General features: G+C 35.3%; 6 protein-coding genes across 8 annotated transcripts in view; 1 reads left to right on the forward strand and 5 right to left on the reverse strand.

The window, feature by feature from the left end:
* Nucleotides 1-9,068: 9,068 nt before the first annotated feature.
* LOC106125992 (zinc finger protein 564) lies at nt 9,069-13,647 on the reverse strand. The gene is made up of 6 exons (XM_013323408.1): nt 13,394-13,647; nt 12,310-12,524; nt 11,567-11,671; nt 9,986-10,097; nt 9,503-9,604; nt 9,069-9,260 (listed from the first exon to the last, which is right to left on the reverse strand). Exons 1-6 carry the CDS (start codon nt 13,547-13,549, stop codon nt 9,105-9,107), a joined length of 846 nt encoding a protein of 281 aa, XP_013178862.1. The 5' UTR covers nt 13,550-13,647; the 3' UTR covers nt 9,069-9,104.
* A 6,424-nt stretch (nt 13,648-20,071) lies between these two features.
* LOC106126057 (solute carrier family 2, facilitated glucose transporter member 1) lies at nt 20,072-37,640 on the forward strand. Of its 2 annotated transcripts, XR_001228309.1 has the most exons (13): nt 20,072-20,295; nt 29,547-29,645; nt 30,087-30,247; nt 30,866-30,976; nt 31,746-31,833; nt 32,540-32,753; nt 33,330-33,388; nt 34,126-34,327; nt 34,713-34,849; nt 35,531-35,633; nt 36,323-36,423; nt 37,367-37,567; nt 37,601-37,640. XR_001228309.1 is itself a non-coding variant. In XM_013323526.1 (12 exons), exons 1-12 carry the CDS (start codon nt 20,290-20,292, stop codon nt 37,502-37,504), a joined length of 1,419 nt encoding a protein of 472 aa, XP_013178980.1. In that variant the 5' UTR covers nt 20,072-20,289; the 3' UTR covers nt 37,505-37,568. The 2 variants fall into 2 exon arrangements, 1 of the variants encoding a protein (XP_013178980.1); XM_013323526.1 differs by lacking the exon at nt 37,601-37,640 and having other exon boundaries at nt 37,367-37,568.
* Nucleotides 37,641-41,977: 4,337 nt separating this feature from the next.
* Nucleotides 41,978-46,658, reverse strand: pn (exopolyphosphatase prune). Its single transcript, XM_013323461.1, has 7 exons — nt 46,484-46,658; nt 45,870-46,141; nt 44,672-44,961; nt 44,005-44,125; nt 42,891-43,020; nt 42,408-42,563; nt 41,978-42,156 (listed from the first exon to the last, which is right to left on the reverse strand). The coding sequence occupies exons 1-7, from the start codon at nt 46,517-46,519 to the stop codon at nt 41,992-41,994; spliced, it is 1,170 nt and encodes a 389-aa protein (XP_013178915.1). The 5' UTR covers nt 46,520-46,658; the 3' UTR covers nt 41,978-41,991.
* A 180-nt stretch (nt 46,659-46,838) lies between these two features.
* Nucleotides 46,839-56,568, reverse strand: Y-fa (yellow-fa). Its single transcript, NM_001312559.1, is given in 12 exon segments — nt 46,839-46,911; nt 47,025-47,127; nt 47,544-47,727; nt 48,361-48,539; nt 49,580-49,753; nt 50,645-50,761; nt 51,136-51,312; nt 51,787-51,885; nt 52,667-52,720; nt 53,992-54,099; nt 55,780-55,976; nt 56,372-56,568. Coding segments are annotated over 11 exon segments (1,392 nt in total). The 5' UTR covers nt 55,925-55,976; nt 56,372-56,568; the 3' UTR covers nt 46,839-46,859.
* A 3,807-nt stretch (nt 56,569-60,375) lies between these two features.
* Nucleotides 60,376-67,754, reverse strand: Y-fb (yellow-fb; the record flags this gene model as incomplete). Its single annotated transcript, NM_001312565.1, is given in 10 exon segments — nt 60,376-60,424; nt 60,427-60,453; nt 61,541-61,643; nt 62,615-62,798; nt 63,330-63,493; nt 64,387-64,563; nt 65,206-65,322; nt 65,675-65,842; nt 66,406-66,552; nt 67,623-67,754. Coding segments are annotated over 10 exon segments (1,227 nt in total). The 5' UTR covers nt 67,753-67,754.
* A 2,146-nt stretch (nt 67,755-69,900) lies between these two features.
* The window catches only part of LOC106126048 (serine protease snake-like), a 7,449-nt gene continuing 5,260 nt past the window's right edge, over nt 69,901-72,089 (reverse strand). For both annotated transcript variants that reach the window (XM_013323512.1, XM_013323511.1), the window contains 3 exons: nt 71,782-71,968; nt 71,047-71,204; nt 69,901-70,421 (listed from right to left, as the gene is read on the reverse strand). In XM_013323512.1, coding sequence (XP_013178966.1) covers nt 70,248-70,421; nt 71,047-71,204; nt 71,782-71,968 — 519 coding nt within the window. In that variant the 3' untranslated portion in view covers nt 69,901-70,247. The remainder of the gene's footprint in view (nt 70,422-71,046; nt 71,205-71,781; nt 71,969-72,089) is intronic.

Consider the following 72,089-nt stretch of genomic DNA (forward strand, 5'->3'; position numbering starts at 1 on the left):
CTATAAGTTTAATATGTAACATTGAAGTAACAAAGAATGAAAAGATTCAAAGATAGCGACTGGAACTTGCTGCTTTCAAATATACGGACCGGGGAATTCTTTTCTGCGGCTGAAGCTCACCGGATTATCATGGATACTTATAGTCAGACATCTTAGTGTCGTGTCGGGAATGGTTCCAACGTATTACGAACGAAACGACGTAAACATCTGGTTTGCTTATCTGTCACTAATAAAACTGCTTTTGGCAAGCCGTAGCTATCCGAGCATCAGTTGCCACCATCAATAAAGTTTGTAATACAATATTATCTAAAATGTAAAAGGCAGTTAAATGTTACTTGCAGCAATTGACCTACGCTGAGACTGAAGAACTATTTGCAATTTAGCCTTAATTCTTAACACAACCAGAGTTCGCTTCAACCCAACACACTCGTGTTAATAAAGGACGACAACACTCCTCCACTCAGATGGACCTTGGGTCGCATCGAAGCGACCTATCCTGGGAAGGACGGCGTCACCAGGGTGGCAGACATCCGGACGGCTTCGGGAGTGACGCGGCGTGCCTTCTCCAAAATCTGCCCACTGTAAGGCCGGGGGCATGTTGCGGCCATGACATCAACCTAAGAAACCTGACATCAGCGGCATCTACTGGACCTGGACCGAAGTATCAGCGCCTCGTCATCGATGCAACGATTGGTCTGTCAATCAACGTCACACACTTAACACCAATTAAAGGCAGGCCAATCGTGTGCGTCAATGACGGGGTATATAAGGCGACGACGGTGCGAATCGCGCCCTCTTTTTTCTCTCTTCTCTTCCCTAGCCGCACTTTGAAGAATAAAGAAAATTGAAATTCTACACACGCAGTTTTATTTTCAACATAGCCTTTAAGTGTATTACATGATAAGGTGTTCTTAGATGTAAACAAATATTTTTTTTTAGATTGTAATCATTCATGTAATATGTTGGCTTCCTATAAATAAATAAATAAAAACCTTCTCGTTTTTGAAGTCAGTTAAATATCAGACTTTGAACACCTTTCCATTTTTCCCAATGAAACGTAAACAAAAACTTGAATAACCTCAAAACAAAACCAATTTGGTAAGAAACGCACGAGAAATCTGAACAAATTAAACAAACTGTAGAAAAAAAACCGACACTGCCGGTGTATCGGAACACTAGTCTTATTAAAATATCAACGTTTTTGTCCCCTCACTACATCTGACATTTGACGTGGTAACGAAAGCGCGCCATTCGCGCCAAAGGACCAACCAAATAATTCACAAAAGACAAAATATCTAATGTAAAATTCAATTTTGAAACTAACTTTTTTTTGTGGCTTCGAAATGACACACAATTATAAAATAAAAGATTGCAAAAGTTACGTAACCACCAGTAGATTAAGTAAATTTTAAGTACCCATGTATGTAGGTCTGATAACATTGATCTTGTAATACAAAGCTTATTTGTGTCCTCATGTTTTCCTTAGAGATAAGTTAGTTAAAATCTTCAGTTCGTTTGTAACCTTAGAGTTGTCTAATAAAATAAATAAAACATATTTTTAAAAGCTCCTTTCCTGACTGCACGACATAACTGGCGCAGTCGATTGGTAGGATCAAGTAAATACTGGATAAATTCTCTAGTTCTCATCCTACAAAAGAACCTACAAGTGCAAGCAGGAAGGTGAAGACAACTAGCAACGGACTCCTGGACCAGACACATCCAGTCGCAGGAAGGACACCAAATGGGCAGCGGGAAGCTCTACCTGGGGTAAACGTTTATACATTTATCCGAGTATTTCCCTGTGCACCATTCCTCCTCGAAAATTGTGAATTCACTATTGTATCTATTTTTAACATGTGTAATTTGTGTTGTCGGTATTAATCCAGCAATTGTTAAACTTTCCCCATTAGATAGCATTTCGATTGGCGGAAATAGTTTAAACTGATATATAAACACGGCTAAACACTCACGTATATACGTCCGGTGGCGGCAAACTTCAACAACAACACCACCGACGCTTTGGTATCAACATCGTCGACGACGTCGGCGCAACCCGCGCGCCCCGCCCCCTCAAGGCGCGCCCTAAGAGCGCAGGCGCGCAGTGAGCGACGGGCCGCGTCCGCGACATAATACCAGTACCACTCATCCTGATGAAGGGCCCCCGATGGGCTCGAAATTAGTCGGTGCCGCCACCGGACGAATATACGTGAGTGTTAAGCCGTGTTTATATATCAGTTTAGTATAATGTCTCACGAAAGTTTGAATAATTTAATAGGAATAGTTTAAATTGTAAAAATGGCACAAAGCGCTCAGGTACATGTACCCATAATAGAAATTGATCAATCATTATATACAGCAAGTGCTGAATATGCAAAGATCAGTGAATTATTACCAAACTACGATGGAAATAAAAAAAACGTTAAACTTCTTTATATAATAAAAAGTAGAAAATGTTCTGGACATTGTAAAAAATAAGGATATGATCCTAGCATCGTATCACTTATAATAAAGAAACAAGGCAGAGCAATAGAAGTTTTAGCGGAGGTGCCTAGTTTTAAAACTTGGCTTGAGATTAAAATCGCACTCCAAAATAGATTCGGCGAATGCGTGACGAAATTATATTAATGCATGAATTAAATAACTTAACGAAAAATAAAGTAGACTTACTAAAATTCTGCGACAAAGTCAGAGAATTGACATATACATTAATAGGTATAGATCCAACAAAAAAAGAATATTACGAGAACATGAGCATTAAGACGCTCGTAAGTCAACTAAGTCCATTCATGTCCCTTTTTTTTTCAGAGGGGAATGCTTTATGCATACTCCGCGCCCCGGGGGGGACGCGGTAGTTATGTGGGATTCTCCTCCATAGCGGAGGCATACCCACTAAACCTCTCTGTTCCTCCAACGCATCGGGACGGGACCACGGGCACGCTTTCGCTCTCGTCCGCGGCCCTCCATTCGTGTCCCTAGCGACAAGGATACATAATCCCAACAACTTAGAAAGTGCAATCCAAATCGCAATACAAGAAGATAATAAACTAAAAACATATCGAGTTAATAATCCAGTTAATGTTATTAGTAGGCAAGAAGTGAATACAAAATCAACTTATTCTCATCCATACAATAAACCCAAACCCGAGTTTCAACAAATTAAAAAAGAGTTTAAAACAGAACCCAACATAAAAATATAAAATTAATTACCAATAAAATCATATAAACAACGACGAATCGCCAATCCGGTAATAATAACGAAGTAACGGCCCGAGCCGAGGTTCCTGAGGGAGCCCTCGAGCTTAGTTACTCTTAAACGAGGTTTAGGCTAAGTGCCATCTGCGTTCGGCCACCTCAAGCCCGGTGAAGCTGTAAATGCCACCAAGGCAAACAGTGGCAATCAGTCACAAAAAAAAAACGACGAATCGGATTCTGGCTCAGAAATTACTCAGAACTTAGAAGAGTACGATGGGAATTTTCAACAAACTATAGAGACACTCGCTCCAGAGTAATTTATATAAATAACCACAAAGGTCTACCATCAATTTATATAAACGAATTTGGCGGTAGATTTCTTATAGATAGTGGCGCAGCAAAATCATTAATTAGCAAAAGAGTAATTGTTAATTATCCCGAACTAAAAAATAAAATTAAAATTCAACCACACACGATCACAACTGTACATGGAACCTCAAAATTAAATAAAACAATTGACTTAAAACTACGACCACTATTCAATACAAATTTTTGGGCCGCCGTCGCCTCCTGTGCGCGCGAGGTGATGGCGACCAAAAGAGAGGCCCTGCGGGAGCGCGAACGCGCCAATGAGACGCTGCCGCCCCGCAGGGCTCCAGCGATGGGCCGCCGGCGTGCGAGGTACGCCGCGGCCTTACAGACCAGCTGAAGAGAGCCACGCGCGACCTGTCGGGGGACCTTTCGCGCCGATTGTGGCGGATGGCCCTCCTCTCGTGTTCTGAGGAGGGATTCATCATAGGGTGATGAGGGGGGTCTAAGATATGACCCCTCCCTACACGAGTCGAGCCCCTACCAAGGGGCTCCCCCCTAGCCGGGCCGTGGATAAACTAACGTAGATGCCACGGTCCGGTTGGGCGTAGAACACCGCGGGGTTTAGTGGGTAGTCCGGTCTTGTTCCCAGGCCGGGAGTCCCACACGAAACCGTCCCTGCTGCCCCCGCAGCACGGACGGCGAAGTGCATAAACGCATTCCCCGCGTTAACAAAAAAAAATCAATACAAATTCCATCCACACTTTTCTCATTTTCGAATTCGACAAAGATTTTATAGGCTTATTAGGACCTGATTTCTTAAAAAAATTCGAAACTAAAATAAATTTAAAGCACATGGTTTTACAAATAAATAACGTACAGATTCCCATTAGGAAAGATATTAAAAAGAAATACTGTATACAACCTTTTCATAAATCAAGAGGAAGGAGATTATTTATTGCAAGGATTCCCTTGTTACAGTTGAAGATGAACCCCAACCCTCAACCCCAGTACGTTTCATTCTTCGGGCGGAGGAGTTACGAAACCACCAGTAGAATAAATTAATCTTAAGTACCCATGTATGTGTAGGTCTGATAACATTAATATTGTCTTGTAATACAAAGCTTATTTGTGTCCTCATGTTTTCCTTACAGATAAGTTAGTTAAAATCTTCAGTTCGTTTGTAACCTCCTTAGAGTATAGTTGTCTAATAAAATAAACAAAACATATTTTTTAAAAGCTCCTTTCCTGACAGCACGACATAACTCAAATAACATTTTTTTTATATATCATAAAGGTCTCAAACGAGCGAGCGGCCACCTGGAATCACTGAGCAGTCAGAATACAAATGAGGAAACTTTGGAGACATCGTGTACCGAACCAGATAAGACTTTGGCTGATTCGGTCATCACTAAAAATGTTCCAAGCAAACCGACTCAAGAAACTCTTATGAAGAAAATTGGTCTACTGCAAAAAAGAATAAATGTTCTCACTGAAGCAAGGGATACAGGTATAGCCAAAGATGATGTTCATGACGAAATAATAAAGCTACGCAGAGTTGAAGAAGAAGAGAAATGTTTAAAGTGAAAAAGAGACTCTGCTAAGCGTGCAAAAAATTTCGAGCCAAAGAAAAACTGGACAAAACTGAACGTGAGAAAAACAATCCTGCTGCAGCAGAACCTCGAACTGGCCCTGGACAGCCCTCTTTAGTTGACTCGCAACCTGCTCTCTGGCAGCGCTGCTGATGTACGCCGCCGAACAGAGATGATTAGGAGTTGTCTCACTCTGTCCGACCTGCATGAGAGGCTGTTGTTAATGGGATTCCAAATTTCTCGAAGCGGCACATATCTTCATTTACTCCCACGCGTTTCTAACACACAAGAGGGAAGAAGACACGTACGTACTGCACCCGTAAAGTTAGCAAGACCACAGACCGAGATGCACAAAAAGCACGAGGACGGGGAATTTTGCACAATCAGGACATTGGAATCTCTCTCTTCGCTTCTGGGACCGCAGCAAGTATTCGTTCTCTCACTAGACGATAAGGCACGTGTACCAATTGATTTACCGGCAGTGAAAAGTCAGAGCCCTCTTTTAATCAAACAATTGTAGAAGAAAAACCGACACTGCCGGTGTATCGCAACACTAGTCTTATTAAAATATCAAAGTTTTTGTCCCCTCACTACATCTGACACTTGACTTGGTAACGAAAGCGCGCCAGTCGCGCCAAAGGACCAACCAAACAATTCACAGAAGACAAAATATCTAATGTAAAATTCAATTTTGTAAATAACTTTTTTTTGTGGCTTCGAAATGACAATTATAAAATAAAAGATTGCAAATAACATTTTTTTTATATATCATAAAGGTCACAAACGAGCGAGCTGCCACATGAAATCACGGAAATATCGTAGTGACCGTTGCCCATAGACATACGCAATTGCATATGCGTTGCCTACCTTTAATCCACGGAGAGGTTGCACAGTAAGAAAAAATATTTTCCCTTCCCATGCATCTCATCCGGAAAGTCCACTTCCACTTCCCATACTTTCCTTATAATAAAAAAAATGGTGGGAAGGGAAACAGGACTAATATATTTTCCTTTTCATTTCAACATCTCATCCTTTCATAAGTCTGGGAAGGGAAAGACTAGAATTAACCTTTCCTGACCTTTGAACATAATCTCACCCATAACCGTATAACCAATTTCATAATGAAATATATACATCGTGGACTCGAATAGTTTTATCATAAACCAAAGATCTGTTTTATTACTATTTTTGTCCTATTTATTATTAATTTCTATTAATATACTGGAAAACGAGTCAGCAGCTAATTGATTTCGCTAAAATAGCGAAGCGAACATACATAAACATTTTCAACAAGTTGTACTTAGACTTTTATGGACAAAGAAGGAGATTTAGAGAAATAAGGAGGCGGAGGAGGGAACTTTTCCCTTCCTATACGTCTTCAACACAAATAACAAATAAAAAAGGTTTTAAATTAAGTAAAAATATGTATACACAACATAATGAACAACAAAACTCACGCCCGTAACATAGAGGGGTAGGCTGAGACAACAGACATCCTTTTGGAGGGTCTCGGAGTCTACCCTAAGTGAGAGTATGTGATAGTGAATGCCGGTCCAATGCAAGACTTGATACATATGTTTGAGTTTGTCAGATATGTGCAGCATCACGATGTTTTCCTTCACCGTAACAACATAGGATAAATGTACATATGTAAATGTAACACATTCATACATCACGGGATTACAACACAGGACATGCTTAACTCCCGAACCACCGACTCTATATGTTTTTAATAATATTTAAATAAATATGTTCTTTGAGCTTAAGTTACGTTTAATATTAAACTGGTTAATACGTCGTTTAAAACAATACATCGGTTACAATGACTAAAACAGTTCCGACTGAATTACATAAAATGTGTTGATACATTTAAAACAAATATATATAGTCAATCATGGTACGTTTCCACTAATGAAACATTGTAAAAACATGTTTGACAATACAAACTTTAAACTTAGTAGGAATGGTTACAAGAAATATAGAATTAAAAAAAAACTTAGTAGTCTATGTGTTCTTCCAGACTATGTTCTACATCTATGACTTTTGAGATCCATGCAGTCGTTCCGGAAATACCTTCAAACATCCATCCATACATACATTTGCATTTATAATATTAGTAAAATGTTACTAATACTATAAACTAGCTGTCGCCCGCGACTCCGTCCGCGCGGATATATAATAAAACTTAATTAGTGTAGCCTATGTGTTCTTTCAGACTATGTTCTATATGTATGCTAAATTTAATCGAGATCCGTTCAGCCGTTCTAGAGATATCTTCAAACATACATCCATCCACATCACATCCATCTAAACATTCGCAATTATAATATTAGTAAGTTAAATAAAAAGCAGCTCTTCAAGGCATAAATTCGAATAAAAAATGAATAAATAGTATCCTATGTCCGTCTCCATGCTCTAAGCTACCTCCTCACCAATTTTCAGGCATATCGGTAAAGCCGTTCTTGAGTTATAAATAGTGTAACTAACACCACTTTCTTTTATATAGATGTAAATACTTGAATGATGAAATTTGAACATAGTCTGCTATTTTTTAGTTGCGCAGAACAAAGTCGTAGGCGACAGATTGTTTATTAATATTATAATAAAAAAATTAGATTGATTTTCAATGAAATTAAGACAGTGGAAACTAACTTTAAAATTCATACATTAAAGAATTAAATATTCTTAATTTAAGACAATTAATTAACATTTACAAAACTTTTAGAAAGTCAAATAATATATTTAACACGTTAACTGACAGAATGATTTTTTGAAAAAGGAAAAAATATTTTTTTTTAATTTCTAAAACCATGTGAATGGGGCCTTGCGGGTCACACTGTATACAATTCGATTAAAAAGCTACAGCGAGGTGAATGGAAGTATAGCTTATCGGACACATAATCGACATGGCAGCTAACGTGTTAAATAAAATCTATATATATATAAAAAAAACTATTTCCTTACCAGAGATTTCATATAGAGCGGACGTTAACACTTTGCTTTAAATATTTTAAACACAAAACTGTACCAATGGTATATTTATCAATGGAATTTCACTCAATATTTTTGATGGTGTATTTTCTTATTTTTGTCACAATATTTTCACTACACAACACTTGATTACTATAGTCATTGTTGTCACATGGGTCATCTTGAAGAGTCACGATTCCGTGCAGCCGAAGCTACACTCCTCGGGGTTAATAACCTCGTAGTGTAGTCAATGTGGTCACACTGTCATAGTTGTTGTCACACTGTGATTGTTGTAGTCACACTGTGATTGTTGTAATCACATTGTGATTGTTGTAGTCACACTGTGATTGCTGTAGTCACACGGTGATTGTTGTGGTCACATTGTAGTCACTGTGATTACACTGTGTTGGTTGTGGTCACTCATGTCATGTTGTGTAGAGCACTGTAGCTATCCTCAGACTTAGCTAATGACCTCTTAGTGTAGTCATTGTGGTCACTCACGTTATCTTGCATAGAGCCGTAGCTACCACCTCTCACAGTGTACAACCTTAGTGGACACACTGTAGTCTTTCGGGTTGCCTTGTGTAGAGAACTGTATTTACCCACTCAGAATGACTTAATGACTTCATAGTGTACTGTCATTTTGGTCACTATAGTCACACTGTTGTCACTGAGGTTTTTTGTGTGGAATGCCTTAGCTATTCCCTCTCAGAATTAATTGATCATCCACTACTGTCTAGTCGATTTGGTCACATTGTGGTCACTGTGGTCGTTCAGGTCTTATGAAGAGAGCTGTAGCTACCCGTAGAGTTTTCTAGAACCTTGCCTTGTCACAATGTGTTCGTTGGGTCGTAGCTGTACTGTCTGTGAGTTACGTAATGACCTCATAGTGGTGACACACTGGTCATTTTGGTCCTTCGGGTCGCCTTGTGTAAATAATAGTAATTCCCTCTCAGAGTTAGCTAATGACCTCGCAGTGTGTCGTCCTTCGATCGCAGCTACGCTCCTAAGTTACGTAATGACCCCATAGCGTTGTTGTGATCACACTGTGGTCATTGTTGTCGTTCGTGTCTTGTGCACGAGTCTTGAATGCGTGTAGAGAGCTGGTCTCTGTTTGAATGTGTCTCCACAATCTTCACACATGTAGCTACGCTCCTCGGAATGTGTTAATTGATGACCGCGTAATGTTGATTGAGTCTGGTTAAAGAAAAATATAGTCAGAAAGGTTACAACGAAGTCAAATCTTACTAATATTATAAATGCGAATGTTTGGATGTATGTTAGAAGATATCTCCAGAATGGCTGTATGGATCTTGATGAAATTTATCATAGATGTAGAACATAAACTGGAGTAACACATAGACTACTAAAAGGGGACGAAGTCGCGTGCAACAGCTAATATAACAATAAATTGGATACAAAAGGTATGTAGTACTTACAAAGAATTTCTTTCCGCAGATATTACATGAATGGTTCCTAGATCTAGTCAGACCGTGTTGTGTTTGTCTATGATTCTTTAATCTCCAATCAGATATGAAAAGCTGAAAAGAAATAATATCTAAACATTCATCATCATCATCATCAGCTCACTATTCGTCCCCACCGAGGGGCTCGGAGCCTACCCTAAGTTATGTGTCTAGGCCATAGTCAACCATGCTAACCAAGTGTGGGTTGACTTGACACATATGTTTGTGTTTGTCAGATATGTGCAGCATCACGATGTTTTCCTTCACCGTAACAACATAGGATAAATGTACATATGTAAATGTAACACATTCATACATCACGGGATTACAACACAGGACATGCTGATTGCAAGTCAACTGCTTAACCACTGAGCCATTTATAAGGTTACTATGATTATATGTATTCCTAACTCTGTTATTATCAAACAGAATGAAAGAGATGACAATATATCTCACCTTATTACATGTTTCACATTTATATTGTGATTTCCGTTGATGATAAAACTCACAATGTTTCCTCCAATATACTTTTGAAGCAAACTTTTTCTTACATTCCATACATTCATATCTGGAAAGAGAAAACGAAAAGAGTCATAATACAAAAATCAAAGACACATCATAATCTTACTAATATTATAAATGCGAATGTTTAGCTATTGTTATCCTTGCCTCGGTGGCTCAGGAGTCAAACTGTTGACTTGCAATCTGCATGTCCTGTGTTGTAATCCGGTCATGTATGTACCGGTGGCGACATTGTTCGTCAGGGGAAGTGGGACTGGTGGACCGTGATGATGGACCCCCGATGAGCTCGAAACTAGTCGGTGCCGCCACCGGACCAATATAAGTGAGTTTTTAACAGTTTTTATATATATTATTATTTTTATATCATAAGGTGGCAAACGAGCGAGCTGCCATCTGAAATCGCTGAAATAGCGAAGTGACCGTTGCCCATAGACATACGCAATTGCATATGCGTTAACTTTAATCGACGGAGGAGAGGATGCACAGAAAGAAAATATTTTCCATTCACATGCATCTCATCCGGAAAGTCCACTTCAACTTCCCATCCTTATAAGAAAAAGGTTGGGAAGGGAAAGAGGACTAAATTAGTCCTCCGGGACGCACACTCATCAGACTGTAGTTGGAATTGCTTCCACTTGACGCCTGTCTTCTGTATGGTCGTGGTATTTCACCGAGCGAGGACAATTAGTGCAAGATGTTAAAGCGGGCTCTACCACTGTTTTTATAATATTAGTAAAATTTATATATTACTTACAATCTCTCCGAATGATTTGAGCTGTTCTTCAAATGATTTCTATATACATATATATTTTTATATTGTACATTACACGTCGCACAGAATGCCAATTTACTAGCCAGCGTTGCATTATGCGTGACAATATGAGATTCTAAACGTGATTTCGTTTTAAATGATTTCTTGCATATATCACAAACATAATTCCTTTGAACACCATGTATACGACTGGAAAAAAAAAGACAAATATATAAATAAAGATTAGTCACTTCGCTATTAAAAAAAAACATAATATAAACTATTGAGAATCAAACTTATAATATAACTAGCTGTCGCCCGCGACTTCGTCTAAACTATTAGTCGCAGACTAATATTATATAGCCTAAAGCCTTCCTCTATAAATGGACTATCTAGTAGTTCCTGAGATTAGCGTGTACAAACAAACTCTTTCGCTTTATAATATAAGTATAGATCAATTAGACAAGTACTGTAATTTAAGCTTTTTACTGTATTTCTAAAAAACCAATAATAATTAAATTATCAAATGCACATAAGCTCAGTGGTTAATCAGTTGACTTGCAATCTGTAGATCCTGTGTTGTAATCCCGTGATGTATGAATGTGTTACATTTACATATGTACATTTATCCTATGTTGTTACGGTGAAGGAGAACATCGTGATGCTGCACATATCTGACAAACTCAAACATATGTGTCAAGTCTTGCACTGGACCAGCATTCACTATCACATACTCTCAATTAGGGTAATTTGATGATACTTACATCTTATGTGTTCTCAGCGTATGTTTTCCTTTAAATTTATCACCACACTGATTACATTGTACCAAATGTTGACTTTGCATATGTTCGGACAACTCATCTGGACTTCTGTAATAAAATATCTACATTTAAAACTAGAAATAACAATTAATTAAGTAGTCTATGTGTTCTTCCACACTATGTTCTATATGTATGACAAATTTCATCAAGATCTTTTGAGCTATTCCCGAGTTACCTTCTAACAAACATCCATCTAAAATTTCACATCTTAATATTATAAATGCGAAAGTTTAGATGTTAAAAGATATCTCCAGAACAACTCAACAGATCTTGATGAAATTTGCCAAACATATAGAACATAGTCTGGCAGAACACATAGACTACACTAATTTTTTCTATATCCACGCACACGGAGCAGACGACAGCTAGTATTTTATAAAAAAAACTAGCGGACCCGACAGACGTTGTCCTGTCTACACGTCTTTAATTTGAATATTATTTAAAATTTGACACTGCGATGGTAGCGCCGTCTGTCGGATCCAATGTAAAACATTCCAAAATCAACAACTATAAATTAAAAATTAATTAAAAAAACATTGTCCAGCGAACAAAATTGTAAATCTAAACCATTCCCAGATCCTTTTGAACACACACAAAAAATTTCATCAAAATCGCTCCAGTCGTTTGAGAGAAGTTCAGTGACATACACACGCACAGAAGAATTATATATATAAAGATTTACTTACCCAACAATAACGGAGCATTGTTGACAATGTATCCTTCCTTGTACATCATTGCTATGTTTTAAACGGCAATGATTGGACATTGACCACATTTCTAATGTTTTATAATAACATAATTTACATTTGTACACAACATAATGCTTCTTACGATGTTTCTCCAATGATTTGATACTATTGTAACGTGATTGGCATATCTTACATATAATTTTGCCTATATTCTGAAAAAAAATAAAGGTTTAATTGTTTTTTTTTATATCATAAGGTGGCAAAAGAGCGAGCGGACATCTGAGATCACTGAAATAGCGAAATGACCGTTGCAAATAGACATACGCAATTGCATATGCGTTGCCTACCTTTAATCGACGGAGGAGAGGATGCACAGAAATATCTTCCCTTTCCATGCATCCTCTCATCCGGAAAATCCACTTCCACTTCCCATTCTTTCCTTAAAAGAAAAAGTGGAAGGGAAAGAGGACTAAATTAGTCCTTCAGGACGCACACTCATCAGACTGTACTTGGAATTGCTTCCACTTCATGCCTGCCTTCTGTGGTCGTGGTATTTCACCGGGCGAGCCGGGACAATTCGTACGAACACGTTAAAGCGGGCTCTACCACTGTTAAAATGTACTGTACTGTATAAAATTGCTGTTACCGCCACTCTATTTGTTCAGAATTAAAAAAACTTGGTAAGTAGCCTGGGTTCTTCCAGACTATGCTTTACATCTGTGTCAAATTTCATCAAAATCCATTGAGCCATTCCGATACCTTCAAACAAACATCCATCCATCCAAACATTCACTTCTATATTAGTAAAATTGTCTTACGGGCAGCTGTCTCTTCGTCAATACGACAAATTCATGTAGCTACTTGCTTGTTTGCCAAGTTATTATTTAAAGAAAAACACACTAGCATAGCACTGATTGGTTAATAAAATGTAGGTTTATAATAAAAGCTGTAGCCTACGACTCAGTTTGGCGGTATTTAAAAAAATGAAATAACCTATGTGTTCTTCCAGATTATGTTCTATATGTATGGTGCCAGACATCCATCCATCCAAACATCCGTGTTATTAGTAAGATAAACATACCTTATCATGTCTTTTCTTCATATGCTGATCAAATGTATCCTTCCTTGTAAAACCTAGTACGCAAGATTCACATTTATACGAAATCTTTTTATAATTCGGTTGATTTCTCTTTTCTTCCCTATTCTCTAACATTTCCTCTTCCGTAAACACAATCATTGTGTATTTATCTTTTGATTCTTGTAATTCTCTTTCCGATAGTTTTGTTTCATTGTATTTAGTCTTTTTATTTGGTATATTCTTTGTTTTATATTCTGTATCTGTATTATTTTCTTCTTTTTTAATTATTTCATTATATTTATCTATATATAATATTTCTAAATCATACGTACATTTAGTATTATATGTTAATTTACTTAAAGATTGTAAATCTTGTCTCTGTTAAAATATTAAATAAAAAAAACTTTTATAACATGCCAGTATCTTGATTTATATATCCAAAGGTACAGTTTGTCATGTTTTTATTATTCCATTTGTAAGAAATATTTATCTTTTAATATTCACAATATTACAAAACTTTTAAGCATTTAGATGGTGGGGAAGCAAGTTTTTTTCATTTTTTACGTACCAAAAAGGAGTTTAGTAGTTATAATTCTCAAATAAATCGACAAAATCTGTATCTCAGATTACATATAGAAGTTTTATAGAGAATTAAAAAAAAATCCAAGTCATATTGATTTTCTTTGATGCGTAATTTTAATCCTGTTGTAATGTTAAATCGTAAAAAACAGTTATAGGTACCGTTGCTATTTTCATCAAAGCATCCTGAGCTTTAATCACTTGAAGTTTAAATTTCTTAATTTTCATTATAAATGTTTTACATTCCCAACAGACACCGGTGGTAACATCTGTCTGAAAACACAAAAGAAAAAACTTCAGAAGATATAGAAGAGATAAAAATTGCTTTAATTATAAACATGAAGGTGTCGCCCGATAATTCCTCGATCCCGTAAAAAGGGTCGTGAATTATCGAATTATTTATATTTGCAAACATGGCGGCCACGGACAAGTTTATATAATGTTGGCAGGCGTCCCGCAAGATAGAACGACACTGTGGTGAACGATAGTATCCAGGATATGGGTAGCATAAGTCTGATTATTGTTACGATTTTTGGTGGACGACTAAGCCTCGCAGTAGCCACCATGTTGCTGAAAAATGAAGGAAGGATATATCTGCAACTAACCCTTATAGGAATTCCCAATTCATTTAATGTTGCTGTCAATTTTCGTAGGGGATAAAGAAAACGTCCCCGTACGAGACAAGTTTGGCACATATCCGATGATTCCTCCTCTTCCATTTTTAAAACACTGTACAATAACAATTTATCAACAACAGTCAAAATAAATTCACAAACATTAAATTTAAAGACCTTATAGTCTTCTACAGTAACAATGAAAAATCAATTTTAACAATTTAGACAAAGCATCACGTTTAATATCGACTTTACTCCATTTTGTTTTGGCACCAAAACCATAGAGTATATGGTGTGTCTATTCAAGATAGATTAGTTTGACAATTCACTAGATATGTGGAGTAAAATCGATTAAGAATTGTTTCGATTTTCGATGACGTTCTCATAGAACTTGCAATCGAAAATTTCGTGATTATTAATTGTGCGATACAAAGCCAAATACCTGTAATAAATTCAAAAAGTTATAAAAACATAAATTATAGTACCCATTTGTTCGATTAATTTTATTTTAAGACCGATTTTCGATAGTGCATAGTAATTCGTTGTGCGCGACGGTTCGACACTATGACAACCGTCCATTAAGCACAACATTAGTCGTCATACAAAATTAATTCCATACTTTATAGGCGTCAGTTGTCAAACTCTTTGGTCTATTAAAGTTTTAGCGTTTATTCAACTTTAACATATTTTTAAATTAAATAATGTTTTAGGATTTAAATAAACTATCCAATATTGAGTTAAATTTTCCATACTTATGCTTTATAATATTGTGATTAGAGGTTGCATTCCTGATTACAAAAAGACTCAATTCACAATTGTACGGCCACATTACCATATAATTTTGATTAAACCAAGTTTGTTTGGTCAGTACGTTACTAATATTATAAATGCGAATGTTTGTTTCCTACGCAACTTTGTCCGAAATTTGGACGACTCGACCAACGCACAACGAAACGAACGGAAACTACAAAACGTAACGACAACAATAACAACCAACAAACGCAATGACAACACCGAACCAAACACCACCGGGTCCGTGACCGGCTGTTAAGTATATGTGGCGAGACAAGGTACTTCAACATCGTGTTTAGACAAATACGGTCTCGCCACAGCGCCATCTATTAGGGCGTAGCAAAAACGGCGCCAACATTCCGCCCACCAAGAATTCTGTTCTTCTCCGCCCACCATGGTGTATCAATATATATTTTTCGGCATTGTGACTTGCCTTTTTCTGATCTCCCCAGTTGTGTAAAATTACAATCGCATACGTGCAAGTTCACGAGTGGGTTTGAGGTTTCATTTGAGGTTCCTGCTGCGCCAGAGATAACCCAACCTAATTTTGTTTTCTGCGCAATCGTTCCTGCCGAGCCTTTCAATAAACCGTTCTCTATGATTTTTGCATATATTTCCGCTCCTAGCAAGATGTGTATGTTATTAGGCTTATCAAATGTAGGATCTGCTAGTGCGGTTGTTTTTAGTTCTGGCCAATCCGTGACGATGCACTCTTGTGACGGTAAATAATCTGTTATGCTCTTTAAAACATAGGCTTTAACAGACAGAGTAAAATGTGGTTTTATTCTAGAGCGTATTTTAAACTCGACTACATATTTGATAGGTATTTTGCTCCCTTCGTTGAATCCGGTTACCTCGCTGTTGATTTTGGTTCTCTTGAGCCCTGCCGACTTTACAAGGTCCTCGGTAACAAACGAGGCCTGTGAACCCTGGTCAAGCAAGGCACGGTAGATGTGTGTCTTTCCGTTCTCCTCGCAGACATCTACCAATGCTGTAGCAAGCAGTACTTGACTAGGTTGTTTAATAAAATGAGTTGCAGTGTTATTAATCTTATGGTAATGAGCGTCTGTGTCTTCTCGATTGTGTTCTTCTGATGTTTGTGTTTTCCCTGAATGCAATAAGGAATGGTGTTTTCTTTTACAAATGTTACAACATGTGTGTCGTAAACATTCTGTGGCACCGTGGTTTGGTATTAGACAGTTGAAGCATAAATTATTTTCTTTGACAAACTCTATCTTGTTTTCATGACTTAATCGGACGAACAGTTTACACTGGAAAATATAATGATCGCCGTTACAAAAACTGCATTGGGCTGATGTCTCTGACGCAGTGGAATGGAACGTTTTGGGCTTGCCTATACTTGGTTTTGTATGATCTTCCACCATCTCCAATGACTTAAATCTCATTTCGAGAAATCGACATAATTGTTGGAAGTTCGGCATCATCTTACTGCTGTCCGCCGATACGTGTTGTTCCCATAACTGATGACTGGTCGGATCTAATTTAGAAACAGTAATGTAAACTAGTATGTCATCTCATGTTTCTGTATTAATTCCAATGTTTTTTAACGAGTTGAGACATTCTAATGTTGTGTACAAAACATGTTTTAAAAGTTGTGCCGATTCTTTAGAAATTGTTTTTGTACTAAACAGTTTTTTGAAAATGTCATTTGCTATGTACCTTTTGTTTTCAAATCTAACATGTAAGGTGTCCCAGGCTTGTGTATAGTTGTCGTTTGTAATTCTAATACTTCGTAATAACTGCTCAGCTTCTCCAGATAGGAGAGACTTTAGATAATGTAATTTTTGAACATCATCTAAAGTCGTGTTCTTATGTATAATGGAAGTAAATAAATCCCTGAACGATGGCCAGTCTGTATAATTACCCGAAAATGTGGGTATCTGAATCGCAGGTAACTTTATCTCTGTATTTAAACTAGTTCTACTCGGACTAAGTGTATTACTTATTGTTAGTTCTCTCAATTTTTCCTTCAAAGAAGTCTTGTAAATAGTGTATAGTTCTTCTACTTCTTCAAATTTATCCAAACTAAAATAGTCGACCGTACTTCTTTGTGCACGTGGAACCAAGGACGATATTTCTTCATGTAAGGTGGTGAACGAAGAATACAATTTCTCCAAGGAGTCCAATCGTGTTTCTACATAACTAGTTGTTATCCGGGCCTTGGGTGTTTTTAAATAATTGTTTTGAGCTTTCTGTATTTGTTCAAACCTATCTTCTTGGAGTTCAATTAATCTTTTGGCTTGTTCCATTGTAACGACACGAGTTAAAATAAAATAACGAAATTATGAAGGTACACTAGAAATAATTGAACTGGTACTGTGCCGTTTACAAAAACTAACCGTCGATAATAGCCGAAAGACACTAACCACCAACTGTATTTAATCCGCCAAATCCAAGCCTAGTTTTTTTTTTTTAATAGACTTTCATATTAAAATGTTTCGAAACTCAACTTAAGTACTCAATTAACCGAGTCGAATATTTTAGTCCAACGCAATACACTAAGACCGAAATATTCGGCAAACGAAGGACCACTGTTTGTTTCCTACGCAACTTTGTCCGAAATTTGGACGACTCGACCAACGCACAACGACACGAACGGAAACTACAAAACGTAACGACAACAATAACAACCAACAAACGCAATGACAACACCGAACCAAACACCACCGGGTCCGTGACCGGCTGTTAAGTATATGTGGCGAGACAAGGTACTTCAACATCGTGTTTAGACAAATACGGTCTCGCCACAGCGCCATCTATTAGGGCGTAGCAAAAACGGCGCCAACAGCGAATGTTTAGATGGATGTTTGTTAGAAGACATCTCCGGAACGGCTCAACGGATCTTAATTAAATAAGTCATAGATGTAGAACATACTCTAGAAGAACACGAGTCACGGGCGACAGCTAGTTAAGACATAAAACTATTTTACAATGGTTTAAACTGTTTACCTTTAGCGTCCAAATGGAATTTCAATAAACCATAATTAAAAGAACTGTCTATTAAAATCAACTATATTTAAATTATAGATGTGTGAAGGTTCAAGTTAAACTGGTCCACTTCTCGAACGTCACAACGACAAGCCCCTCACACACCTCTTTACTAATCAAGCGATAAAGCGCTGCGGTAAATTCAATCTTTTCATTTATATTGAAAATCATAAATGCTAAATGATAGCTGTTTTTGATTTTACGCTTTAATTTTAAACAATTGGCCATTAGGAAAATCAATTGTCTTCAAACGATTATATTTTATTGACTACTAGCTGTCGCCCTCGAATCCGTCTGCACCAAATTAAGAAAAAAACAGTAATCTATGTGTTCTAAACTATGTTCTACATCTATGAGAGATTTCAGTGAGATCCATGCAGCCGTTCCTGAGATATCTTTAAACAAACATCCATCCATTTTATATATATTCTTTTATATATATAAGAAAGTGGTGTTAGTTACACTATTTATAACTCAAGAACGGCTTTACCTATATGCCTGAAAATTGGTGAGGAGGTAGCTTAGAGGTAGGAGACGGACATAGGATACTATTTATTCATTTGTATTTTTTTATCGAATTTATGCCTTGAAGAGCTGCTTTTTATTTAACTTATCTATATATTAAGTTTTTTATATATATAGCGACATTTAAACCTCAAACTTAACCAGATAATTAAAAATACATCGAATATTGATTTGCGGATATAGATTATCCTACTAATATTATAAATGCGAATGTTTAGATGGATGGATGTTGCAAGGTTATTCCAGAACGGCTTTAAGCATTTCGCTGACATTTGTCATAGATGTAGAACATAGTCTGGAAGAACACATAGACTACAAAATAAGTTTTTTTTAAACCGCTCGGACGGAGTCGCGGGCGATAGCTAGTAATTGATATTTACTAAAACTAAAAGTAAATCTGCTAATTTTAGTGCTGAACTAGAGTATTTCTTATTATCCTGTTCATTTGTTCAGATGGCTTCCCTTACAAACAGGAAACGTATGTTGTTTACATGATTTTCATAAACGTATGACGTACATTTTCTGGTCCACTAAGAAGTTAAGTTACGCCACGAATTTTTGCCGCCAAAAGTCAGGATTGCTTCACAAAGTTGGTACAAAAAGAAAGCATAGGTTATTTACTAAAAAAGCCTACAATAATTTTAAAATAGCTTCATTACTTTTTGAATTAAATCGAAACACAATAAAATATTTTCTCTCATGAGCATTTTTTTTAAACGAAAGCGCTGTCCGCTACATGCTACGTTGGTCAGACAAGTCTAGTCGACCGTCGACCGGTTTCTGTGACGTCATACCGGACGCATTCTCTTCGCTTCGCGGCGCGTCACTTTAGTGTTACCAGTTCAATTAATTTACAGTAATCTTGGGAAATTTTATTAGAGATGAAAATGCGTAATCACAAGAAAGTAGATATTGCTATATTTATTATAATTTTAATTTCGTTAAATTTAAATATGTTTCTTTTATCTTAGAAGATGAATAAAGATTTTTATAATTTTGTTCATTATTCAGTTTTAATTGTATTTTAAGTCTAGTTTTTAGTCCTGTAAAAGTCCCAATTAACATTTCCTTTGTGAACTAAGTAAATTCATTCTGTCTGAGACCTGTTTATTAATAAAAAATTAAAAACAAATTGGGAGAAAAATAATTGCGTGCAGTAACACAGACTATGGCGCGTCACTTCGTCAAATTTCGAACTGTAGACCGCGCGTAGTAAAACGAAACGCGCACAAGACGCTACATTTTCTTAGTATTACAAATTATGGGAAAGTGATTTAATTTATTTTTCTTATTGTTTCTGTGAGAATATTTATGTGTCTGAGTTGAAAATATTTTTTTTTATAATAATTGTGAATTGTGTTTGATTTGGAATAAATCGAAATGGCGGTAAGTTTTATTTATTCAGTTTGTTATTCGATATTAATATTATGTGTGGCTTTACAACAGTGACCTTTGACCTTTTTAATAATTAAATTCCATTTTTCCCGCCCTTTTAAATGTCAATATTTTATACAATAACAAAATAAAATACAATTTAAATATCAGTTTGAATTTAATAACGAAAGATATTTTGGTATAGATTGATAATTTTAATATTATAACCGACATCCTGTGAACAATGCGTCGCTTTGGGAACAAGTTGGTCGAATCGAGGTCATCGTGTTTTTTATTCAATATCGTTCAAACAATATCGTCCATTTTCTTTTATATTACATACGATTTCCGTTATATTATTATGGAATAACTTTTTAGATTGTTTAATATTGTCTATAATATGGAATCTATAGATGTAGAGTCCTTTATTAAAACCAGTTTTCTGTAATGAAAACTATTTCTCAACAATGCAACGATTAAAGGTATAATAACGGTTCTTACGTCTTTAATCATCTATATATATAAAAGAAAGTCTTGTTAGTTACACTATAACTCAAGAATGGCTTTACCGATATACCTGAAAATTGGTGAGGAGGTAGCTTAGAGCCAGGAGACGGACATAGGATACTATTTATTTTAATTTTTTTCGAATTTATGCCTTGAAGAGCTGCTTTTTATTTATCTTACTAATGTTATAATTGCGAATGTTTAGATGGATGTAATGTGGATGGATGTATGTTTGAAGATATCTCTAGAACGGCTGAACTGATCTCGATTAAATTTGTCATACGTCGAACATAGTCTGAAAGAACACATAGGCTACACTAATTAAGTTTTTTTATATATCCACGCGGACGGAATCGCGGCGACAGATGGATATTTTGTTAGAAAGCACCTCCAGAACGGATGCACGGATCTCGATGAAATTTGTCATAGATGTAGAACATAGTCTAGAACATAGACAACTAATTATGTTTTTTTTTTTTAATTCCACGGCTACGGAGTCGCGGACGAGTTAGATCGTTTATTAAGTTCGGCTGCATAATGAAACTTTTTATTCTAGAAATTTACGTTAATTTAAATATTTAAATTGTATAATTTTAAAAGTCTTATTGTAGATTTAAATTACTAAAAGCCTTAATAAAGCTGATTTTTATGTTTAGATTTTTTAATATCTTATCTTATATCTTTAAATGAGCAATTCTTATATATATAATTGGAATCTCGGAATCGGCTCCAACGATTTTCATAAAATTTAGTATATAGAGGGTTTCGGGGGCGATAAATCGATCTAGCTAGGAATCATTTTTAGAAAATGTCATATTATTCGTGTTTTATCGATAATCAACTTAAACATAAACTTTTTCTATAGATAAGATCGAAAAATATTATTCATATTTCATCATTTTATTAGTAATTCGTACTTAAATATAATATAATTTCCAAAAAACACAATTTAAAAAAAAATACCTTGCAAAGCTCCGTCATCCAGGTACTTATATTTATATTGAACAGTGGTAGAGCCCGCTTTAACATCTTCGAACTTCGCTATTTCAGCGATTTCGGGTGGCCGATTGCTCGTTTGCCACCTTTTGATATAAAAAAATATATGCGTAGTATTCTGTTGTATTGTTAAAGTTTAGTTAAAAAAAGGATCGCAATTTAAATACTTTGTAAGTTCGATTGTTAGAGATGTATAAATACAATTACCATATGCTGACAATATGACGTATTTAATTTATGCACATGTTTTATACAGTCCCGCACGACTTTATCACAATTTACGCAGCTCAAAATAGTATCCCACATCCGTTCTAATTCTGTCTACCCCCGACATTTATAATAACTATAGGTAAACCAACCTGTATGGACTTTTCCACAATCACGAGAGTAAGAAATTTATATGTTTAGTTATATAGGAATAGTAATGTTAATCTATACTAATACTAGCTGTCGCCCGCGACTCCGTCCGCGCGGGATTAAAAATAGATGTTGGCCGATTCTCAGAGCTACTCAATATGATCACAAAATTTCATGAGAATCGGTTAAGCCGTTTCGGAGGAGTATGGGAACGAAAATTGTGACACGAGAATTTTATATGTAAGATTATAAGCAGAGTTTGTTTGTTTGTACGCGCTAATCTCAGGAACTATTGGTCCGATTTGAATCATTCCTTTTTTTGTTGAATAGTCTATTTATAGAGGAAGGCTTTAGGCCACCATGCCAGGAGAAGGAAAGGGCAGCACTATGTCGCTCAAATAAAAGAAACTATCAGCAGGGTGAAAATAGTGACAATCAAATCTACACAAACTTATAGCCTATCGAGTGAAATATTTATCTTATTAATATTATAAACTACCTGTCCCCCGCGACTCCGTCCGCGTGGATATATAAAAAAACTTAATTAGTGTAGCCCACCCGTCCAATCCATCCACGTCACATCCATCTAAACATTCGCATTTATAATATTAGTAAGTTAAATAAAAATCAGCTCTTCAAGGCATAAATTCGAATAAAAAATGAATAAATAGTATCCTATGTCCGTCTCCTGGCTCTAAGCTACCTCCTCACCAATTTTCAGGCATATCTGTAAAGCCGTTCTTGAGTTATAAATAGTGTAACTAACACCACTTTCTTTTATATATGTAAGATGCGAATGTTTAGATAGATGGATGGTTGAAAGTATCTCCATAATGACTGAACGGATCAGGATGAAATGTGGCACACATAGAACATTGTCTGGAAGAACACATATGCTGTTAATTTTTGTTTTAATTCCGCGCGTTCGGAATTACGGATGACAGCTAGTTTCTTATAAGAAATGAATGAGAAGAGAAAGAGGACTATAATTAAGCCACCGGCACACATTTCTCAGACTGTAATAGCTTCGCACTTAAGGCGTTCTTTGTGTTCGTATTATTGCACCGGACTAACCGGTTAATTCGTGTAAAGATGTTTAGATGGATGGATGTTTGAAGATATCTCCAGAAAGACTGAACGGAATTCGATGAAATCTATCTATATATATAAAAGAAAGTGGTGTTAGTTACACTATTTATAACTCAAGAACGGCTTTACAGATATGCCTGAAAATTGGTGACGATGTAGCTTAGAGCCAGGAGACGGACATAGGATACTATTTATTCAATTTTTTTCGAATTTATGCCTCGAAGAGCTGCTTTTTATTTATCTTACTAATGTTATAATTGCGAATGTTTAGATGGTTGTGATGTGGATGGATGTATATTTGAAGATATCTCTAGAACGATTGAACGGATCTCTATTAAATTTGTCATACGTATAGAACATAGTCTGAAAGAACACATAGACTACTAATTATGTTTTTTTAAACCGCGTTGATGGAGTCCCGGGCGATATTAATAACTTTGGATATGCTGTAGTTAAGTGCATTATTTCCTATCAACACTTAGCAATAATTTTTATTATTTCTAGTAATTAAACGAAGAAAACTATTTTAGTATGTCATAAATTTTAATATTAAATTTTATTCGTCACGAATTTATTAATTGTCGCCTGCTATTAGTGCAGAATTAAAAGAAATAAAATGGGCATAATATGCCCTCGTCAGCTACTTTCCAGTTAAACGACGGAGATGTTCACAACAAGTAAATATTTTCCCTTTCTATGCATCCTCTCATCCTGATAGTCCACTTTCACTTCCCATCCTTTCCTTATAAGAAAAAGGGCGGGAAGAGAAAGAGGACTAAATTAGGTCTCCGGGACGCACACTCATCAGACTGTAGTTGGAATTGCTTCCACTTGAGGCGTGTCTTCTGTGTGGTCGTGGTATTTCACCGGGCGAGCCGGGACAATTCGTGCGAAGATGTTAAAGCGGACTCTACCACTGTTAAAACTAACTTAACAGTTCAGTTTCTCTATTACTAGATATTACTAGTTTTTATTATCAATACGACTAGATATATGTAAATTAACAAACAAATCGTATGTCTGTTTGCATTTGATGTTAGTGTCTGTAAGATTCAATGTTTAATATAAAAATCTCAAGCTGTCACGAATCTTAAATCTTCCGAGTTAGTCTAATTTAGTAATATTATAAATGTTTATATGGATGTTTGTTTGAAAGTTTCTCCGGAACGAGGGTAACGTCTAACTTAGGGTAGTTTCCGAGCCCCTCGGTGGGGACGTATAGTGAGCTGATGATCTCTAGAACGGTTTAACGGATTATGATGAAATTTAGCACACATATAGAACATAGTCTGGAAGAACACGGAGTTGCAGGCGACAGCTAGAATGTATTATAAAAGAAATGTAGCCAACGCATCTGTAATAGCGTATGTCTATGGATGGCAGTCGCTTCACACTTTCAAAGAATTCAAGTGTCGTCATGTATTAATGTGTTATTTACATATGTACATTTATCCTATGTTGTTACGGTGAAGGAAAACATTGTGATGCTGCACATATCTGACAAACTCAAACATATGTGTCAAGTCTTGCACTGGACCAGCATTCACTATCATATACTCTCACTTAGGGTGCTCCGAGACTCTCAGTAGGGACTTATAGAGCTGGGCCGCGGACGAGAGCGAAAGCGTGCCCGTGGTCCCGTCCCGATGCGTTGGAGGAACAGAGGGGTTTAGTGGGTATGCCTCCGCTAAGGAGGAGAATCCAACATATCTACCGCGTCCCCCCCGGGGCGCGGAGTATGTATAAAGCATCCACTCTGAAAAAAAAGGGACTTATAGAGCCGATGAATTGTTTGACGACAAAATCGAAGTGACAGCCCTGATTCTTGGTAAGCGGACATAAGAAATTGAATACCGGTGTCGTATGATTTGTTACTAAGAACCATATCAAACAAGCCCCGTCTTCGCACGGTTGGGCGTTTAAAAGCAACACAAATGCTTAATATCTTACTAATATTATAAATGCGAATGTTTAGATGAATGGTTAGAAGGTATCTCTAAAATGGCTGCATCTCACTTAAAGGCATAGATGTAGAACATAGTCTGGAAGAACATCTTACTTCGCTGGCGCATCGACCCAAAGTAAGGCTTGGCATACGACACAAGAGTTCGCAAAAGTCTTGTCTTGCGCCTTCTCCTGGAAGAACAAATAGGTTACTAATATATATTAAAAAATAAACCTTTTTTTCTATACAAAAATATATTAAAATGTAATATTTTAGTATTCAAATACTTTCAGCTGTTTAGACGGAATTAAAAAAAACATAATTAGTAGTACTTAACAGTCTATGTGTTCTTCCAGACTATGTTCTATATGTATGCCTTTCAGTTAGATCCATGCATTCGTTATAAAGATATCTTTAAACATCTAAACATTCGCATTTATAATATTAGTTAAAAATACAAGGACAACTAAAGGTACGTGCTCATTGGTCAGCACCGGACGCACCCGAACGCGTTATGCTACGTCTATAAGGCAAAGCAAATCCGTTTAATCCGTACGTGCGATGCGTCCGGTGCGTGTTATTAGACGTCTAACTTAATAGTGATTTTTTTTTAATTCAATCTCTTTTTTATATTATAAAGTGGCAAACGAGCGAGCGGCCACCTGAAATCGCTGAAATAGCGAAGTGGCCGTTGCCCATAGACATACGCAATTGCATATGCGATGACTACCTTTAATTAATGGGGGAGAGGATGCACAGAAAAAAAATATTTTCCCTTCCCATGCATCCTCACAACCGGAAAGTCCACTTCCAATTCCCATCCTTTCCTTATAAGAAAAAGGGTGGGAAGGGAAAGAGGACTAAATTATGCCTCCGGGACGCACACTCATCAGACTGTAGTTGGAATTACTTCCACTTGCCGCGTGTCTTCTGTGAGGTCGTGGTATTTCACCGGGCGAGCCGGGCCAATTCGTGTGAAGTTGTTAAAGCGGGCTCTACCACTGTTCTACAAATATTTGTTTTATAAGATAGTTAATTTTGATAATATGTTAAAAAGATAACGCTTGACATGTTAAGGTTGAATTTATCTTAAACTAAACGTGCCGAAAAACACTTTTAAAAACAGGTATAGTAATTAGTAACTATCGCCCGCTATTCCGTCTTAATTAGTAGTCTATGTTTTCTTCCAGACTATGTTCTACATGCCAAATTTCATCGAGATCCGTTCAGTTGTACTGGAGATATCTTCTAACATACATCTAAACATTCGCATCTTTATATATATAAAAGAAAGTGGTGTTAGTTACACTATTTATAACTCAAAAACGGCTTTAACGATATGCCTGAAAATTGGTTAGGAGGTAGCTTAGAGGTAGGAGACGGACATAGGATATTTATTATGCCTTGATGAGCTTTTTATTTAACTTACTAATATTATAAATGCGAATGTTTAGATGGATGTGATGTGGATGGATGAGTGCCTGAAGATATCTCTAGAACGACTGAACGGATCTCGATTAAATTTGGCATACATATAAAACATAGTCTGAAAGAACACATAGGCTACTCCAATTAATTTTTTTTATATATCCACGCGGTCGGAGACGCGGGTGACAGCTACACTTCAAATTTATTATTTTGTTATTCATTCGAAATCGGGTGTGGCTGTTAGTAATAAAAATTACATATACGGGAAAAAGTTCTTTTGACATTTCCAAGTCGTTTGAAATCAAGGTCGTCCACTTTATTTGACATAATACTGCTTAAAATATAATATTATGTCATGTCTTTTTTTATATATATATAAAATCAATTGCTGTTCGTTAGTGTCGCTAAAACTCGAGAACGGCTGAACGGATTTATCTTATCTTGGTCTTGAAATGTTCGTGGATGTCTAGGGAAGGTTTAAAAGATGAGAAAAATTGCCAGGAAAAATCCTAAAAACAGCCCTTTCTTTTTTCTCATATAAACAGCTTAAATTTTCTCGCTGAAACTTGACATAGATGTAGAACCTAGTTTGGAAGAACACATAACCTAATTAAGTACTTTTAATTCCGCGCGGACAGTCGTGGGCAACAGCTAGTCTTACTAATATTATGCGAATGTTTGGACGGATGGATGTATGTTTGATTGAAGATATCTCCCGAACAACTAGACGGATCTTGATTAAATTTTGCACAGATGTAGAACATAGTCTGGAATAACATATAGGCAGGCATATTTTAATCTTTTTTTTATTTTCTTGCGGATGATGTAATGTTCAGTTATAAGACAGTCAGGGTCTTAAATGTTAATCAGTTGACTTGCAATCAGCATGCTCCTGTGTTGTAATCCCGTGATGTATGAATGTGTTACATTTACATATGTACATTTATCCTATGTTGTTATTGTGAAGGAAAACATCGTGATGCTGCACATATCTGACAAACTCAAACATATGTGTCAAGTCTTGCACTGGATCAGCATTCACTATCACATACTCTCACTTAGGGGAGGTACAGAGACAATATCTCTCTTATCTCTACTTCCGTATTCAAAACTACTGCAGTAAAAATGTACGTCATTTATCAAATGCAAACATTTCAACGTAAAAATGATAAGATACCAATAGGGAAAGACATTAGCATAAGTATTTTCTATGTCACCGTTAAATTATGTACATAGTCAGTTTCATAAGTAGCAATTTTGTAATTTACTTTACGATATATAAACGAAATTATCACTAATATTATCATCATCATCATCAGCTCACTATACGTCCCCACTGAGGGGCTCGGAGCCTACCCTAAGTTAAGGGTATCTAGGCCATAGTCAACCACGCTGCCCACTGCGGGTTGGTTGACTTCACACATATATTTGAATTTCTTCTCAGATATGTGCAGATTGCATCACGATGTTTTCCTTCACCGTAAGAACGTCGGATAAATGTACATATGTAAATCGGAAATCGAAAGACACATTGGTACATGGCGGGATTCGAACCCAGGACCTGCAGATTGCAAGTCAAGCATTAGACCACTGAGCCACCGACGCTCACTAATATATGTTTTACTAAGTGTACTAAGTAAAATAAAAAGAAAACTTAGTCTACGTGTTCCAGACCATGTTCTACTATACCTTTCAGCAACATCCATGCAGTCGTTCTGGAGATCTTCTAACAAACATCTAAATTATTCAAACTTTCTTGAGACATAATAAACTTATATAAAAACGGCTAAACTTTGACGTATATTTGTCTGGTAGCGGCACCGACTAGTTACGAGCCCGTCGAGGGCCCTTCTTCAGGGTGAGTGGGACTGGTATTATTGCGTCCGCGAAACTATATAGGGCTGTAACATAAGGTAATTTAACCTTACTAATATTATAAATGCGAATGTTTGGATGGATGGATGTTTGTTTATTTGAGAGTATCTCCAGAACCGTTACTTTCGCTGAAAGTCATAGATGTAGAACATAGTCTGGAAGAACACATAGGTTACTTAGTATGTTTTTTTTAACTAAGCACGGACGGAGTCGCGGACGACAGCTAGAAGTTTAGCATCTAACGTTGTTAAATCTTTCGATTGTAAACTGAAATTTTTAATTTCGATTACGAATTACTTTTGAAGGCTCTAAAATAATTAAAAAATAAACTTTTATTTAGATATGATAGTTAAAATCGACAAAACAATTTACTTTTTTAGTATACCCGAAATTCAATACAAAATATATTTCTAGTCGGATCATATAATGACTAAGTTAACGAACGTACGGTAACACATCTAACACGTAAGAATAATAAAAAGTTTTTAAAAAAACCGATGGCCGATTGTTTACAAAGCCATTGACCTCAACTGAATCACACAATAAAACCTGTTCCAACGTTCTTAATCATAGACAAACTCGATGTAACTTTTTTTTAATATCATAAGGTGTCAAACGAGCGAGCGGTCCAAAGGCCATATATACAATTGCAGATGGGTTACCTAAATTTTATCGACAGAGGAAGGGAGTAAGATATCCCCATACTATGCGTCCCCTTCTCTGTAAATCAACATCCTTTCCCATCCGACTATTTATAACTCAAGAACGGCTTTACCGATATGACTGAAAATTGTTGAGGAGGTAGCTTAGAGCCAGGACATAGGATACTATTTATTCATTTTTTTTCGAATTAATGCCTTGAAGATCTGCTTTTTATTTAACTTACTAATATTATAAATGCGAATGTTAAGATAGATGTGATGTGGATAGATGGATGGGTGTTTGAAGATATCTCTAGAACGGCGGAACGGAACATAGTTTGGAAGAACACATAGGCTACACTCGCCTGACAGCTAGTTTATAATATTAGTAAGATTAATAAAGATTTGCTATTTTTGTTTTTCAGGGTATGAACATGAGACTGGCTTTCGCTATCCTGTCATCAGCTTGTTGGTCTGCATTCCAACATGGGTACAACACGGGTGTCATAAATGCCCCTCAAGCTGTAAGTCTAAAGTTGTCAGATGTCTATCAGCAACTGTCCTTTATATATGTACTGGCTGTAAAACACAGTAATTTTAGCCCTCTTTATTAGAGTTTAAGCAATCTTTTAAGACATAGTAGTGCAGTCGTTGTCTAAGAGGCCTCCTAGCTAAATAAAATTACAAATCACCCCCCAGACCTCTCGACACGCTCCCATTTTCTTTCTGGGTCTCTTACCCTTGAGACCTGCAGCGCCCACAAGGGGGCGTTATCGCGTACTTTGGGAAAGATTGGAGTAGAGGATAGAGTTTGTATGAATATGTAAGACATTTAAATTAAAATAATTACGTCTTACTCAATAAAAATGCAACCTCAAGACAGTATTTTACGCAGACAGAGTCGCAGGCAGAGCTAGTAATCCACAGTCGACCTACATCCTAATACTTACTATCGTAAATTCCAGGTGTTGTCGAAATGGTTACAAATGGAAGCACTCACTGGAACCAATGCCACCATAGATGCCAAAGATGACCCAAAAGTGACAACCGTTTATTCTGTAACCGTATCCATTTACTGCGTTGGTGGCATGATTGGTGGAATACTGACAGGCTTTATTGCTGACAGGTGAGTTTACAATTTTTTTTATAACATAAAGTGGCAAACGAGCGAACTGCCACCTGAAATCGCTGAAATAGCGAAGTGACCGTCGCCCATAGATATACGCAATTGCATATGCGTTGCCTACCTTTAATCGACAGAGGAGAGGATGCACAGAAAGAAAACAATTTCCCTTTCCATGCATCTCATCCGGAAAGTTCACTTTCACTTCCCATCCTTTCCTTATAAGAAAAAGGGTAGGAAGGGAAAGAGGACTAAATTAGTCCTCCGGGACGCACACTCATCAGACTGTACTTGGAATTGCTTCCACTTGACGCTTGTCTTCTGTGTGGTCGTGGTATTTCACCAGGCCGAGCTAATTCGTGTGAAGATGTTAAAGCGAACTCTACCACTGTTAAAACTTTGCTAAATGAGCCAGCGAAGTTGCCTTAAAGTTAGTCGTTCAAAAAACATTGAGGCACAACCAACATAGCAAAAGGAGATATTTTCTTTCTGTATGTCCCCATCTCCGTCGATTAAAGGTAGGCAACGTATATGCAATTGCGTATGTCTATGGGCAACGGTCGCTTGCTAATTTCCCTTACGATATACATAAAATCCTTTGCGATGTATTATTATTTTCAGATTTGGAAGAAAACTTGGTCTGTTATTGAACAATGGTCTGGTCTTTCTTGGTGCGGCTTTCGAAGGTTGTTCAAAGGTCGCAAACTCCGCTGAACTTCTTATTATAGGCAGGTAAGTAAGATTTATGTACTGTTGTCCCTCTCATGTCCTTTGCAAATAAAAGAGACATTCGCATTCACAGTAACATTGAAATGTCAGAATATTTAATACTTACATATTTATATTTTTAACTAGCTGTCGCCCGCGACTCCGTACGCGTAAAAGAAACCTATAGTAGCCTGTGTTCTTCCAGACTATGTTCTATATGTATGACGAATTTCAGCTAGATCTGTTGAGTTCCGGAGATATCTACAAACATCCATCCATTTAAACATTCGCATTTATAATATTAGTAAGTTTACGTAATTTGCTTGTAAATGCTTTAAAAGTTTTCTTTACAACTTTATGTACTTAGAGAATTACGTAAATATAAATTTGTTGAACGCAAAATAATCCTTCGATTTTCTTAAAGAACTTTGTCAAATATGTACAGTCCGCTTCGTTTGCGGTATGCAAGTTACAGAAAAGCTGACTTTCTAAGAACTTAAGCATTTTTTTTAGGGCAGAACTTAATCATATCAATAAACTTTCTAGTCTCAAAATTTATAATATTTAGTAACTATCGCTTTTAATATTCGAAGAAAAATCTTACTTAATCTTGCTAATATTATAAATGCGAATGTTTAGATGGATGGATGTTTGTTAGGCTCTATGAATCTCGCTAAAAGTTAAGTTTTTTTAAATACCACAGGAACGAAGTCGCGGGCGACAGCTAGTTTAAACCTGTTAGTTACAACACTATCTATTTTCACAATTTAAAAATATATATTCAATCTTCCAGGTTATTGATTGGTATAAACAGCGGTTTGAATGCTGGACTAGCTCCGTTATATTTAGCTGAGATTTCTCCCGTCTCTATGCGTGGCTCGGTAAGTTAATTCATTATAAAATACGTGTATGTTTGTCCTTTATATATTGAACAATTGAAAATACTGTTCTTACTAATTTTAGACATAATTTAGTTAGAATTATTGCGAATGGCGCGCTTTTCGTTACCAAGTAAAGTGTCAGATGTAGTAAGGGAACATAAACGTTGATATTTTAGTAAGGCTAGTGTTGCGATACACCGGCAGTGTCGGATTTTCTTCCTAACCCATAGACAAATGCTTCTTCTAATACAATGTATATTTATAAAAAAATAATTTTAAGGGTTTTCTATATACAAAATATTTGGTGTAATTAATTATAGACTAGCTATCGCACGCGACTTTGTCCGCGCGGAATTAAAAATATACTTAATAAGTAGCCTATATGTTCTTGCAGACTATGTTCTACATCTATGTCAATTTTCAACGAGATCCATGCAGCAGTTCTGGAGATATCTTCAAACATACATCTAAACATTCGCATTTATAATATAAGTATTACAAGATTAGTCAGTATTATAAATGAGATTGGACAAAGACAATACTTTTTCTATAATTTCGATAGTTATTTAATTAACGATGAAATAATGCATGAAAATTACGTTTTTTCCAACACGTTCAATGGCATTAAGACTTTAAAATTTTAATAGGTACACTCAGAGCCGTTGGCGCTATACACGTTTCAAACTAAATCAAATTTTATTTACAGATCGGTACAGTTTACCAGTTAGTGATTACAATCACGATCCTTCTCTCACAAGTGTTAGGTCTTAAAGGAGTTTTAGGCACAGAATGGGGCTGGCCATGGCTTCTAGCTGTAACAGTTATTCCCGCGGCTATCCAATGCGCCACTTTACCTTTGTGCCCGGAATCACCTAAATATCTCTTGTTGAATAAAGGACAGGAGTTACATGCGCAACGAGGTAGGAATGCAAATTTATTGAAGCATCAATAGCCTAATGGTTAAGGGTACGGATTTCCGATGTGGTCGAGAGTTCGGATCCCGACAGTCAACTTGGAAACCTATCCTAACACAAGCCTAGAGCTTAATTGGAATACTATAAGAAATATTATTAAATTAACAAAAATCTGTCAATATTTCCTATTTCATCATCAGCTCACTATACGTCAATATACACAGTACGTGTTGGTTGATATCACATATATCTTTGACTTTCTTCTCAGATATGTGCAAAATCACGATGTTTTCCTTCATCATAACAACATAGGATAAATGTACTGTAAATCAGATATCGAAAAACACTGGTACATGGCTGGATTCGAACCCAGGACCTGCAGATTGCAAGTCAACTGCTTGACCCCTGAGCCACCGTCGCTCTATTTCCTATTTAAGAAATGCAAATTTAAGGAAGTTGGTATTATTATATGGTCTAGTTATTTATTAGTTTTTTATTTGACAATAAGATTAAAAATGCATACTTTTTATAATTTAAAAGCTAAAATGCTACTATTGTTAAGTTTTTCATCATTTTTTTAAGCTTTGAATTGGTTGAGAGGCGACGTTGCTGTTCACGGCGAGATGGAAGAGATGCATCAGGTAATCAATTTTTTTTGACTGGGCTGATTTAAGTAGGTAATGTTTTTGTGCTTATATACGAGTATATGGATTAGTATGTACTTTAGTTGGATCGTAACCTATAGATTAAATGATTGAACAGATTTTGACGAATGAGGTGTCATTCGATTCGTATTCTTCCAAAGAGTTGTCATAGAGTTACAGTCACAGTGAGTTTAAGAGACCAAAATCACCGTTTAATATATATTCCTATCTCTATTTTGGCAAAGATAATGTCAGGGATGATATGTTTTATACAGAGATTTTATTCTCACCCACGGTTAATCGTGTTTTTATGAACCCAAGCAACCAACGGTCAGGGTAGAGACAGGAACCTTCACACGATGCGCGTAGTTTTTAGAATTTCCTTTTGTATCGGGCCCTTAATCCAACTGTTTAGTGATAGCTTCTTAAGATGTTGGTAGAAGCTCTTCACTATCAGTTCATTTACCGATACGATTATTGGAATAATGGTAGTCGATTTCATACGCCTCATGGTGGTAACCTCGTGAGTTAGTATAAATTATTTCATATATAAAATAAAAAAAATTACAAAACATATTATATTAAAAATAGAGCACCACCGGCAGCGGAATCCCATGACTCAAACAACCAGTGGTCAGGACTGCAGATACAGGAACCTTCTCACGATGCGTGCGGTTTCTAGGATAACTGCCTTTTGTATCGGGCCATTAATCCAACTGTTTACATTATTACAGGAAGCAGAAAAGAATAAAGTCAGTAAGAAAGTGACATTCCGTGAATTAATCAGCAATAAACAACTTCGTCAGCCGCTGACAATCGCTATAGTGGTGATGATAGCGCAACAGTTCTCAGGAATTAATGCAGTTATATTCTTTTCAACTGACATATTCGAGAAAGCTAAGCTCAATGAAATGCAATCGCAATACGCGACATTAGGTAAGTAAAAAATACACACACAGAAGGCGTCAAGTTAAAGTAATTATTCATTTTGTCTTGCAAAGTTTTAGTCATTTTTCCCTTCTTACCTTAAGGTATGAGTTGAGGGAAAGTGTAATTTGTCAAGCAGAAACGAACGAACGCATTTACCACTTTGTATTATAAATGTCTATAAAAAATCTTTAATTTGGATTGGAACATGATATTTTATTATTAGACTAGCTGTCAACCGCGACTCCGTTCCCGCGGAATTAGAAATAACATAATTAGTCTATGTCTTTCAAACTATGTTCTATAAATATGCCGAATTTCAGCGAGATACAAACATCCATCCATCCAAACATTCGCATTTATAATATTAAGATTAAGAATTATCGTATGACAGGTATGGGAGCTATGAACGTGGTGATGACAGTGGTCAGCCTTGTGCTGGTCGAAGTGGCGGGAAGGAAGACTCTTCTAATGACAGGATTTAGCGGCATGATTATCTGTACAGTGGGTCTTTGTATCGCCAGTTTATATGTAAGTACAAGCTGTTGCCCGTCACTCCGTCTGTGCGGAATTTAAAAAACATAATTATTACCCTATTTGTTCTTCCAGACTATGTTTTATATAATATGTATGCCGAATTTCATCAAGATTCGTTCAGCAGTTCTGGAGATATCTTCTAACAAACATCTGAACATTCGCATTTATAATATTAGTAAGATAACTTTAAAATACCACTGCCTGGAATACCGGTGTTGGGATAAGGCGAGTTGTATCGCCCAGGGCACTGTAGGGTCCAGAGTCTGATATATCTGATATATAAGGGCTGTAATGACTCCTAAGACACCTGGTCTTCGGAAGATTTCCCCTCGACATAATAAAGGGGTCGCATAAATATCGATCATGTTGCCAAAAATTATTAAACCAACCAATAATGAATAGTGGTAATTTCTTTAGGTGGAACACCGCTAACTACGCTGACTGTACATAAGACCATCATCAGGAATAGGTATCCACTGAAGGTCTAGGAGTACCCTAAGTGAGAGTATATGATAGTGAATGCTGGTCCAGTGCAAGACTTGACACATATGTTTGAGTTTGTCAGATATGTGCAGCATCACGATGTTTTCCTTCAACGTAACAACATAGGATAAATGTACATATGTAAATGTAACACATTCATATATATTATATTTCTATATTGTTTTTTTTCAGACGGATCATATGTGGGTGTCATATCTCTGTATCGCTCTTGTCATCTTATTTGTGGTGACATTCGCAATGGGTCCAGGTTCGATTCCATGGTTCCTTGTGACAGGTGAGTTAGTAATTTAGTTTTAAAATATATCTTGAACAGTGGCAGAGCCCACTTTAACATGTTCGCACGAATTGTCCCAGCTCGTCCGGTGAAATACCACGACCACACAGAAGACAAGCGTCAAGTGGAAGCTATTCCAACTACAGTCTCATGAATGTGTTCCGGAGGACTTATTTTAGTTCTCTTACCCTTCCTTTTTTCTTATAAGTAAAGAATGGGAAGTGGAATTGGATTTTTCCAAAATGTGAAGGGAAAATTCTCTTTCTGTGCGTCTTTTCTCTTATCTATTAAAGTTAGAATGCATCAAATGTGTATGTCTCTAGGTAACAGTCACTTCGCCATTTCGGCGAAACAAAACTGCCTCTTGCCACTTTATTAAAAAATCAGAATATGGGAAGGGACGCACAGGATCACTTTCTTTGCGTCTTTTCCCCTGTTTATTAAAGTAATAATCATCAAATGTGCAAGTCTATAAGCAAGTTACTTCGCTATTTTGGCGAAATAAAATGTGCTTACCAAAAAAAATCAGAATATAAGACAGTGGAAAGGACGCATAGTAGAATCTCTTCCTGTATATCTTTTCATCTGTCAATTAAAGTTAGAATGCATCAAATATCAATAAGCAACAGTGGTTTCGCTATTTTGGCGAATCTAGGCTGCTTGTTATGTTATATTAAAAATTATTTCAGAGTTATTCAATCAATCTGCTCGTCCCGCTGCCTCCTCCGTTGCTGTCACTGTTAACTGGACAGCTAACTTTATTGTTGGACTTAGTTTTCTGCCTTTATCGGTAAGTATACTAGCGCACGCCTGTGACTCCGTACGCGGAACTAAAGAAATCTTAGCCTATGTGTTCTTCCAGACTATGTTCTATATGTATGACAAATTTCATCAAGATCCGTTGAGTTGTTCTGGAGATATCTTGTAACAAACATCCATACACAAACATTCGCATTTATTATAGTACTAGCTGCCTGAATAAAAACTTAATAAGTAGGCTATGTGTTCTTCCTGACTATGTTCTATATGTATGACAAATTTCATCAAGATGCAGCAGTTCTGGAGATATCTTGTAACAAACTAATTCGCATTTACATTAGTAAGATAGCACTTGCCTGTGACTTTGCTTGCACAGAATTAGAAATAAGTAGGCTATATAACTCCAGCGTACATCAGCTACCTTCCAGTTCAAGTCTCCTCAATATCTGTTCCGTTCCGTTCCCCAGATTATAAGGAACATACGCAAACTTGCAGACATGCATTTTAAAAATTAATTAAAAATATATTTTTTCTTAATATTACATACAAACATTCCAATTTTATTTATATGTATAGATAAAAAATTTTAGTAACACTTTTTTAGTGAATTAAAAATTAAAAACAGATTTCTCATATCTATACGTCCCTAAGGGACTATAACTAAGCATACTAATATTATAAATGCGAATGTTTGGATGGATAGAACGTGAGCTCAGTGGTTAATCAGTTGACTTGCAATCAGCATGCTCCTGTGTTGTAATCCCGTGATGAATGTATGTGTTACATTTACATATGTACATTTATCTTATGTTGTTACGGTGAAGGAAAACATCGTGATGCTGCACATATCTGACAAACTCAAACATATGTGTCAAGTCTTGCACTGGATTAGCATTCACTATCACATACTCTCACTTAGGGTACACTACGAAACCTTGCTGATAGCTAGTTAATATATATTTTTTATATTCCAGTTGGTCCTCGGTATGAATACATTTATAATATTTGCAATACTTCAAATATTATTTTTATTATTTATAAAATGCAAAGTTCCCGAGACAAAGAATAAAACTGTTGAAGAAATAACAGCAATGTTCAGACAACAGATGTAAAGGTAAGTTTACACTGTCGTATTTACGAAAAAAAATTTTTTTTTAAATTAACAACTTTATTAAATATGAATTAAAAGTGACTTTTTTTTTAAATAGAAAAAATATGTAGTAAAAAAATGGGACTAACCTGAAATTTTTTGGTTATTTTTTTTTTTTAAATCGGAATACAGAAGGTATAAAAAAATAGAGTCAAAATAATAATCTTTTTTTTTAAGCTAAATCTGATTTTGAAAAATTATTAAAAATTTTTTTTTTTTTACAAAATTTGCACTCATGTAATTTTTTTTGCGATTTTTGACACTTTCTTTTGTAAATGTATTAAATCACTTTGAATTATTCAAATTATATTAATATTATAAAAAAATATAGAACAATGAATTTGACCTTATAATGTTTTTTTCGATTTTTTATCTTAAAAAATTGGTATATCTTAAGTAAACTCATCTGAAGTTGTTACAATTTGACATCGTCTTGTTACTTTCGCTCGCTTTTGTATGTTTCTCATTTAAATATAGTATTTTTTACATTTTTTATTTGTTCAATACAATTTTTTGTATATCATGTGAAGATAATTGGCTATTGTTTTTAAGAAATCTCATTAAAAATAAATTAATTTTGACAAAAGTAATAATACTAATCTTCACGTTTTATGACAGAAAAGATAATATTTGAATTGGCACGTCAGGGAATAGAGTACACTATTACTTGATGTGTCAACTTAACACGTTAGCTGCCGATTATGTGTCCGACAAGCCATACTTCCATTCACCTCGCTGTGGCTTTTTAATCGAATTGTATACAGCGTGACCTGTAAGGACCCATTTAAATGGTTTTGGACAAAATTACAAAAAAAAACGACGACTGATAGAGACATGTATGGAGGAGTAGTACATACTGTGCCGACCCTCGATAGGGATAAGGGCAGGTTGATGATGGACAAAATTACAAAAAAAAACGACGACTGATAGAGAGATGTATGGAGGAGTAGTACATACTGTGCCGATCCTCGATAGGGATAAGGGCAGGTTGATGATGGACAAAATTACAAAAAAAAACGACGACTGATAGAGAGATGTATGGAGGAGTAGTACATACTGTGCCGACCCTCGATAGGGATAAGGGCAGGTTGATGATGGACAAAATTACAAAAAAAAAACTGATAGAGAGATGTATGGAGGAGTAGTACATACTGTGCCGACCCTCGATAGGGATAAGGGCAGGTTGATGATGGACAAAATTACAAAAAAAAAAAATGTTTTTGGAAAAATCATTTTGGCAGCTAACATGTTAGTTGATTGATAATTTTAATATTTCTATTTCTCAGTGCCTTATTATTATAGAATTAATTACGTAATATATTACGTAGAAAAAATCTTCCATTTTTTTTATAATATTTGTTAAAAAAATATTGTCAGAATGTGAACAAATGTTGAAAAAAAACGCATTTTTCGAGTTCTATTTATATAAGAGCTTTTATTATTTAAATGTAATTTATTATTAAGCTTTTATTTTACAATTCTTTTTAAATATATACGAAAATCATTTTTTTTTTACTTATGTTAAATTTTTTCATAACATTAAAATTATGTTACGGTATTTAATATAAAGATCAAACAATTTAATTTTTTTTGAAAAATTATTTTTTTATTTTTAATCTGTTCTGATTATTTTTTTTTAAATTGTACTTAATTTTTAAATATTTTTTTTTAGTTTAGGATTATTAATTATTTCCTTTCTTAAATTATTGTCGATGTTAAGATTCTTTTTGTAAGTCGACTCATTATTTTAAGGATTTTTTTTGTAGTAATTAAAAAAAAATACTCTTAAATTAGTTTTAATTTATAAATAGTTAATATTTCTATGATAAAAGATTTATTAAAAATACAGTAAAATCTCACTAATCCGGCACTATTATAAACAGACGAGTGCCGGGTTATTGGAATGTTCGGATTAATGGATTATAGTAAAAAAGCCATAAGTAATGTAAATTTTATTATTCAAATATAGTGTTTTGTTTGCGTTTATTTGACATTTTAACCATAAAGTATTTTCAATTGAAAAAATAAATTTTTAAGTTAGACTGGTAGTCGACGCAGCCGAAGCGCACAGGTATAGAGGGGAGACGTGGGTGGAGGTTGCCGGATTATTAGGCGTGCCTGTAACATTCATTGCGTTATATTTGGCTCGTTCACGTACCGACACGTGCTACCGGTCCAAAGGTCTGACATCGACTGACGTCCCCTCTCTCCGATATGTACTTACGTGTACGCTCGAGACATACAACAATAAATCATGCGTATACAGTGCCGATCTATCGAAGTGCCGGATTAGTGAGATTATACTGTATAGCCTATTAGAAATATATTACAAACATCACGTTAAAACAATGTTTTTTTTGTACCACATTTTTCTAATGTAACCTCATACTTATAGTGACAAAAAATTTGGTTAAAATATTGAAAAAAAAGGTGTTTTAATAAAATCATGATAAATTCATGTTGATCAAGTATTTATATAGATATAACTGTTATTAATTAACTTTATACGTTGTATTATCTACACTAAGGGTCTGCCACTCTGAGTGGTAGTTAATCTCAGGTTGTGGAGTCAAAGCATTTATAGTTTGTCTATTTAAGATAGATTAGTTTGACAATTCACTAGAGATAAGTTGATTAAAATCGGTTATGAAAATTTTCGATTGTTGTTCTCATACAAGTCGCAATCGAAATGTTTTTTCTTTTTATGCTATCACTATTCTTCAAAACTATGTAAAAAAAAATATATATATATATCAATAATTGAGATTTTGACAAACAAAAAGATGATTTTATTAAATTAATTGCGGGAAACATAGACAAATAACAGTAATAAATTAAAAAAATTAATAAAATAAGTAAATAATAATACTAATTTGTTGGATTAATTTTATTAAAAGATTTGATTCTCGACACTCCGACACTATAACGTACATTAAGTACAACATTAATTCTCATACAAAATTAATTATATACTTTATATACGTCAGTTGTCAAACTTATCTATCTTAAATAAATTTTCGCATAGATAATGTAATATAAATTCAGAAATCTATAGACCAACAAACTTATCTGACCCGGTTATTGCAACTAAATAAATTACAGTCAAACAAGGATATTAAACCCGGTGATAGAAGCGATGTCACTGTTCTGTCAGAAATATATAGAAAATTCTCGATTAGAAAATCTTATAACTCTCTTTTAAAATTAACAGGAGGCCGTTAGTGACCTGTCATAATTTTAATTTGACCTTGAGCATACGTTGATAGAACTGACGCGCGACAAAAACATGACTTTAATGTGTCTGTTTAACCCATTAGTGCATTTATTAACGCCTTTTTCATTATGACTACTGTAATATATTTTCATTTCTAGTGTTTTTTGTTTGACCATTAAATTGTATAAAATATTTAATCGGTATAAAAGTTTAGATTTTATAGTCCGTCCGATAAATCGCTTCCCGGAATGTCATACCAACAGTATTACCACTTTAAATATATATTACACTACTGTTTAAAAATATAAACGGTTAGTAAAATATATATAACTCCTAAAATAACAATTTTATTGGCGTCCGATTTATCGAACGTTATGCACTAATGGGTTAAAATAGTTCAGTTTGACATTTCACTAGATATGGGTTGAGTGAAATCGATTAAGAATTATTCGATTTTCGATGTCTGTTCTCATAGAACTTGCAATCGAAAATTTCCTGATCATTGTTTTTGAATTACAATATAAATTAAATTGTTTCTTTTCATTCTTACTTTATTCTTCAAAACAACACAAAGAAATAAGATATTTAAATTTTCCGATACCCGATAGTTCATACTTCGTTATTCGCGTACACTCCGACACTATAACGTCTATTAAGTACAACATTAATTCCCATACAAAATGAATTCTGTACTTTATAGACGTCAGTTGTCAAACTAATTTATCTTAAATAGACACACTATTGAAATTTACTGTCAGTAATATACAATTTTAAAGACCGCTATGGAATCGCTTTGAAGCGATTATACTTTGCCTAACCTCCAGATATACTTGTAGGTCTATAGCTGACTATTTACGTGCTTTACCGGGCCAGATAACACTTTATAATATAGACTATATTTTCGTTACTCTTTACAGAAATAAAATTTTGAGTATTTTTAATATTTTGTTTCATTTTAATACTCTGTCTTAGTGGTTAATCAGTTGACTTGCAATCTGTCGATCCTGTGTTGTAATCCCGTGATGTATGAATGTGTTACATTTACATATGTACATTTATCCTATGTTGTTACGGTGAAGGAAAACATCGTGATGCTGCACATATCTGACAAACTCAAACATATGTGTCAAGTCTTGAACTGGACCAGCATTCACTATCACATAGTCACCGTAAGTAAACCTTAGAAAATAGGACACATTAGTTAAAGGAAAAAATGTCTATATATATTTATATTTTTATTCTTTACAATTTTGTAAGAAATTCGTCAAAACAGGCATATATTGCTTTCTCGTCAAACTCAAATTAGTTTGATTATAATAAAAACAGTTGCTCACATCATCAAATACTTCCGGGATTAAACCAAATGTTGGATTATTGCATTCTTGCAAATTATTTGCCAGCTGGAATATTAATATGTGATTTTAATTACAATATTGTGTAATACAGGAGTGTGTAATTTTATAGCAAAACGGTGTAATTTTAATGCAAAAGTGTGTAATTGAATTTCAAGAGTGTTATTTTAATTGCAATAATGTGTAATATTACAGTAGTGTGTAACTTTATTACAAAACGGTGTAATGTTATACTGGATTGGGTAATTTTATTACATAAGAGTGTAATTGTGTTGCAAAAGTGTGTAATATTCACTTACCTTTGTAGCTTTCTCTGTACAATTAGTAGAGTACACAGCCACGTCTCTTAAAAGACTTGGAGTCAACCTCATACCAAGTAGCAATGCGATGGCGCAGCCCCGAATATTTAGGGCTTCACTGACTGCCAGCAGAGCACCAGGTTTATTCAAAAATTCCTGTGGATTAAGTGGTTAAGGAGCTTTATTATTAGTATTATTCAATCGTTAAACGTCTAACTTGCCCACGACTCGACTCTGTTTGATCGGAATTAAAAAAAAACAACTTAATTAGTAGTCTATGTGTTCTTCCAGACTATGCTTATATTTTTGTCAAATTTCAGCGAAATCCATGGAACAGTTATGAAGATGCCTTCTAACAAACATCCAAACATTCGCATTTATAATATTAGTATTATAACAAGGCCAACTAAAATTTACCGTAAACTAAATAAGGTCTGTAATTTAAGACTGAAATGGGTAGTTAATTACTGTCTTTATCTGTACCTTAACTGGTATAGGAAAGCTGGGTACTAATACGTCACCGACAATTTTCACGTCTTTTTTTAAAAGTTGCTCTGCTGTCAATTTCGTGACGTCACTTCTTGCGTATACCAACTTGTCTACTGTAGATTTCCTATAAAAATTAAATCGTTAAGAGAACAAGTGTACACCACTTAAGAGAAATCGTTCCAACTGTGTAATACACAGTTAAAGTTTATGTGTAAAAGTGTAAAAAATATATTTTTACCCAACTAAGAGAAAGGGTATTAGTTCTTAGTATGCCAAACTTCATCGAGATCCGTTCAACAGTTTTGGAGATATCTTCAAACAAACATCCATCTATCCATCCATCCAAACTTTCGCATTTATAATATTAGTAAGATCGGGATTTTTATTCATATAAATTAATTTGTGAATGCCTAGAGTCTAAACGAGTGAACAGATTTTAACAAGTGTGGTGTCATTCGATTCGTCTACTTCCAAAGAGTGTTTTTATATATCGTAAGATGGCAAACGAGCGAGCGGCCACCTGAAATCGCTGAAATAGCGAATTGACCGTTGCCCATAGACATATGCAATTGCATATGCGTTGCCTACCTTTAATCGACGGAGGAGAGGATGCACAAAGAGAAAATATTTTCCCTTTCCATGCATCCTCTCATCCGGAAAGTCCACTTCCACTTCCCATCCTTTCCTTATAAGAAAAAGGGTGAGAAGGGAAAGAGGACTAAATTAGGCCTCTAGGACGTAAAACATACAGTGGATGTAGAAAGTAAAATTTTTAATTAACTGAAAATGCCAAAGAAATGATGAAGCGAGAGAGATGTTAGGATCGCGTCATTTGTAAAGTGTTCTCTGTCTTTCTTTCTGGGTTATCTGAATTATATTGTTGGAAAATTTTATTCCGATGTCTCTTGTACTATAAACTGACTAGCTATCGCCCGAGACTCCTTCCGTGCGGAACTAAAGAAACTAAATAACTAGTCTATGTGTTCTTTCAGACTATGTTCTACATGTCAAATTTCATCGAGATCCATGCATCCGTTCTGGAAATACCTTCTAACATCTAAACATTCGCATTTATAATATTAGTAAGAAGATTTTTTACGAATCTAACCTGAAATTCTCTCTATCATCAGGTTTTAAAATTGTCTCCAAAAATAATACCATTTCTTTATCGTGTGCTGTTCCTTTATTCACATCTTTTGAAAAGTTTACCGTATCCAGTAATATAGTACCTAAAATTTTATAATAAAATTAATTTTCAAAGATAAAAAATGATTTAAAACTAATAAGATTAATCCCTGCAATATTTTTTGCTTATCTACCCTCCTTTGAATCTCGGATAGAACCGCTAGCAACGCCCTTGTGCCCATCAACAAAAACACCAACGTCTTAAAACCTCATTGGGTCCAGACCACTTTAAAAATCACCAGTTTATAGGATAAATGTTATATAATAGAAATTTAAATATATTAGATAACTAGCTGTCGCCCGCGACTTCGTCTGAGTGGAATTAAAAAAAAGCTTAATAACCTATGTGTTCCTCCAGACTATGTTCTACATCTATGCTAAATTTCATCGGGATCCATTGAGCCGTTCTGGAGATACCTTCAAGCAAACATCCATCCATTCATCTAAACATTCGCATTTATAATATTAGTAAGACTGAACGGATCTCGATGAAATTTGGTAAACATATAGAACATAGTCTGGAAGAACACATAATAGAGCGGACGGAGTCGCGGACGACAGCTGGTTTATAATATTAGTAAAATACTCACAATATAGTAATCTACAACATTCAGGATATGTCGTAAAAAATTCTATATCTTTATTCATCAATGAACTTAAATCTTTTATTCTCTGACATACCAATGTAGTACAAGAGCCAACATTTTCAATCGTACATCGTGTATCATCTTTATAATACCATTGTTTGTCTCTTGGTCTATGATCGATAATTTCACTGACATACGGTACGAGAAAATCATATTTCTTTGCAACTAAATGATGGTCCACTAATATTATATTTGTTTTATTTGTTAGGAGATTTTTTATATCTATATCATCCCTGGAATATTAATTATGTTTTTAAAACTAAACTAAATTTGTCTATGACACAATATAAATATTTACAGATAACAAACGAAACATGTTTGACGTCATTATGTAAGGGGTGAGAAGGGAATGCAGACTAAAATTAAGTCATCTGTACACTTAGCACACCCTCTAGGTGTGCTGCGCCCACGAAGAGCTTCGCACCCTGGTGGCTACGATTGGGAATGACCTCTCGCTTCCTGGCGTGATACGCGCCATACTGGGAAGCGAGAGGTCATGGACAGCGGTTGCCTCCCTCTGCGAATCAGTCACATGGCAGAAGGAGGCAAAAGAGCGGGAGCGCGAGGGAAACTTTGGCGCCCCCGCTCAGACGTAGGAGAGTGGGAAGGAGAAGGCGGGCAATACGCCGCCGCCTTCGCTTTTCCACAAAAGCCTTTAGGTGCTGGACACGGGGGAGTCCATCACCGTTGGTTGAGGGCTACCTCCCTCTCGAGAGGAAGCTGCCTCGGCAGCTGAAGCAGACAGGGCCGCGGAGGAGAGCGAAAGCGTGCCCGTGGCCCCATCCCAATGCGTTGGAGAAACAGAGAGGTTTAGTGGGTATGCCTTCAATAAGGAGGAGAATCCCACATAACTACCGCGTCCGACTTGGGATGTGAAGTATGCATAAAGCATTCGCCTCTAGAAAAAAAAAAGGCCATATGCACACTTATCATACTGCAGTTGTAATGAGTTTTGACTTAATGTGTGTGGTCTGCGAGGTCGTGATGCACAGAGGTACAGATTGCAGTTATAATGAGTTTGCACTAAAGGCATTACTTCTGTGTGGTTGTGGTATTGCAGAGGATGAGGTGCAGTGTGCAACTGATGTTACTGGCATCTTTTATTGAGCCACAGATATTATTAAGACTATCTTACACTTACCTGAACACTAAATGATCTTCATTAATATTATTTTCCTTCAAACAATAAGCTACTTCCGTCTTTAAAGTATAATCTTCTCTCTTAACATCAAGTACTGGTACAAATATACTATCTTTATGATCAACTCTCTTCTCCCTTGTGCACACTTTACATTTGATTCTTTCGTATTGCCAGTTTAAAAACATAGCATAAACTAAAGCACTAACTGCGGAATCTAGATCACAACTTTCGTTACCTAATACGATTGTCAGATCTGCATAGTTGTTGGTTTTCTGAAGAACATTAAGAGAAAAAATTAATTAGCTATTGCCAGTGACTGTCCGCGCGGAATTAAATAGAATTAGTAACCTATGTGTCCATCCAAACTATGTTGTATATGTATGCAAAATTTAATTAAGATTCGTTTAGTCGTTCTGCAGATATGTTCAAACAAACATCCATCTAAACATTCGCATTTATATTAGTAAGAAGTAATTACACTTTTCTCCGCAAATTTCTATAAGAGTGACAATGTGGGATACATATTATCTACATCATTGTGGTTTTATACAACATTCAATGTTAAAAAACATGAAATATGTAAGACGTTTGGTTAATAAAAATTTTTACGTTACCAGTTTATTAGACGTAGTAGCGAGAAATTCATCCATATTTGGTTTTTTACTATTATTATTTTAAGTTGAAGTAAATGGTAAACTTTATTTAGTAGTTGTTAACTAAATGCATTTAATTTGGACAATTTACGACTAAAGATTTCTTCAAATTTTGTGGTAAACAAACTTATGTCAATGTCACTCAATGTCAAATGTCATAGACAACGAAACCGTAGTTAACTTATGTTAACCGTAGAAACTTATGTTTTATTTTTAGACAAAAGCTTCTTGCTAATTGTGTAAAAAGGATCGTCAGGGATTCTTAAAAAAAACTTTACTGTTTTTTTATTACTAACATAAATTAAAATACAAAATATTTATAAGAATACTATATTTTTTACATAACATCATCGCACGCTGTCCCTCTTATCAAATCTTTTACTCGACCTCTGAAAAAAGTAAAAATTTATTATTAAACCACAGAGTATTCTTAGCCTATGATTTAAATTAAAAAGTTAATCTATTTATGTGTATTTTTCGATAATTAAAACGCGATATTTACCTGTATATGTAGAAATTATATTCATTTGTATCCAATGTCGAGTAGCCAAATCTTGGCAATGTATTTGCCATAACCCAAACCTCATCATTTGTAACATGAAGATCTAATAAACACAAATTAAACCATAAACAATTTAAAAATAAACTTGGGAAAAATACTGGCATGAGAAATCACACTTTAAAATCCGCCAAGTTACTCACAGGTGGTTAAAAATAAAAATAAATCTGAAGAAAGTATTTATAAGAACGCAAACTTCACTGAGGGTCTTTGCACCTACCCTAAGTGAGAGTATATGATAGTGAATGCTGGTCCAGTGCAAGACTTGACACATATGTTTGAGTTTATCAGATATGTGCAGCATCACGATGTTTTCCTTCACCGTAACAACATAGGATAAATGTACATATGTAAATGTAACACATTCATAAATCACGGGATTACAACACAGGAGCATGCTGATTGCAAGTCACCTGAGCAAAGTTGTTTATGAGTTTTGATGTTTGTCTATGGTTTCACTACCTGATGGATAACTCATCTTCTGTCTATCTTGAGCTAATATGACAACATTATTTGGTGATAACATCTTTCCTGAATGCCAACAGGATACAGCATCTCTACCGACTTCAGCAAAGAACACAACACGACTGTTGGCATGGTAATCGTGCATCGTACACTGACTGTCTTGACCACGGAAACCAACTTCCTGGAAAATTTATTTATATAACATACTAGCTGTCGCCCGCGACTCCGTCCGCGTGGATATATAAAAAAACTTAATATATAGATAAGTTAAATAAAAAGCAGCTCTTCAAGGCATAAATAGTATCCTATGTCCATCTCCTGGCTGTAAGCTACCTCCTCACCAATTTTCAGGCATATCGACAAAGCAGTTCTTGAGTTATAAATACAGTAACTAACACAACTTTCTTATATATATATATATTTTGATATCACCCTGGGTTTCCGAGACCCAAGATCTCACTTTAAAACATATCGTTCTCTCTATTTTATCAAAGATAATGACAGTGATAAAAGAAGCTTAGTTTTTATACTAAGATTTTGGTTTGAAACCATGTTTTACTATATTAGTTAGGAAATAATTAGGTTCAGAATGCAACATAAAGTTTAAGGCCACCAACGCCCTGGGCGGGTTTTTTACTACGCCCTCTTTTGTACTACGCCTTTGGGCGGTTATAAATAATCACGTGACACTGTTGTAACAGACCTGTGGTGTCTTTCTGTCCAGCGCCCTGGGCGGTCGCCCAAACGCGCCCTAAACTTACGCCGGCCCTGTTAATTCTTTTATTTGACTTGAAAACTTTATACGTAAACTTACCGAAAATCTAGACCAGAAGTTGCTATCAGTGTTAGCAGTTTTATTCTTCAACAGGCAAGTAGATACTGAGAACTCTTGAAAACTGACCAATGGATGGAAGTAAGCAGTTCTGCAGCCATCTTTACCAGGCTGTGTTAATGTCACACTGAATATACCATCGCCCCATTGGAAGTTTTGTCCTAAAATAATAGCCAAGCGGAAAAAGATAAGCGTCAATAGCCTAATGGTTAAGGGTACGGATTTCTGATCACATGATTGAGAGTTCGAATTCCGACATTTGACTATTGTAAACCACGTTCACGACTCAGGCGTCAAGCACTTGACTTGCAATCTGCAGGTCCTGGGTTCGAATCCCGCCATGTACCAATATGTTTTTCCATTTCCGATTTACATATGTACATTTATTCTACGGTCTTACGGTGAAGGAAAACATCGTGATGCTGCACATATCTGAGAAGAAATTCAAAAGATATGTGTGAAGTCAACCCGCACATGGCCAGCGTGATTGATTATGGCCTAATCACCCCTAACTTAGAGTAGGCTTTGAGCTCTTCGGTGGGGACGTATAGTGAGCTGATGATGATGAAACCACTTTCTAGCTCAAGAATAGAGCTGAGTTGGAATGGTAATATATAAGAAATAATAGTAAATTTACAAAAATCTGCTAATATTTTATTAAAAAAGGAATTTTGCTTCTATTAACGCCCTGGGCCAGATTTCTACAGCGTTTTTTAACGATGCATTTGAACAGGGGAGTTTAATAGTGTTATGTGAAACTGGTACTAATAGGGTTATGCGCCCTGGGCGGACGCCCAATCATACCCTTACCTAATTCCGGCCCTGTGACTATGTGAAGGAACTTAATTTTCTATACATTGTAAAAAACATTGATCGGTTTGATTTCATCTTATATATAAAATTCTCGTGTCACAATTTTCGTTCCCATACTTCTCCGAAACGGCTTGACCGATTCTCATGAAATTTTGTGAGCATATTGAGTTGGTCTGAGAAACAGTCAACATATATTTTTAATCCCGCGCGGACGGAGTCGCGGGCGACAGCTAGTGTCCGTCTAAAATATCTTTATATCGATTGAAAGTTAAGTTTCATACATGGATGTTTGTTTGACTGTTAAAGTTAGGTCTGAAAGTTTTTTTTTAATTTTTTTTTTGGAATTTTGCGAGTTTTACTATGAATTATAATTCAGTTTTATACACACCAGCGACCCTAAAGTTTCCAGCTGTTGGAGAGAGAAAGAAATAATTGTGAGTGAGACGCCAACTGTCGTTTTCTTTTAATGAATACACAATAAGACCGAACGTCGTTAGATCCGGAACGTATGCGTAAGCGTCGCTACAATCGCCCGTTATGTCTATGGTTATTGATGCTAGACCTGAAATTATAGAAAAACTTTAAAATTAATAATTTCTCTATACTCTGTCTATTTAAGATAGATTAGTTTGACAACTGACGTCCATAAAGTACAGAATTAATTTTGTATGAGGATTAATTTTGTACTTAATAGACGTTATAGTGTCGGAGTGTACGCGATTAACGAAGTATGAACTATCGTGAATCTGTCTTGTATATAAATCGAAGATGTAAATACTATAACATATTTTATTACTTTTTGAATTTATTACAGATATTTGGCTGTTTTGAGCAATTAAATAAAAAAAAATCTTATCGACATCCATCTAAACATTCGCATTTATGTTATTAATTACTTAATTTACAATTCTCGATTTTTTAACGTAAAATGTGTTGTGGGTTACATCTTTTACAGTAGGTTTCTGAGCCTAAAATCTTTTAAAAACATCGATATATATAAAAGAAAGTAGTGTTAGTAACACTATTTATAACTCAAGAACTGCTTTACCGATATGCCTGAAAATTGGTGAGGAAGTAGCTTTACTTAGAACCAGGAGACGGACATAGGATACTATTTATTCATTTTTGTTTTCGAATTTATGCCTTGAACAGCTGCTTTTTATTTAACTTACTAATATTATAAATGCGAATGTTTAGATGGATGTGATGTGGATGGATGTATGTTTGAAGATATCTCTAGAACGGCTGAACGGATCTCGATTAAATTTGGCATACGTATAGAACATAGTCTGTAAAGAACACATAGGCTACACTAATTAAGTTTTTTTTGTATATCCACACGGACGGAGTCGCGGGCGACAGCTAATTGTATTATATTATATATCTCTGTTTTGTCAAAGATATGTTTTATACAGTTATTTATGTCTCAGAAGTTGACTATTAGTGTACCAACCTGTAGGTGTATTTGCAGCTGGAATATCAGAACTTTTGAATGGATATCTTAATATCTGTTGGTCAGTTCTTAAATCGTATATCACAATCGCTGGTTGTTGAACTTGTTGAGGTGAACCTGGAATTAAAAATATAAGTTCCTGAGTGAGAGTATGTGATAGTGAATGCTGGTCCAGTGCAAGACTTGACACATATGTTTGAGTTTGTCAGATATGTGCAGCATCACGATGTTTTCCTTCACCTTAACAACATAGGATAAATGTACATATGTAAATGTAACACATTCATACATCACGGGATTACAACACAGGACATGCAGATTGCAAGTCAAGTGTTGAAACCCCTGAGCCACCAACGCTCCAGTGAGCCAGCTGGACCAATAACTCATTGCTGATACAAACTGAAACTGAACTGAGCTGCGAGTCACTGATCTGTTTCATACATGTAAGCCATGAGCTGATCTTTATGTCATAAATTTTATTTGATATGTACCTGGTATTTCCAGTAGACCGGTATCAACTAACCAAAGTCTTCCACATTCGTCTGCCCTGGTCCTATACACGGAAGTCAGATCTCTAGATCTTCGGATATTGGGATAAGGTCTGAGAGCTGGTGATCTAGTCTTCGAGTCTTTAGTTAGGTCAATGTAATTCAATGTTGATGGGATACCTAGAACAAAGGTATTGTGTGATGAGAATCGGTAAAAGACCAACGAGTGTCTGTGCCGTAGGCCTCATGTAATTTGATGGAGTAAGGTACGTTTAGGAAGGGGAAATATTCTCTTTCCGTGTGTCTTTTCTATCAATTAAATAACTTTTTTTCACTGGTAGACGACAGCAACAAACATATGTAGCAGGAATGTGTCTCGGTCCAATACCACGACCTTAAAGAAGACCGTACACTTAGATGATTGTTTAATCCAGAGGCCTAGTTCTAGTCCTCTTTTCCTTCTCCATTTTGTATAAAGAAAGGATGGTAAAGGTAAGGGGATTTGAAGGGGAAATATTCTCTTTCTGTTCGTCTACTCCGTTGATTAAAGGTGCGCAGAACATCTGCAATTGCATATGTCTAAGGGCAGCATTCGCTTCGCTATTTAAGCGTAATTAAGTTGACTCGTTTGCTACCTTATTTAAAAAAACCCACCATATCGTCTCCTTGGTACGGTGACAAACAATCTATCACCAACTCGTTCAACACCCATTGGTACGTTATTATATTGTACGAAGAATCTACCTTCTTCATCTGGAATCATAAATATATGAAAAGAAAACTTTATAACCATTTTCAAAGACGTTGCTCAAACTTCATCATCAACCTGCCCTTATCCCTATCGAGGATCGGCACAGTATGTATTACTCCTCCATACATCTCTATCAGCTGTAATTTCCGAGTCTACCCCCTTCTTACGCATATCCTCTTTCACACAGTCATTCCATACTTTTTTTGGTCTTCCCCTACCCTTTAGCCATCCACATTCAATCTCATTACTTTTTGCTTATATCATCATCATCCTCATCATCCCTCCTTATAACATGTCCAAACCACGCTAATCTTTTACTGCTCAATTTCTCGATCACTGGCGCTACTTTCAAACTTCCTCTAATAAACACATTTTTAACTTTATCCTTCCTTGTCACACCACACATCTATCTTTGTATACGCATTTCAGCTACATGCAAACGTTGTTCAAACTTATGAACGTGTAATTTGACACATGTCCTTCCTACTTAAAAGAAATCTTCAAATGATTACTCTAGACAGTTTTACAGTAGTACACGTTAGGTTAGGACCAGATGAGGTGATCGCCCAGGGCGCCGATCATAAGAGGGCGTCGCAGACGTTAGAGTCGGATATAAAGAGGCGCCTAAAGTGGTCCTTAAGATACCTGGAAGAATTCCCCCGATATCAAAACAAAGGGCGCGCAGCAAAAATCTCGCCCAGGGCGTTGGATACTAAAGCCGGCCCTGTGTTAACAAGGTACTCAAACAGTTTAAGAATCACTGACTTAGACTACGAAACTTACCAAGTGGTCTAACCGTTGTGGTGCCTTTAGTTTCTGGCAGCGGTTCAGGTGGACCTGTACAAAAACACCTTTAGACTTAAAACTAATAAGTATCTATACGGTTAGGACGAAAATCCGACACTGTGCCGGTGTACTGGCGCAACACTAGCCTTATTAAAAACTAGCTGTCGCCCGCAACTCCGTCCGCGTGGCTATATAACAAAACTTAATATATAAATAAGTTAAATAAAAGCAGCTCTTCAAGGCATAAATAGTATCCTATGTCCGTCTCCTGGCTCTAAGCTACCTCCTCACTAATTTTCAGGCATATCAGTAAAGCCGTTCTTGAGTTATAAATAGTGTAACTAACACCACTTTCTTTTATATATACAATAGATGTCGATGTTTATGTCCCCTCACTAATCATTCTGACAGTTGACTTAGTAACGAAAGCGCGCCATTCGCGCCAAAGGATTCTAACCAATAACGTCTAAAAGTGCTATTAAATTTTGTCCATTACACCTTAATTTTATCTTTATTAATATTATAAATGCGAATGTTTAGATGGATGTTTGAAGGGTCCAGAACGGTTGAACGAATCTCGATGAAATTTGGCATACATATACAGGATGTCCCAAAAGGTTACGTACATAGGAAGGGGGATGATAGGGGTGGTCACAAGGGTCACCAGAAAAATAACATAAAAATTCCCCGTAGCTCAGTGAGCTGAGGGCCGCGTCCGCGAAATGATACCAGTGCCACTCATCCTGATGAGGGGCCCCCGATGGGCTCGAAACTAGTCGGTGCCGCCACCGGACGTATATACGTGAGTGTTTAGCCGTGTTTATATATCAGTTTATAAAAATTCCCCTCTGGGTATTAAAAAAAATAACTGGCATTTTTAATAAAAACTTAAAAATTTTACACCTTCTGGGGCAATTTTGTAACCAATGACCTACAAATATTGCTACATTAAAAAAAGGTATTATGTTATCGTCAATAACCCTTTATCAATATGAAATAAAAAAAACAATACAACTAACAAAGATTTTAAAACAAATTAAAATTGCCCCAGAAGATGTAAAATTTTTAAGTTTTTAAAAAATGCCATCTATTTTTTTAATACCCAGAGGGGAATTTTTATTTTATTTTTCTGGTGACCCTTGCGACCACCTCTATCATCCCCCTTCCTATGTACGTATCCTTTTGGGACACCCTGTAGAACATAGTCTGGAAGAACACATTGACTACTAATTATGTTTTTTCTTGTATTTCTTTAATAGAGTTGTATAAAATATTGCGAGAAGTCAACTGCTTGACTCCCTTAACAACACCATATCACTTACCCTGGTTCCATTCCCTTGTATCTTCTTCTTTATCATCAAAGAAGATGATATCAGACTCTCTTTTACTTCTAGCATCTGATACGTCATCGGCAAATCGGTCTTGTAGTACTGAAAAAATAATAAAAATATTCAGAATAATAAAAAAACAAATACGAATAGAATCTCGAACTTAGGAATATGAACTCCAATCGTTAACATCTTTATTCTTACTAATATTATAAATGCGAATGTTTAGATGTATGTTAGAAGATATCTCCAGAACGACTGCATGGATCTTGATTAAAGGCAAAGATGTAGAACATAGTCTGGAAGAACACAGACTACTAATTAAGTTTTTTAATTCCGCACGGACAGAGATGTTGCTTAAAATCATAAACGCAAAAATGATCCAATGAAATTGAAAATTGCACAGCCTTGAAGAATAAGCTTAGAGACTTGAATTAGATAGACATTTCTAACTACATAGCCAAAAAATAACTCCGCGTTTTTGAGGTTAAATCGCTTTCAAACCCGTATTGATTTCGTGATATATAAAATGCGAATTAACCTAAGCATTTCATTAACTTCTATTTCAGACCTTTAAGATGAGTTAAATAAAATCATTACTTACAATGGGTTTCTGATATCACTGTTTAAAAAACTTCTAGTCACACCTGTCATAATGTTTGACAAAACAGAGGATATGTTTTAAACATTGATTTTCGTCTCGGAAACTCACACTTAGTTATATAATAAAAATAATCTTTATGGATTACATAATATAATTGGTTTTCTAAGACACAAAAAATGCATAAACTGAGTCATCCTAATCGCTATAATCTTGCCTAAATTATGTTTTTATTTCTGTGAATTACAGCGGGAACGCATTAAAAATAGTGTCATCCCTTTCATTTTATTAAAGAAAAACAGAGACAACAGATGTTCTTATAGTACGACGTCTTTCGTTAGGTTGCATAACCTGTCGTGTTTTATTTGACCTTGACTAATTGTAAACAATCTTTGTATCAAGGACTTTAGTGATGCGCCTGCATTGTTAGTTTTTTTTTATCTTAGTTATATAAATGCGAATGTTTAAATGCATTTAGGATTTTGTTAAATATTCGATGAAATTTCACATAGACTACTCAGTTTTCTTTTAGTTCCGCACAGAGTCGCGGTCGACTGATACTTTAATATTAATTTTGTAATTATAAAGCTATCTAACTTTAAAAAACAAATATTATTTTCTATTCTGCTGTTTCAAGGTTACGTTGTTGCATTTTGATGCAACGTCAAATATGGTCTATTAGTTGTTGACCACGACTGCGTCCGCGCTGAATGAATAAGAAAACTTAATTAGTAGCTTATGTGTTCTACCAGACTATATTCTACATCTATAACATGTTTTAGCGAGATCCATACAGCGGTACCGAAGATGCCTTCTAACAAACATACATCCAAACATTCGCATTTATAATATTAGTAAGATGTAACACTGTGTATTGGACGAGGGATGTAATGAGAAAATAACTATATTACTATTTATCTGACTATAATTATATTATAAATGCGAAAGTTTAGATGGATGGATGATTGAAGGTATCTGCAGAACGGTTGAACGAATTTTGATGAAATTTGACATACATATAAAACATAGTCTGGAAGAACACATAGACTACTTATATTTTTTTTTATTACGCGGGCGGAGTCGAGCGTCGTAGCTAGTTACTACATATATCGTCGAGGGGTTTAAACATCAATTTTACAACACTTACAATGATTACATCACTACGGTTAATGACAACTCACCTAAGTTCCCTCCAATATTATACGTCAGTTGTTTCCATGCAAATACTTCTTGGAATCTTCCAAGACTTCCTTGTGATATAACCTCATTATTTAATATAAATATTAGAATTTGTATTGTAAATATTATCTTTAATTTTGAACGCATTCTATCCAACAATTAGTAAAAGTTAACCTACCAAAAAGTTTTTTTTTTAAATCTGTTGAAAGAAAAAATATTTTCATTAAATTGTAAAATAGTAATATAATTTAAATGCATTTAAATCATCAAATAATCGTAGTATATTAGTTGTTAAATCAAATTTATTTTTTTATTATAAATTTCGTAAAATGATTAAAAAAAAATCAAAGATTATGAAGAATAAAATAACGGTTAAAAAACGGTTTTACTAATATAACCTTTAACGACCGTTTTTTAAGTATAAATGATTTATTCATTTATGCAAAATTAATGCCAAATGCCTTAACCTTGTAAATAATAGCTAAATATATCTTTATTATGACGTTTTATGATATAATAAAAATGTTAACGCAATTTTATAAAACAAAATTTTTTACTCAAACTTTTAATGTGAAATAAACAAATAAAACTTACTTGTTAATAACGATGTTCAATATATTTTATTTTGTATACTAATTAATTTACTTTTAACTAAATAAATTAACAACAATATAAAATACGTCTTTGAAATAACTTACAATTATTTTACTTTAAACACTTTTTGTTTTTTTTAAACTTGACATAAAATAATTTATTATTGTTTTTTCAAACAACGGTATCTAACATACGCGATGTTTGAAATGATTTTGATATTAGCACGTCTTCATTTATGTATTATAATGAACGTTTAGTGATGTGCTATTGATAAAAATTATCGACATCTTATCTTATATCTTTAAAGAGCAATTCTTGTATATATATAATTGGAATCTCGGAATCGGCTCCAACGATTTTCATAAAATTTAGTATACAGGAGGTTTCGGGGGCGATAAATCGATCTAGCTAGGAATCATTTTTAGAAAATGTAATTTTATTCGTGTTTTATCGATAATCAACTTAAACATAAACTTAACTTTTTCTATGGGTAAGATCGAAAAATATTATTCATATTTCATCATTTTATTAGTAATTCGTACTTAAATATAATTTCCAAAAAACACTATTTTAAAAAAAAATACCGAGCAAAGCTCCGTCATCCAGGTGCTTAATATTATAAATACGAATGTTTAGATGTTTGTTAATAGATATCTCCAGAACGGCTTAACGAATCTCGCTGAAATTTAGCATAAATATACAACATAGTCTGGAAGAACACATAGACTACTAAGTTTTTTTTTTTAATTCCGCTGAGATGGTATCGCGGGCGACAGCTAGTTTTTCTATGAGTCGAACACAGAGAAAGGCCGTTACTTAACATAAAACAAAAGAACAGAGGTCTAACAATGATATTACATCATGAATTTGAAATTATTTCTGTGTTTCCACTGTTTATGAAATACTAGACGTATCCCGTGACTGTCCGCGCGGAATTAAAAAACTTAATTAGTAGTCTATGTGTTCTTCCAGACTATGTTCTATATGTATGTCAGATTACAGCGAGATCCATGCAGCTGTTCTGGAGATATCTTCAAGCAAACATCTATTAATCCATCCATCTAACATTCGCATTTATAATATTAGTAAGAAGTAAGCAATTACATGAGAATTTTTTGATTTATTTTGTTTAGATATTTGTCACGTAAATCATAATTTGCTAGTGATGTGCGATATATCGATATATTTATTTGATTTGAGATACATTCCTTAAAAAAAGTAAAATCCAAATTAACCATAAATGGTAACTTAAGTCTAATTTAATTTCTTAGTTATGTGCAATTTTATTATGTTAGTTATTGTTTCTTGGTTTAATCTGTATTACCTATAATAAAAACTTTTCTTTCTTTCTTTCTTTCACTATTTTAGTAGAATATATAATAGTTTATTTAAATATATTCCTAATGTTTAATTTAAACATTCTGTCGCCCGCGACTTCGTTCGCACGCAATTAAAAAAAAACTTAATAAGTATCCTATGTATTCTTCCAGACTATGTTCTACATTTATGTTAAATTTCAGCGAGACCCATGCAACTGTACTGGAGATACATTCTAACAAACATCCATCTAAACCTTTGGTATAGACGAGTCCGGAAGAACACATAAGATATTCCATCCATTTTAATTCCATGCGAACGGACAGGTAGTATAGAGATATCATTTTTTTATGTCAAATCACGCTCAATATAGCACACTTACTTACTTACTCCGCTGGCGCATCGACCCAAAGTGGCTCTTGGCCTCCGAAACAAGAGATCGCCAAAGTCGCCTGTCTTGCGCCTTCTCCTGCCAGTCGGGGTCCCGAGATATGCTGCTTTGACCTTTCGATCTTCCCCCATCCTCAGCCATCGGAGTCTGTGAGCTTTTGCTTCTCCGATGATATTCGGCTCACCCACCAGCGTCTCAATTTCCGCGTTGTAGCGGGTTCTCTAGCTGTCGTCTTCTCTTTGTGTAGTGCCCAGGATCTTGCGCATGATTTTTCTTTCCGCCACCAGAAGCATTTCCTAATCTTTAAGGGTTAGTGTCCAGGTTTCGCAGCCGTATAGTACGATCGGTCTTATTACCGTTACCGGTAATATAGCACACTGATTCTACAATAATTACGTTTCGATATGTAGACAAAAATATATCGTACATCACTATTATGTCATGTCTAAAATCCTGTTTGATGCTTTATAATATAATTATAATAGTAAATTCAAATAATATATTACTAAGAACACATCGTGACCTGTCTAACCGCAACGTATTATCATAAAAATAAATTCAATGCAAACAAATATCTATCCTCTTTGTCCTTCCTAATCTTTATATATATAATTGTTCTGTGAGTGTGTATGTCACTGAACTTCTCTCAAACGACTGGAGCGATTTTGATGAAATTTTTTGTGTGTGTTCAAAAGGATCTGGGAATGGTTTAGATTCACAATTTTGTCCGCCGGACAATGTTTTTTTAATAGTAGTTGTTGATTTTGTAATGTTTTACATTGGATCCGACAGACGGCGCTACCATCGCAGTGTCAAATTTTAAATAATATTCGAATTAAAGACGTGTAGACAGGACGTATGTTGGGTCTGCTAGTATACGTATAAAGCGAAACTGTCCGTCTGTCCTTTCATGCAGAAATTACTGAACCGATTTAAATGAAATTTGGTACATAGATAGTCTAGAGCTTAAGAATGGACTTAGGCTATTTTTTACCGCGAAAAAATGGCTGTTTGAAATTTGTATGGAATTCATATTAACCCTCAAAGGTGGAAAATGCGGAAAGGGGATGAAAGATAAAAGTAGAGCCCGCTTTAATATCTTCGCACGAATTGTCCCGGTTCGCCCGGTGAAATACCACGACCACACAGAAGACAGGCGTGAAGTGGAAGCAATTCCGCGTACAGTCTGATGAGTTTGCGTCCCGGAAGACTAATTTAGTCATCTTTCCCTTCCCACCCTTTTTCTTATAAGGAATGGATGGGAAGTGGAAGTAGACTTTCCGGATGAGAGGATGCATAGGAAGGGAAAACGGTCACTTCGCTATTTCAGCGATTTCAGGTGGCCGCTTACTTGTTTGCCTTTTTACGATATAAAAAAAAAGTTATAGTATGAGAATGAAAATTTACTTGAATGTTTTATAAGTTTAAGTTAAATAATTAAAATGCTATCTGTACCATTCGTTGCGTTATATTTGGCCCGTTCACGTACCGACACATTTTGCCGGTCTAAAGGCCTGACATCGACTGACGTCCCCTCTCTCCGGCATGTACTTATGACGTGTACGCTCGAGACAAACAACACTATGTTTATGCATACACTACACAATCCAACGACAATATTTAACGCGTACGAAGTCGCGGGCAAAGCTAATCTTTTATATAAAATTTGTCGTGTCAAATAGTTACCATACTCCTCGGAAACAGCTTGACAGATTTTTATGAAATTTTATATACATTTTGTTGCCCTCGACTCCGTCCGCGTGGATATATAAAAAAATCTTAATTAGTGTAGCCCACCCATCTAAACATTCGCATTAATAAATTAGTAAGTTAAATAAAAAGTAGCTCTTCAAGGCATAATAAATAGTATCCTATGTCCGTCTCCTGGCTCTAAGCTACCTCCTCACTAATTTTTTCAGTCATATCGGTAAAGCCGTTCTTGAGTTATAAATAGTGTAACACCACTTTCTTTTTTTTTTATTTGATAAGGTAGCAAACGAGCGAGCGGCCACCCGAAATCACTGAAATAGCGAAGTGACCGTTGCCCATAGACATACGCAATCGTATACATATGCGTTGCCTACCTTTAGTCGACGGAGGAGGGGATGCACAGAAAGAAAATATCTTCCCTTTCCATGCATCCTCTCATCCGGAAAGTCCACTTCCACTTCCTTAAAAAGAAATGAATGAGAAGGGAAAGAGATTTTTTATCTATCTTCTTTTATATATATAGATTTACTAGACCATAGATTGGCCTTTGATGATGATTAAATAGAATAAAAAAGGAACAAATAACAATTTTTTATTTAAAAAACATATTCAAGGCGCTGCTCTATCACATACTGTGCCAAGTATCAAATCAAAAACTCGATATCTGAAAAAAAACAATTATTATTCACTTGCGATGGAAAAATACTTTAAAAACAAGATTCCATCATCAAACCCTGGTTATTCAAAGATAAAACTCCTCAAAACGTTCATAAGACCTTCCAGCTTCATCATCAGATCATCTCCTTGTCATCATAATATTATATAATCACGTGATTGACACAAATATGCAAAATTTAAACTCAATAGGTAACCGAGAAATGGGTCAAATTTAATTTACAAGATTTTATGGCAAACATCGGGAAATAGGAATCTAAATAAAATGTTAAATCACTTATTAAGCCACATTTTTCCAACAAATAGCTAAAATGTTAAATTATTCTTATTTTTGGTTATTATTAGTTAAAATCATTTGGAGCGAAATGGCGCGCTTTCGTTACAACGTCAACTGTCAGATGTAGTGAGGGGACAGAATCGTTGACATTTTAATAAGGCTAGTGTTGCCAGTACACTGACACAGTTTTTCCCTAATAATATTTATAGTGTGTCTATTTAAGATAGATTAGTTTGACATTTCACTAGATATGAGGTTGAGTAAAATCGATTAATAATTTTTTCGATTTTCGATTCTTCTCATAGAACTTGCAATCGGTAATTTCGTAATTTTTGATTTTGAATTACAATATAAATAAAATTGTTTCTTTCTATTCCTACTTTATCCTTCATAACTACATAAACAAAATAAGATATTAAAACCAAAAATTGCGATGTTGACGAACAGAAAAGATGTTTTTTTCTTAATTATGCGATACATAGACAAATAACTGAAATATATTAAAAAAATTATAAAATAAGTAAATTATATTACTCATTTGTTGGATTAATTTTATAACAAGATTTGATTCTCGACACTCCGACACTATAACGTACATTAAGTACAACATTAATTCTCATACAAAATTAATTCTATACTTTATAAACGTCAGTTGTCAAACTAATCTATCTTAAATAGACAGATTATAGTTAATATTTTAAGAATCGATCTTGAACATTTATCAATAGATTTTGACTACAAACTTATGAATTAACAAAATTAAAGCAATCTACGTATTTATTTAAACTGAATTACTTACCTATGGATTAAATAATTATATTCTTCAGTATCAAATCTTGAGTAAATAAACTTAGGTATTTGATTTACTAGTACATATATTTCATCGCCGATTACTTTCAAATCTAGAAAATAAAAGAATTAAATTATAACATAACTAGCTGTAGCCCGCGACTCCGTCCGAGTGGATATATAAAAAACTTAATTAGTGTAACCTATGTCTTCTTTCAGACTATGTTCTATATGTGTGCCAAATTTAATCGATATCGGTTCAGCCGTTCTAGAGATATCTTCAAACATCCATCCATCCACATCACATCCATCTAAAGCTCTTCAAGGCATAAATTCGAAAAAAAATGAATAAATAGTCCTATGTCCGTCTCCTGGCTCTAAGCTACCTCCTCACCAATTTTCAGGCATTTACCGATAGCCGTTCTTGAGTTATAAATAGTGTAACTAACACCACTTTCTTTTATATATTATATATACACGCGAAAGTTTGGATGGATGGATGGATGTTTGTTAGAAGATATCTCTAGATCTGCTGCGATGGATCTTGATGTAATTTGACATACATATAGAACATAATCTAAAAGAACACATAGACTACTATGTTTTTTTTGTAATTCAAATAATTAATTAAAACGGAATCGCAGGCGAAATATAATAAGAATTAAACATTAAAACTAAAAATGTAATAATCAGCTATTAGAGAACATAATCATACTACGTGACCTACTTTTTCAATTTTTTCGACCCCTCCCACCCCTCGGTGACCACTCGTAGTACATGCCAAGAACCCCCCACCCCTTTAGTTTTTACGTAGTAATTCACTAATTATGATTTTTAATCATTTCACAGGTAAAAATTGAAAAAGAAATAATTTGGCTCATACTCTTCTTTATAGCACAAGACTGTATGCATACTTAAATTACTTGTGAATTATGTATTATGAAAAAACAAGTAACGATTACGTGATGAAAACCTGAGACCCCCCCCACTCCTGTGACTGACCGTAGTATTTTAAAGACTCCCCCTCCCCCCCTAAACGGGTCACGTAGTATGTGTACGTTCCCTTATTTAAATTAATTCATACCAGAAATATAGGCAAGTTTTTTGTGGTCCTGAGCGACTATAGCAACATTATCTGGTGTCATTTCCGTATCTATATTCCAACACAAGATGGCGTCTTGTGCGACATTAGCGTAAAAGATTGTTCTAGAAGGGACGTGGTAGTCGTGAGAACCACTTTGAGTGTTATTACCACGTTCACCAATATACTGAAGGGAAATAAATGTTTTTAACAATGTGCGGGGTTAAAATAACTTAATTAGTAGTCTATGTGTTCTTCCAGACTATGTTCTATATGTTCTGGAGATATCTTCTAACATACATCTAAACATTCGCATCTTTATATATATAAAAGAAAGTGGTGTTAGTTACACTATTTATAACCCAAGAACGGCTTTACCGATATGACTGAAAATTGTTGAGGAGGTAGCTTAGAGGTAGGAGACGGACATAGGATACTATTTATGCCTTGAAGAGCTGTTTTTATTTAACTTACTAATATTATGAATGCGAATGTTTAGATTGATGTGGATGGATGGATGGGTGTTTGAAGATATCTCTAGAACGACTGAACTGATCTTGATGAAATTTGTCATACATATAGAACATAGTCTGGAAGAACACATAAACTACTTATTATGGTTTCTTTAACGCTAGTCCAGCAATAATATTGTAACAAATATATAGAATACTTTACGACTTTGTCTATGGTTAAGAGTTAAATTGGAAGATACACTAACAGTATTATGTCCTAGAAATTTCGTTTTATCTTTTAATAATTCAGTATTGATAGCAAATTCTTGTGTGGACACGAGAGGATGGTAAAATGCTTTCCTTTTGCCGTTGACATCAGGATCTGTCAACGTAATACTGAACAAGCCATCTTTCCAATTAATCACGTACCCTGGAATGAAGAATTACAATGAAACTTATTACATCATCAGCTCACTGTACGTCCTCACTGAGGGTCTCGGAGTACCCTAAGTGAGAGTATGTGATAGTGAATGCTGGTCCAGTGCAAGACTTGACACATATGTTTGAGTTTGTCAGATATGTGCAGCATCACGATGTTTTCCTTCACCGTAACAACATAGGATAAATGTACATATGTAAATGTAACACATTCATACATCACGGGATTACAACACAGGACATGCTGATTGCAAGTCAAATGCTTGACTCCTGAGACACTGACGCTCGCAATGAAACTTATTCCATGACTACTAATAATCTACAAGAATTGATCATCTCGTCCGTTGTAACCGACCACACAGAAGACACGCGTCAAGTGGAAGCAATTCCAACTACAGTTTGATTTCGTCTTTAACTTCCCATATTTTTCTTAAAAAGCAATCATGAGAAGGCGAAGTACATTTGGCTGATAAGAGGACGCGTGAAAATCGCATCTCCTCGGTCGATTAAGGGCAACGCATATGCAATTGCGTACGTCTATGGGCAACGGTCACTTCGCTATTACAGGAGGATAGGATGCACAGAAAGAAAATATTTCCCTTCCCTTGCATCTCATCCGGAAAGTCCACTTCCAATTCCCGTCCTTTCCTTATAAGAAAAAGGGTGGGAAGGGAAAGAGGACTTAATTAGGTCTCCGGGACGCACACTCATCAGACTGTAGTTGGAATTGCTTCGCACTTGAGGCCTGTCTTTTGTGTGGTCGTGGTATTTCACCGGGCGAGGACAATTCGTGCGAACATGTTAAAGTGGGCTCTACCACTTAAAATGATGAAATGGTTATTGGAAAGGACCAGATTTTCGAATCTTCCTGTTACAAAGTCTTACCTGCAGCTGTGAAATTCATAGCTCTTTCATCATGGACAAAACTCCTATGATCAAGTCTCCAACTGTCCATATCCTTGAGAGAAAACACAATCATACCTTCGGTGGCCAAATCATTTATATAAGCGTACGCATTATTACATGACTTCTTGTCTACTTCGATTGTAATTGACGTTAGACCTATAACCAAATTGTGAAACTAAATGGCGTTACTTTCGTTTTAAAACACGATTACAAGATTTGTATTTAAATTGCAGATGCTTTTATGATATTTATTATATATCAATTGAATTACATCCAAATTAATTAAAAATTAGCTGTCGCCCGCGACTCCGTCCGCCTGGATAAAAAACTTAGTGTAGCCCACCAATCCATTCATCCACATCACAACCATCTATCTTTAATAAACATTCGCATCTATATATATTATATAAAAGAAAGTGGTGTTAGTTACACTATTTATAACTCAAGAACGGCTTTACCGATATGCCTGAAAATTGTTGAGGAGGTAGCTTATTGCCAGGAGACGGACATAGGATACTATTTATTCATTTTCGAATTTATACCTTGAAGAGCTACTTTTTATTTAACTTACTAATATGATAAATGGGAATGTTTAGATGGATGTGATGTGGATGCATGGGTGGGCTACACTAATTAAGTTTTTCATATTTCCACGCGGACGGAGTCCCGGCAGCTAGTTTATAATATTAGTAAGATAAATTTAGGATTTTACTACGGGTGAGTTAATCGTGGTTTTCTGAGACTAAAACCAATGTTTAAAATGCACTTTGGTCTCAGAAACCCAGTGTAAATTCTAACCTGCAGATGACCTTTCGTTGACTAAATCAGTTGATTTCAATTCATATCTAAATAATTGTTTGTCTGTCCTTAAATCGTATACAACAATAGCCGGTGGCTGAATTTGTTTCCTTTCACCTGAAAAAAACTTCATTATGAAACTGCATTTCATCATCAGCTCAGTATAAGTCCACACTGAGGGTCTCTGCACCTCCCCTAAGTGAGAGTATGTGATAGTGAATGCTGGTCCAGTGCAAGACTTGACACATATGTTTGAGTTTGTCAGATATGTGCAGCATCACGATGTTTTCCTTCACCGTAACAACATAGGATAAATGTACATATGTAAATATAACACATTCATACATCACGGGATTACAACACAGGATAGTCAAAGCCATTTGAAAGGAACGTGATCACATGATAACCAAAATGGGGTCGGTGTAAGAAATACCCAAGGCTAGTTAATGCTTATATTAAGTAAACTTACCAGGTACTTCCAAATGACCAGTATCAACCATCCATAGCCTACCACATACATCGACTCTTGGTCGATATACAGAGATAAATTTACTCCTACTCTTCGTATCAGGATATGGTTTAAGAGCAGGTGAGTCGTCACATGATTTTTTAACATAGTTTAAAGTTGATGGAATACCTTAAAAGAAGAACCTAGTTCATTTAGAAACACATGACTAACTCTTATGGGCCTTAAAAGAACACTATTCGAAAGATATCTAACATTTTTAGATTAGTAATCGAAAGTGGTCCAGATAAACCCGTGTTCTTAGTATTTTTTTTATATCATAAGGTGGCAAACGAGCGAGCGGCCACCTGAAATCGCTGAAATAGCGAAGTGACCGTTGCCCATAGACATACGCAATTGCATATGCGTTGCCTACCTTTAATCGATGTAGGAAAGGATGCACAGAGAGAAAATATTTTCCCTTTCCATGCATCCTCTCATCCGGAAAGTCCACTTCCACTTCTCATGCTTTCCTTATAAAAAAAGGGTGGGAAGGAAAAAGGACTAAATTAGGTCTCCGGGACGCACACTCATCAGACTGTAGTTGGAATTGCTTCCACTTGACGTCTGTCTTGTGATCGTGGTATTTCACCGGTTGAGCCGGGACAATTCGTGCGAAGATGTTAAATCGGGCTCTACCACTGTTTAAACTTGACACTTGACTTTGTAACGAAAGCGCATCGAGAAATACATACCATGTCGTCTTCTCGGTATTGTAATAAACACCCTATCTCCATAAACTTCCATACCGATAGGAACGTTATTATACTGTATGAAAAATTTGTCAGCGTCAGTGACGTTCTCTTGTTTTTTCGCTGATATATCATCTGTGCTAGAATTGTCTGAAATTTAAACGATTTAAAAAAAGTAAACTTATATATAAAACATCGTAATTCACTAAGATATATTCCATTAGACAGGGTATAAGAGGTTTTCTTTTGTGACTCTCTATCATTTGCCAGTGGTTCCCAAACTTATTTTGTCTACTGCCCACTTTGAGAATAAATATTTTTTTAACGCCCCCATATTTTCACATTTTAAAAACCACTATAACTTCAAATTAAATTAATTATTGTGACCTATATATGTATATTAACGGAGAATTGTAAAGGAAACTTTTACTATAACACGCAACTTGAGACCTGCAGCGCCCACAAGGGGGCATTATCGCACACTTTGGGAAAGACTGATCTATGCCATTTTAGCGCTTGTTGCAGTTGATATCGGTGTTGGTCGAAGTAACACTCGACAGAATTGTTAGCAACTTCAACAGGCGTGTTGAAGACGGAACGAAGCGATTCACCGAGATTCGGTGTACAGGTTGTGCAAAGTGCATTCAAAAATTTATAAAACTGACTATAACTTTGGATAAGATAAAGATTGTAGCGCGTCGTATTCATACATCTTTGAAATTCGATATGGTATCACTTCGAAGCGAATGCACGTTGTAACCCCAAAGGTCACAAGGAAATTTATATGTACAGTTCATTTCAAATAGGAATATACGCGATATGACATTATCTAAAAAAAGTAGGCGATAAAAGAAGTTTTTATATTCATACTAGCTGTTGCCCGTAACTCCATCCGTGCTTTTAAAGTAACTTATTTATTAGCCTATGTGTTCTACATCTGTGCCAAATTTCATAAAGATCTGTTAAGCCGTTACGAAGATACTTTTAAACAAACATGCATCTAAACAATCGTATTTATAACTGTCGCCCGCGATGCGTCCGCGCGGAATTAATAAAAAACTATTGGTCGCAGCGTAATGTTATATAGCCTAAAGCCTTCCTCTATAACTGGACTATCCAATAAAAAATATTTTTTCCAATCGGACCAGTGGTTCTTGAGATTAGCGCGTTTGAACAAACTCTTCTGCTTTATAATATTAGTAAAGATATAAGATACTCACATAAAACTCCATCGAAATCGTATTCTATTTGTTTCCATTTGAATACTTCTTGTAATCCAATAGGTCTTTGATTATGACCTTTTGTTTCATTGTAAATTAAAAGTAACACAAAATAGAAAAAATATAACATATTAACGTTTTAAAAGTTCGTTAACGACTGATTAAAATAACTGCTAAAACCAGTTGTGGTTTTAATGTTACCAGATTATTATATTATGTTATATTTTCCCCATTTTTAACCTTATAAATTTTTACCTAAACGAACGGTCGCTCGCGACTTTATTAGTAAGGAATTAAAAAGTAACCTAATAATATTCCCGCGTTCATCACCTTACCGTTACGTCAAAATCGGTAGAAACGTCCCGGACGTTACCGGCAACAAACTCTGACTTACTGACAGATAAGAAATTTCAAAATAAGTTTTTCGTTATCAGCAATGTAAAAAAAACAATTGAAATATGATATTTTATATGTATAAATAAAAAAAAAGAAAGTTTTCAAAGTATTTTATTTTGAATTAGCTGTCGCTCACGATTACGTCCGCGCGGTATTAAAAAAAAACAATTAGTAGTCTATGTGTTCTTCCAGACTATGTTCTATATGTACGACAAATTTCATCAAGATCCATGCAGATATTCTGTAGATATTATTATACTACATATCAAACACTTTTTATCTATTAGTATTCGAATTTTTAAAAGCTGAAATTAAAAAAAAAATTAAATCCCAATCGGTCGTTAAAAGTTTTTTTAAATATTTATTAGATTAAAAAACTTTTGAAAACTACTTGTAATAATTTGAAACATGACATTAAAAACTTACTTAAATACTTAAAATAATTTACATTTCTTTTCTTTCAATTGACATGCATTCGTGAAAATTACTCCTTAACACGGGTAATTTTTAGTATGGCAACAATTTTCTTAGCTCTTCCCGCTATCAATGGGTCATGTCATTGTCATGATACGATGTTTATTTTATTTTAAAATTCATTAAAATTTATAAATATAACATTTATCTAAATGGCCGAAGAAAAACATTCATTTTATTATCAAAATCTTAATAATATTATAAATGCGAATGTTTAGATGTACGTTTGTTTAAAGATATCTCCGGAACGGCTCAACGGATCTCGATGAAATTTGGCATAAATGTAGAACATAATCTGGAAGAACACATAGGCTATTTCTTGGGTACCCTTGAGTAAAAAAATATAATAACAGGCTAAAAAATAAGTTTCAAGCTTCTATCTGTAAAAATGACGATATTTCCATACAAATTTCCAAGCCTCTTACATCCCTTTTTCGCGTTAAAAAGTAGCCTATGTCCTTCCCCAGGATCTAGACTACCTGTGTATCAAATTTCATGTAAATCGTATTAGTAGTTTTTGCGTGAAAGCGACACATACAGACAGAGTGACTTTCGCATTTATAATATTAGTAAGGACTAGCTATTGCCCGCGACTCAGTTCTCACGCAATTCAAAAAAACTTAATTAGTAGCCTATGTGTTCTTCCAGACTATGTTCTATATCTATACCAAATTTCATCCAAATCCGTTCAGCCGTTCTGGAGATATCTTTCAAACAAACATCCTTCCAAACATTCGCATTTATAATATTAGTAATATCAGAATTTCGTAAAAATAACTTACGTAAATCAATAAAAGACATTGTTAAAGTAAATATGACGCTTTTATTTATACAGCTTTAAATCTAAAGAACAATAGAAATACAAATATTATAAATCTCTTTAAACCGACCAAATTATTCCGGTCAAATACAAACTATATTTTGACAGGTCTATAGCGCCCAACTGTCAATGTCAAAGTTCTGTTCTGTTTCTTGTTTATGGCTCTCCCTCATCGGATTGGGCCAATGTCAAGTGTTTATGGTTCTGTTTAAACTTGTTAGAGATTGGCAACAATACTCTGCTTGTAGAGAAGTCTTGTGAATATACAAGTGAACCAAAGGATAAAACTTAATGTCAAAGTTACAAGATGCTTTGTACTGAGCTGTCATAACATGTTTGTTTTTTTATCTATTTAAGATATACACTAAAGATGAATTGAGTAAAATCGATTCTAATAATTATCGATTTTCGATGATCATTCTCATAGAACTTGCAATCGGTAATTTCGTGATTATTGTTTTTGAATTACAATATAATTAAAATTGTTTCTTTCTTTGCCTATTTTATCCTTCATAACTACATAAATAATTAAACCAGAACTTTTTTTTTTTATAACAGAAGGGGGCAAACGAGCAGCGGGAACACCGAGGTGTTCAACGACGCCCATGGACATCTGCAATACCAGAGGAACCGCAGATGCGTTGCCGGCCTTTGAGGTGGTGATAGGCACTTGTGTGTTACATCGCAAAATTGTAATGACTTCAAAAAGTTTAATAAATAAATTACAGTAGTCAATTGTTTGATTAATTTTATTACAAGATTCTCGATAGTTCAATGTTATTCGATGTGCGTCGATCCGACACTATGACAACCATCCGTTAAGTGCACCCAATACAAAATGAATTCGATACTTTAAAGGCGTCAGTTGTCAAACTTATCTATCTTAGACACACTATGGTTTTTAACATAGAGTTATGTTTTTTTTAAATAATAGTTTATTCATTAGGCCAAACGATACTCTCTATCCAATCTAGATAGCTAGATACCCTAGTGTATATAGCTGGGTGTCCTTTTTGGGCACAACGACCACCAAATGACGTCACTCCCACAATATAATGGATCTTCTCTCGCGGCTTTGGCGTTATTTGAAGAGGCGCGCCGGAGTCACCCTAGAATAAAGAACTCAAATCTGTTAAAACAAATCAAACGTATTTTAACTTTTAAATATATTTATATTAAATTATAGACGACAATTTATCTGACCCCGTGTCCATACGTCAAACTAAATTATGACAGCACACTAGCGCCCTCATGTCAATGACACTTGATTATTGTCGGACTGTATAGACCAGTCTTTCGCGCGTCGTCAGCGCTGCAGGTCTCAAGGGAGGCGGTAAGAGACCCAGAAAGAAAATGGGGGCGTTGTGTAGAGGCTTTCGGGGTGATTTGTAATTTTATTTAGCTAGGAGGCCTCTTTGACAACGACTGCATGAGCTCTCTACTCTCAACAACAACTTCTGAGGAAATATTTAGTCTCAAAGTGGGCAGTAGACAATGTTCCTGAGTTATAAATAGTGTAACTAACACCACTTTCTTTTATATATGTAGATGTACATTTAATCTAAGTTGTTACGGTGAAGGAAAACATCGTGATGCTGCACATATCTGACAAACTCAAACATATGTGTCAAGTCTTGCACTGGACCAGCATTCACTATCACCTACTCTCACTTAGGGTAGGTGCAGAGACCTTCAGTGGGGATGTACAGGGGTTTAATGGCACTTGTTATTTACCTGACACGTATCTTTTCCTCCAGTAAATACCCCCGCGCACATTTGTGTCGGAGCAAAGCCGTTCCAATTTCGATCTCTCGGCATTACAGGATCGCAGACTTCATTGCTGTACAAATTTAAACTCACCATTTGAAGTACGTTGGTCGGTATTGTTGTGTCTGTAAATTATTTTATATAATACTAGCGGACCCGACAGACGTTGTCCTGTCTACACGTTTTTAATTTGAAAATTTCAAACTTTTTTTAATAAAAATTTGACACTGCGATGGTAGCGCCGTCTGTCGGATCCAATGTAAAACATTCCAAAATCAACAAATACTAATAAATTAAATGAAAAAAACATTGTCCAGCGGACAAAATTGTGAATCTAAACCATTCCCAGATCCCCTTGAACACACAAAAAAAATTTCATCAAAATCGCTCCAGTCGTTTGAGAGAAGTTCAGTGACATACACACTCACAGAAGAATTATATATATAAAGATTAGGAAGAAAATCCGAAAATGTGGCAATGCATTGACCCAACTACCTTACTAAAATGTCGACGTTTATGTCCACTCACTATTCATTCTGACACTGGACTTAGTAACGTAAGCACGTCGTCATCAGCTCACTATACGTCCCCACCGAGGGGCTCGGTGCCTACCGTGGGGTTTTTTACACCAAAATTCCGTCAAAATTGAAAGACAGGGTATACCGATTGCTATTAGAAAGGTGATGAGTTTCTCAGTCTTACTTTCAGTGACGCCCCATCCAGTCGCAGTAACTGTAGTGTAATTCTCGAAATCATATTTCGTCCATAGACAAGCTGGACGTACATCATCAGTGATATTCATATCTTGTGTCAATTCCAGTAACGCAATATCATTGTAACGTGAAGGTGGTCTGTAGTCTGGATGTTTATGTATAGTCCTTATTGTAGCCTGAAATTAAGACAGTAACAGGATGATTAAACGACAAGATAAGCCTGATGCTTTCACATATTACAAGCGGTTGTCGCGACTCCGTCCGCGCGAATTAAAAAACATAGTAGCCTATATGTTC

The sequence above is a fragment of the Papilio xuthus genome, unplaced genomic scaffold, assembly GCF_000836235.2.
Source record: "Papilio xuthus unplaced genomic scaffold, Pxut_1.1 DF825355.1, whole genome shotgun sequence".
NCBI lineage: Eukaryota > Metazoa > Arthropoda > Insecta > Lepidoptera > Papilionidae > Papilio > Papilio xuthus.

Coding starts and splice junctions, on each gene's coding strand:
- LOC106125992 (XM_013323408.1), bottom strand. CDS start 13,549: ATGATTGTGTTTACGGAAGAGGAAATGTTAGAGAATAGGGAAGAAAAG. Junction 10,098..11,566: donor ACGCTGAGAACACATAAGAT/GTAAGTATCATC, acceptor TTCTCTTTCCAG/ATATGAATGTATGGAATGTA. Junction 9,261..9,502: donor TCTGCGGAAAGAAATTCTTT/GTAAGTACTACA, acceptor TTCTTTAACCAG/ACTCAATCAACATTACGCGG.
- LOC106126057 (XM_013323526.1), top strand. Junction 30,977..31,745: donor GAACTTCTTATTATAGGCAG/GTAAGTAAGATT, acceptor TCAATCTTCCAG/GTTATTGATTGGTATAAACA. Junction 34,328..34,712: donor ATCGCAATACGCGACATTAG/GTAAGTAAAAAA, acceptor ATCGTATGACAG/GTATGGGAGCTATGAACGTG.
- pn (XM_013323461.1), bottom strand. CDS start 46,519: ATGGATGAATTTCTCGCTACTACGTCTAATAAACTG. Junction 44,126..44,671: donor ATGTTGTAGATTACTATATT/GTGAGTATTTTA, acceptor ATAAAATTTTAG/GTACTATATTACTGGATACG. Junction 42,157..42,407: donor GTACAGAGAAAGCTACAAAG/GTAAGTGAATAT, acceptor TTAATATTCCAG/CTGGCAAATAATTTGCAAGA.